This window comes from Monodon monoceros, unplaced genomic scaffold, assembly GCF_005190385.1.
Source record: "Monodon monoceros isolate NGI ecotype Baffin Bay Population unplaced genomic scaffold, NGI_Narwhal_1 Super_Scaffold_18, whole genome shotgun sequence".
Lineage (NCBI taxonomy): Eukaryota > Metazoa > Chordata > Mammalia > Artiodactyla > Monodontidae > Monodon > Monodon monoceros.
Genome location: NW_021703774.1, coordinates 74,699,446 through 74,760,393, shown reverse-complemented (window position 1 = coordinate 74,760,393; position 60,948 = coordinate 74,699,446). Strand labels below are relative to the sequence as shown.

Genomic DNA, 60,948 nt, shown 5'->3' with positions numbered 1-60,948 from the left:
ATGAGAAAATTGATAAGGAAATAGGGGGATCACCAGGTAACCTTGGGGACCCAGGTCAAGGTGGAGGACTTATGCTAAGAGTGGTCCCGACCCGCCAAGCGAGCCCTCATCCACGCTCCTGGAGCTCCAGCCACCAGAAGCCAGTGCCCTTCCTGCCAGGTCCCCACAGCAGGGCTGCACCTCATTGCCCAGCAACGTGCCCTGACCTTCAAGCCTGCCTTTTACATGACACCACTTCCTTCTTGCTTGCCTGGTTAACTCCTACTCCCTCATTTTCTCTATTCAGATCAGGACAGAACTTCCCAAGAAGCGTTTAACTGCTCCCCCCAGCCCCTGCCAACTGGGGCTGGGGGTGTCTTCTCTGTACCCAAGTAGACCCTGATGTACCTTATCACAGAATGAAATATACTGTATTGTCATCACTGATTTACTTATCTGCCTCTCCTACTGGACTGAAACAACTTGAGGGCAGTAACCTTTCACCTTTATAATGATCACTGCTTAGTAGGTGCTCAATATATGTTTGTGAAATGAAGATAAGAAAAAAGAACTGAAGTCCAAACCCACACTCAATTCTACAGGGTCATGATGTCCCCAGCCTATGTCACAGGCAGCTGCTTCTGGCCATGGAAATCAAGCCACAAAATAGGATATATCATTCCGGTCTCAACATTACATGCCTTTTCCTTTCAAGAAGAGACCCTAATATACCTACAGGAGGGAAATACCCTTCCCTCATGTTAAAGTACCCTTAACCCTTGTTCCTGCCTTTCCCAAACACAACAGCTGGAGGCATTGTATAAAGGCATTTTATTCAAAAAATCAACACATCCTACTTGTACAAATCACTCACTCTCTATTTCCAAGTCCCATCACTTGGGCTTCAGAGCAGAGTGTGTGGTATTTTTCTGGGCTCAAGGTATAAATTGACATGGTGTCCAAGAACTTGTCCAGTGGACACAGCCGGTCAGGGCAACCTTTCGGCACCTGCTCCTGTGGAAGAGACAGAACTCAGCAGGGGCACTGAGGACCCTGTCTGGCTGTTTTCAGCTGTGCCCGGAGTTCTGAAAGGCTTTGACCCAATGGTGTGTGTATACACACATATAACAGCCAGGAAGGTCCCATTAACTGGTCAACTTCCAGATTAAGAGCACTATGCCCTGCTTGTGAAAGTCCCTCAAGAACTGTTGGTTGAATTGACTGGGAAAACACACTCATGTTTACTCCTGAGCTGGGAAGGCTAAAGGTCTAAGCCGTGGGGAGTGCTCTAGCCCCTGCCCTGGACAGCAACCTGCTGAAGCAGCCAAGGCACCAAGAGTACTGACAGTAAACATCACCTCCCAAAGACATCATCATTAATTTTCAAAACAGGCCTCACAGTCAGGGTGTTACATCCTGGCAGAGACACTCAGGAGAAGAGAAGGGTGGTCCTATTCTTAGAAGATAAGGGATAAGGCCCAAGTCCCAGCCTGCCACTATATGCCCAGTTCTGCCTTAACCCTGGGCCACAGCCTTGAGAGGATTCAGAGAGCTCAGGTGCCAGTGGAGACTCCCTGGGCCTGCGGAGGGAGACTTGGTGCTAAACCAGGTGGGTGGGGTCGCCCAGCCACCTCCCAACCCCACCCCAGAGCTCTTACCTCCCCACGGTAATAGAGCTGCACAAACCATTCCTTAGATTCCCGGTGCTGGTAGAGTTCCATGGTCAGGTCCACAGCAAACGGGGGCCATCTGTGGTCAAAAATCCCCAGGGCCATTAAGAGAGGCATGAGGGTCACATCATGAGCTGCATAGAGGTACAGCTTTCTGCAAGAAGAAAACAGCCCTTCACGATTAATTCTTTACCTTAGGACTCTGGAGGCCAGGACACTGCTGCCTTCGCGAGTGAGGACACCGGTGACATCTACGAATCAGCTGAGCCTACTAAAAACTCCTTTGAAGTAGGTCGTGGGGAGAACCCTCATCCCGCACGCCCCTCCTTTTCATGAGGAGGGATCCCCACTGGAGTAGCTCTCCGGGCCTCCTCCTGCCCGACCAACCACCTACTCCTCCCCCGGTGAGTTTTGAAGAAGAAACTGGGCATGTGTGGCACAGCTCTACCTCTCTCTTCTCTTCGGGACCCGCCTGCCTACAGCAAACGTTCTTCCTACTCTCAGCTGTGTGATGAGTTTAGCAGAGCAAGCTCTCCTTGTTAGGGAAGCTTGCAGTTTGGGGGAATTAAGTCCATTTCATTAATATGCCTGTTTGGCCCTCAATACATTCTCTAAATGGGCTTTAATCAGTAATAAAGTTGCCTTTTAATCTATATCTACCTGAACCCTGTATCTGTCTCTTGGGAAACACTGAGGATTTTATTTGTTGACCCTCAACCTAGAAGGCTAGCATTGGACCCTACAGTACTCTACAGACACAAGGCCGAGGCGGGGCAAGGTGGCAAAGGTCAGTAAGAAATATATTGTCATTGCAGGTCTGTGAAGGACAGGGAAGGTCATTCACATGATTTGCTATTATAAATCTAGGCCCAAAGTTCCTGAATGTTCCTATTTCAACTCACTGTCCCCTACCTTTCCCACACTCATCGCGCATTTCTAACTACGTACAATTCTTTCTCTCAAGAAGGCAGTCTACAACAGTCCTTCTCCAATATTAGGGTGCTTACAAACCACCTGGGTGTCTTGTTAAAATGCAGATTCTGATTCAGTGGGTCAGGCTGGGGCCAGAAACTCTAACAACCCCAGGTGACAGTGAAGCTGTTTATCTGCAGACCACACTTTGCTTAGCAAGTGCCCAGGACACATAACATTCCAAATCCATGGTCCCTAACCTGGGGTTCCGGGCACTCCGAAAGTGGCAGTGGACGTTCACAAGCCACTTCCACCATTTTTAAATGCCCAGTAGAAATCCTACCTTCCTGTATACTCAGTGAAGGTGTTCAAACAATCTATTAAGCAATTATCCGTGTTTGGGGCTATTATAATACCGAATCCGTGTGATGTCCTAATTAGCTACTCCATTGGACACATGTTCAATTAGTTAAAAAAAAAAAGGAAAAATAAATTTAGGGTTCTTTTTTACTAAAATAAAATTTCCGAACATGGTAGGACAGGTGTGGCAGGAAGAAAGGTAGAAATGTTGTGAATGTCTCTGGGACACGTGGCCTCTTAAACATCTACTTTCAGCCTCCTTCTTGCCCTCCTAGAACCTGGATTCTCTCCCTGCAGCCAGACGCCACCCCGCCCCCACCCCCACCCCCACTGCCCCCAGCCACACCAAGCTGAGCTGCTGGGCCAGGTACCTGGTCTTGCCGGGCGGGGTGGCAGGGTCCACGACTTTCAGCAGGTTGCTTTCCAGAATGTGGAGGAATTGGCCCACTGCCATCTGAAGGCTTTCCCTATGGCGAGTAAACAATATTTAAGTACCCAGCGGGCACCTGGCACACAAGGGATGCAGGCTAGTTCTGCCCCCTTGAACCTCATGAGCCCAATGAGACAGAGCTGAGAAAAGACAAGGGATGCATGAGGGACAGTGACAGGCGGTAAGGAGAAAAACAGCGCTGCCACAAGTCTGAGGGCTCTCTGTGCGCAAAGACTGCCAACAATAACAGCAGCAGGATAGAGACCTGGTAAGAACACAGCTGAGACAGGATAAGTCATGGAGAACCAGGCCTTCATGGTTAAAAGAACAAAACTGGGAAGGACACGGTATAATGAATTCCAGGAATTCCAGAAGGCCTTTAGAAAAGCCATCCAAAGGAACTGCCTAAACTACACTTCCTACGCTTCTTTGGAATTTAGACCATAAGGACTTTTCTTATTTATTTAACAAGAAGTTCAACACTAGTGCTCCCAGGCTTGGCACTGTGGCTCCACCACTTTCATTCTCAGGACTGTCAACCTCATGATCACAAGGTGGTGCCTCTACTCAAAGCACTTCTTCTCACAGTAGCAAACAAAGCTGAAAGATGGGGGCTAGTAAGTAGCAAAAAGGCTTGGTTTGGGTGCCTCACACTTTTTATCAAAGAGGAAAAAAAAACCTCTCCCAGAATTCCCAGAACCCAATCACTGACAAAAGGAAATGGGGTTGCCATGATTGGCTTAGACCAATCTTTACTCAGGGTGACTGGGTAAATGGCCACCTTTATAAATCAAGGAAAGTTGAAGCAATAGCTGAGGAGTATGCAAATATGCTTTCCAGAAGAATGTGTGCAGGCCAAGCCAAGTTGGATGGCACTGTGAAGTTGTAACCATTTGTCCTTGAAGAAACATCAGTTTTATGAAACCAGGGCTAACGGAAAGGAGAATGGATCAGGTCTTGTGTGAAACGCTTTACACCAGGAGAAAGCAAACTATGGCCATGGGCCAAATCCAACCCACCTGCCTGTTTTTGTAAATAGAGTTTTATTGGAACACAGTTGTGCCCATTTGTTTGTGTATGATCTATGGCTGCTTTCACGCTACACGGGCTGAGATGAGTGGATGCAACGGACAATACACGGGCCGCAAAGCTATATTTACTAAATATGTGTGTATGTGTTGGTGGAGGGGAAGGCAGTGAGTGACAATTTAGGTCCAGTGGGGCCACTTCAGGAAAAGATGAGGGAAGGAGACAAGTCACAGGGAGTGGCAGCAAGCTGAGTGGCGCGACTGGAGCCTTTCAGATGCCCGAGGCAAGTGCAAAGTGGACACACTGGCTCTGTGTGGGAGAAAAGCAGGCAGAGGCTCCTATGCTTACGCAAGACCAAGCAAATTCTTGAAATGTTAGCTGCTTTTTCCTCCCACTCATCTTCCCCAGGACTGTTCCTCTACTTCCCATCTCCCCTCTCTACCAAGTCACCTATTCTGAGGACAAGCTGAATGCTTTGAACCAATCACAGAAAGGTGTTTTTTGAAATTTGGTAAGAGAGGCATTCCCCATTCTGGTAGTCAGGAAATATGTCTTCTAAAAACAGAGCCCTAAGTACCAGTAAAATAGAGAAAACACAGGACTGGCGGTCAGAAGATCTGGGTTCAAGTCCCGTCTCTGCCACTTGTTAGCTGAACCTGGGCAAGGTAGCCCACATCTCTCAGGTCCAGTTTCTCCATCTCTAAAGCGAGGACTTGGGACTTGTCAGGGATAATGACACCCACCTCACAGCGAGAACAGGAAGGTGCTTTGTAAATTGTAATGTGATGAATAAAGTAGCAATAATGATTCTTCCTTCAGCATCCCCGCCACCCCAATCTTTTGAAACTTAAAGCAAAGGAAAAAGTCAGTGATTAAGAGAAATCCAGTCGAGTGGTGGCTCCCGGGTCTGTGTAATAGTGAATGGAAGCACTAGTCCCAGCTCTGGAAATGTAAGGACCTAGGGCCGAGTCCATTCAGAAGGCCAGGAGAATGGGGTGATCTCGGCCTCTGCACACAGAGACGCCAGCTAACAAGTGTGAGCAGGCCTGATGAGCCCCCTTCCCCACACACTGGGAGGTATGACCGAGCGTGACTTTATGCCAGCAGCTGAAGAGGCTCCTTACCTGTCTTCCCTTTGCAGGATGTACAAGGCTGTGTCCACCGCTCTCTGCTCAATCATCCATGCAAACCTCTTCAGCGTGGGGCAGCTCGGGAGGCTGTGCACCTGAAAGGTCCAAGGTACAGTTTTTGAAGGAAATGCTTCTCATCCACTGAGCCTGGCAGCCAGTCAGCTTCCATGGAGCCCTAGGGGCCTGTCTTCTCCTGGGGAGAGCCTTAACAGCTCAAAAATCTATGTCCCCAAGGCCTGTCGGAAGCTATTCCTCGAGATCTAAAGGCCCAGGAAAAAAAATTGTTTTTCCTTTTTCTGATACTCCTCATCTACCCCAAAGTAAAAAAAATTTATATTTTCTTAAGCTAAAAAAAAACCAAAAAATTGAATAGAATACAAGGCAAGGAATTCATAAATTTCTACTTGACCTTCATTTTCCCCAAGATGATTTCTAAAAAGTATGCCATATAAATATGTTATGTATGCAAACTCTTGCTTATTAAACTTAAACCTATTTTACACATAAGCACAAGGTGCATTTCTGCCTTCAGGGCACACCATCATCTTCACAAGAGAAGGAAGGAAGATCCAGGCTATACTGCCTTCGGGTGTCCGACTTTTTTTTTTTTTTTTTTTGCGGTACACGGGCCTCTCACTGCTGCGGCCTCTCCCGTTGCAGAGCACAGGCTCCGGACGCACAGGTTCAGCGGCCATGGCTCACGGGCCCAGCCGCTCCGCAGCATGTGGGATCTTCCCGCACTGGGGCACGAACCCCTGTCCCCTGCATCGGCAGGCGGACTCTCAACCACTGCGCCACCAGGAAAGCCCGGGTTTCCGACTTTTGAATCTAGGACAGCATTTCCTATTGTGCGGTCTTCAGTATTTATTAGATAAGAAAGATTCTATGGCTAAACAAGTTTGAGAAAAACAGACTTAAGGATGAACCAACTTTCTTTACTACAGGCTTCTCAGATTCTTTAACATGCTGACGTGTGTATAGACTCTCCAACAATAAAGAGGGACTCCAAAATTTTTAGACAATAACCTCTCCCTACCATCACCCACCCCACCCCTGCCTGCCCACGTAATACACACTCACATCATGAGCATTCTGGTGAATGTGCTTTAAGAAACTCTGGTTGAGAGTTAAAGGTCTGGGCTCCCAACCCAGTAAGGGGTCCTCCTTGATTGTTCCCTATCCCTCAGTTCCCACGTCCATTCTGTCTGCAAGTCCTATCACAGCTGCCTCCAAGCCAGGAGCTCTCCACCCAGTTCTAACTCAGAAGGCAGCCCACCAAGCCTCCCCCAGGGTCCCCCACCCCCAGGGCCCGAGGAGGACAGCCAGCCCACCTGCTCAGCAGCCATGTTGTCCAGGAGGATGAGGAAGTCCACTCCATCGCTACTGGCAATGCCCATCCCTTCCTTCACCTTCTTCAAATCCTCTGAGATCCCTGGCTGCAAAGAAGCAGCCTGCCTCCGGCCTCTGCCAAAGAATAAAAAGTTACTCCTTATATTTCATCATACTGTATAGTGATTAACAGTTGACAAAGTATATCTCATTCTTCATTTGGGATCTCATTTAACCTTCAACGACGACTCACTGGGGTTAGCTAGTATTATTGCCATGGTATAGATGAATAAACTAAGACTCTATGAGGTCAAATGACTTGTAAAAGGAAGTTAGTATGTACCAGGACTAGAATAATAACCTGGATTTTCCAAATCCCACTCTAGCATTATCAAAAACAATGCAAGCATGGCCAGGTCTGCTTGAAAACAGCATTCTCCTTCTTCTGGGGGAACACATACTACATAGTTTTAGTGCAGACCAGAAATACCTGAAAACTGCAAAGTGCCATCAGCCCAAACCAATCTATCCTACACGGCAGAACGTTGGTAAGAAAAAGGGAAGCTGTGTCTTCTTCTGCTCGTCCATCTGGATTTGCAGTTTGATGACTGACTTACTCATCTTTATTTAATCATCTTTTCTGTAAGGTTCTTCATCTGCCCCATCTGAGAGCATTGAAGGATTGAAGAGAGGATAATGCTTGGCAAACGGCAAAGCCCCACTCATGGCTGTATACACCATCTTTCCAGCCCAGCGCGTGGCTCTCCCCAGGCATCCTGTACCTTCACTATTAGCCTGTCACTGTGAGTAAGAGCTGCCTCACTTCCTGGACAGTTGATGGCAGACCTGAGCTTAATGCAATCTCTTTCATTCCTTATCCACCAGCAAGGCCAGCCTGGGCAGGCCCTCAGTTCAGGGAGCGCCTGCCAGCTAAGGCGGTAAAACGCTGCCTGTTCACCCCTGGTGAGCAAGAATCAGGGGCAGTTACCTGGTTCTTTCCCGGAGCCTCTGGCAGTTTTGGTAGTTGGGGTACAAGACTTCAGAGCTTGCTTCATCAGTGTGGATGATGATGGGTCCTGGAAGGAATGTGGGAAGCACAGGTGGGAAGAGGCTTCAGCTTGTTCTTCCCAGCAGCTCCACCCCCTTCTTCTTCTCTCTGTCTATACAGACGGAGCTGCTCCCAGAGGCAGATCATCCCCTTAAGGACAGTGAATGCCTTCAACATGCCCTGGCCTTGCCAACAGGAGCTCTGCTGCGGTCTGAGCAATGGAGAAAGCAGTAGCAGCCTTGCTTTGTTCAGCACAACCTCTCCTGCTGGGCCACCTATAGCCGAGAGCAGGTACAGGTGCCGATCAGACTGGCACGTCCATGACCCAGTCCAAAAAACGTCGCCTCGAGGTACCACCAGTACCTGGGGATTCTAATAAAGAATGCGTCCTCCCTCACTTTATCAGAACTAGGTGACATTCTTGCTTCCCAAAGTCCGATCCTATAGGCCAATATGGTGACTGACATGACAATCTGAGAAGGGTGGCCACAGGGTCACAAATTCTCTCAGACCCTATGGCCTTACCCACAAGAAAACCCAGGCTTCCAGATGAACTACCAGGAACCAAAGACTAGACTACAGTGTTTCCTACAGACCTCGCAGCAGCTTGCTCCTGTCCAGAGCTCACGAGTACCCTTGTCCCGTCCAACGATGCCCAAGAAAAGTGCTCTAACACCTTCCCATTCTTTGCTCTGTGCCAGAGATGGCAATGGCCTGTGGTAGCGCCCTGTTCTACCCAGCTCAAGCCTCACCTTCTCTGATGGCAGAGAAGCTTTTTGGAATTCACTGAGGTCAATCCATGGAGTGATTAGGTGAATCTAAACCCCAAAGAGCTATTATTTCCGAACAAATTATTGATAGCCAAAACCTCAGTATTTAACAGTAGCCTATGGTGACTTGAGTAGAATACCAGTATTCAGACACACTTTGTTGGTCTGGACAGAAAAAGCAAATCAGACTGAAAGTCATGAGTTTAGGCCTGAATCTATAACGAACCAGTAGGATGGCCCTGGGAAGTCACTTCCCTTCTCTGGGGCTCATGTGTAAATTGAAGGGATGAGACTAGTATCAGCAATTTTCAATTGTTTCTAAAGCAGTGGAAGCTTTTTTCTCCCACTATTAGATAAGGTAATAAAAGAAAAGGTGCTGATGGCTTCAAGGTAGGGGTCCAAAGTATAGTCTACCTGCATGCCCCAACCCCCTCCTTTTCTGTAGTTTCTGACCCCTCTGAAGAATCCTGGGGTTCCGCAGGAAACGTTGTAAAAAAGAATAGACCAAATGATCAGAGGCCCTCTCCAGATATACATGTTTTCTGAGAAGCAGGAGAGCACAAGAGCGAAGAGTATGGATTGTGAAGCCAGACTGCCAGCGTTTAAATCCCAGCTCCTCCATTTACCTCCATTTACCACGGTTTAAATCCCAGCTCCTCCATTTACCAGCTTACTATCTGTTCCTCAGATAGTCATTTAGCCTCTCTGTGCGTTAGTTCTCTTATCTGTAAAATGGGGATAATGTTACCTACCTCACAGGGTTATCACAAGAATTAAACAAGTTAATATCCGCAAAGCTCTTAGAACAGTATCTGATGTATAGTAAGTCCTTTAAATGTGAGAATAATAGTAACTATGATTTAAACCTCTAATTAACACATGATAATTCCTACCTGGTACCCGACATTAGTGTCTGGATAATGGACCTACAGTTTATGATAAGTAAGGCACATTTGAGTTGGCACTCAGATACGCATTGAATGAATGAAAGACAAAACGGTGCAGACCAACACCTTCCAGCTTCCCCCCACCAGCCTGATTCTCTGTAGTTTACTCAAAACCTTCTGGGCCTTCTCTAGGATTTTACTCTTGAAACAATATCCCAAAGTTGCACCACTTCCACCAATGGTAGCACCTTGTGGGGTTCTTAGGTCTATTCAAATCCCTTGATACTGGCCAAGGCATGGAAGTAGCTGTGACAGGAGTCAAACTGGACTGTGAGGATGTCTGGGTCCAGTGCAGGGAGCGGCTACCCAGGCAGCCACACCAGAGGCTGGTGATGATACCACTTCCTTCCTTGCACCAAGAAACCCCTTTCCTACCTCAGTTACACTTTAGGTGGTTCTGAGGAGAGGACATTTGCCTTTTAGAAGCTGAGCAAGTGAACAGCTTTCAGAAGGCCAGGCACTACGGATTATTCCTAAACTCAGGGGCTCCCAAGAGGTAAGGAGCAGCCCATCCTGTTTGCTTTATGTTACTTAGGCTTGCTGTTTGTGTTCAGCCAGCTTCAGCCAGAATTAGCAGCAGTACCCAAGCCAGCTGGGGGCAAGGCCAGCCTCCTTTGGCCTGGAGGTTCTGTATTTTACAAACTTTTTAAAAGCCTGATGGAAGTTTTATCTCTATTTGAGATACTGCTACAGAAGCTAAAGAAAATAACAAGAACCTCTGCCTTATGGCATCGTTTTAGTATTTTAATATTGGTGAGGTCATGATGATCTGAAACTCAGGCCAGCAGTTAAATGTAAATTTCAACCAATTACAAATGACAAGATATGGCTTCATTTGATAGTCAAAGGGCCTCAACACATGAGATCCATAAAGGAAAATACTAAATGTAGTTCTTGGTGGTGAAAAGGTTGAGAACCGCTAGCTGTGCTCATTCACTGGCTGAACAGGTCAAAACCCAAACTCGACAGATTTTCTTAACTAGGAAAGGCGGTACGGAATACTGTTAATACCATCTGGGTCATGCTGTGGATTATCACCAAGACCAGGGCAGTAGCAGCAGACCCAGGTCCCAGCAAAGTGTCCCTCCTGCCCTCCTTCCTTTTCAGCAGCGTCTCTACTAAGCAAAAAGGCCCCAGTACTGTTCACAAGACCTGGCTGGGGCTGCCTCTTGCAGCTTGTGTAGATGCTTGAGAGAAAAAGTCAGGAGCCAGAGGCGCATCAGAGCAGCTGACGCATTGCTGCAGGTGTGCAGGTCAGGCTGACAAGGGCAGCAGCAGGCCAGACAGGGAGGGGCCTGCCAGAGGAGTAGGTACACCATGGAAGCTACCTGAGCAGGAGGAGAGAGACCAAGGGGACAGATACCAAGAAAGAGAGAGCGGGACTTTGGAAGTGAGAAGAAAAGGCTCCTCAGGGACAGGGGCTGACTCGTAGAGCCCAAACTCAAACCTTCTTTCTGACATTGGAAAAGCCCAGCCAGCAAACACCGGGTAGACTCCAGATTCCGATATATGTTAGTGGAACGAACGCTGGGAAAAAAACCAAAAAGGTAGATTAACTCATAAAAGGAAGATTCATATGTACACTCCACCTTATTCCACAGAGCAGCTGGGAGGCTTTCAAGACTACATAAGGGGAGCTATAGGGCAGGGAAGTATCCTTTATCTCTCTGTGGGATGGCTGCCCAAGGGACCTGAAGGCCAATGAATGTGACCTCCGGTGACCACTTGTTCACTGAATCCTACTGTACTAGGGTAACTGCTCCCAGACTACCTTGGACGTTCTAACAGGGGAGAGCAGCTTCTCGTCTACCCTTGACCGGGAGAATGGTCCTCCTCTATCGGGGAAGGTCGTCCTCTTCGACCGAGTGTGCAGCTTCGGGAGGGACACACATGGAGAGGTGGGAGAGGAAGGGGACACCCGCCTAGCCAGCCAGATCAGCAGAATCAAACCCTGGCGACCAATGGGATGACAGATGTCACAGCCAGATCGACCACACATCCCCCCAGACTACCTTGGATGAGAGTGGGAACCACCTGGGGCATCAGGGCAGGTTTTCTCATGCTCAGGACCTTACATTGGGTGCAACATCCCTTTTTCAAGTGACTCACAAGACCTCCAGTGGGTTGAAGGTTGGCGAAAGAAAGGGGATGTCCTCCACGTAGTTCTTCCTCAGCCTCTCTCCCAGGGCAAACATCTGCTGCATGCCCACCTTGGTCAGCTGTCCAGCAAACATGCCCCCCTGAGGTGGGGGAGGAAGGAGAGGAGAATGAAAACACCTGGTGGCCTGCTAACCTCAGGCCAGAGCAGACCATCACAGCTCTGCAGGGGGCTTCCCAGAGCAGGGAAGCATCGCTCACCTTCAGCGTGGTCTCGTGGTACTGAGAGTCGAAAGGAGAATGTGGTTTCGGGCCACCAGCTAGATTGGTGACTGTGTAATCAAACCGCGTTTGGGGTGGGACCTCTAGTAGCTGGGGTTTCCACTCTACCTGCTGTGACCACAAAAAACAACATATTGTTTAAAAAGGTTCTTGAAACTTAGAGCATTGATATCCAGCAGCACATAGCTAGAATCACACTGACACTAGACAAGCAACCTTCCAATGGGAAGGAAGGAAAGAAACTTTAACTCCAGCTCCAATTAAGGGAAGAAAAGACTGCGACTTATTATTCCAGGTGTCCGCAGCCCAAGTCCTGTTATTGCTACACCAGTACTCACTGTTACGGTGTTGCTCTGGCACTAAGCCCAGACTGAAGTAAAGGGGAGAAGCAGCCAGAGTGCCGTGGCGAATGAATGAATGAACTAATGATGGGATAAGTGAATGAATATGATATAATCTCAGTGACCGTATACTTCAGAGTTTTTAAGAAATCAACCTGCAGGCTTTTATGGCCCTTCCTTAAGGACTCTTGTAACTACTACGTATTTCCCTTCCTTTCATCCAACTTCTCAAATAAGTAGCTGCCCCCTAAAAAACCTTCACTTCTTCACCATCTTCCTTTATTCCTTGCAGTCTGGCTCCTGCCCCAACTGTACTGATTTTCAAAACATAACAAGTAGTCAGAGGCCTCACAGCTCCAACTGCCAACTGCCCATAAAATTCTTACATGCACTGAGTCCAATGTGATGCCTTAAATTTTAAAAACAAAAGTCTTTTCTTCTAATCCCATATACCAGCCCCTCTTCCCAACTGACTATGATTCTCAAGGCTACCCCAATCCTCCTAGTTGCCAAGACTCAAACCTCTGACTCACCCCACTGCTCCCCCATCCCCACCCCAGACCCTGTGGATCACTGGCTAGAAAAAATGTTACTCACACTGGTCCTTCTTTTATCTTATTATTAGAGTATAAAACCTTATTACCTCAGGCAAAGTCCTGTGACAGGCTCTCTCCCTCCCACCCCCCAAACCATATATACATAACCACCCAATTAATCTTGCTAGGCCACTCTCATCATATCAATAGCTATTTCCTAATGTTCCAAGAGAGAAGCGTCTGCCTTTCAGGACTTTTGGCCCAGCCTCTGTCCCCAGCTGTACTGCCACTACGCCTCTCTCTTCCCCTACCCAGGCCAGACCATACCCACTGCTTCCTCTACATCTTCTTTCAGCTTGCTTCCCTTGCTCGGAGGGACTCCTGTCCATCTCTGTCCATCCAGCTTCTCTCCAAGGTTCAATGACAGCTCAAGCCTTACCTCCCCAGCTGTGACTGCGCCAGCTTTCAGTGGTTGTCTTCTTATCCGAATTCCTACAGCACTTACAGTATATAACTCAATTTCTTACTGCTTCATTTTGTTTTAAAACTAACTTTTGAAAACCTACGATGTCACACAGCATTGTATTTATCTTGGTGCCTCCCAGAAATATCCCAGGAGATGGCTACTGGGAGTCCCAGGTCCATTCTTCCAAAAGGCATTGTCTCAGCCTCACCTGCACCCGGTATCCAAACACCTGAGCCTCTTCCCCTGCTGGTGCTACAGCAACTGATATCAGAAGATTGGGTGTTCAGAGCCGAGACCTTCTTCCTACAATCTTTTGATCACTGTTCCTCCTTTCAAAGTTCTAACACTATAACTTCCCTTCATAAAACCCTTCAAGGGCTCATAGCTGCATGATGGCCCCTGCCTCTCTCTCTTCACCAATTCTTCCCTGCCCTACACACTTCTTCTCTAGCCACACAACTCTGTTGCCTAGAACACCATCCCCACACCTCCTGGCCTTTCAACCTCATGTTTCTTCTGCCTGGAATTTTCTTTTCCCTTTCGTCTGGAAAGACTTCTGTTCATTCCACAAAACAGCTTAAATGTTGCCAGAAGCTGTGACCTTGGGCCTGTGCTCTCACAGCAGCCTCAGTGGATCTTTTTGGTAGCCTTTGCCAAACTGTATTAGACAAGTCCCTTTACTAGTCTGTCCTGCTCAGCAGACTTAGCTCCTGAGAGCAGAGCCTGTGTCATCTATTGACCTCTGCATTTTGGATGTCCAACAAAGGGCCTGGCACACAGTAGGCATAATTAACAGCTCCAACAGGGAATTCCCTGGCAGTCCAGTGGTTAGGACTCTGTACTTCCACTGCAGGGGGCACAGGTTCCATCCCCGGTTGGGGACCTAAGATCCCACAAGCTGCGCGGCCAAGGGGGGAAAAAAAATAGCTTCAACGATTTGTTAGATCCTGTGGAAGATACCAAGATTGAGATAACATGACCCTGCCTTTTTTGGATTTTCCGGTTCGTAGAGACAGCAAGCTATGTATGTAAATGATAGCAGAACTAAAATAGAAACTATGTGCTACAAGAAACCAGAGGAAGGCCATAGTAGTTCAAAGGCAAGACAGACCTTCTCTTCTGGCTGAGGATTCAGGAAAAGTTTCATGGAAGGAATGGTATTTGAAATGAATAGGATTTAGACAAGCAGAGGCCAGACTTGAGAGTAAGAGGCAGGTAAGAAGAGAGGGTGGTATTCAGAATTCTAAGAATAGGTAGAAAGCTTGAGCAAAGCAGAGATGGGGAAGAATATATAGAGGAAAGAAGTGGCTTGGTTTGCCTGAATGTGGGAGTGGTTTTCAAACTTTTAAATTAGCAAATATCAGGTTGAGTTAGATTTGTATATTTAAAGGCAAAAACTGGAGTTCCTCTAGTTTAAGTAGGAGTGGGAACTCAGAACCCTAGCCACTCAGCATCCCCTTCGCCAGCAGGCTCCATAGAATAGTTTGAAAGCCATCAGTATAGATCACAATTGAAATGGAAAGACTCAACGCAGAAAAGCCAATTTCAAGATGTCTGCCATAGAGCTGGTGAGAGCCTAAGGCCTCATCTAAGGCAGCAGGAATAGAAGGGGTGGATCCAAGACTTTTGAGTCAAACCTGGCAAGTGAGTAGATAAAAGCTTTATTTGGAGGCTATATTGGTAGGTAAACAAGAAAGAATAAAGAGAAAATGACTTTGATTTTGAGTCTGGGTTCCTAAGGTGGTAAAGGGTAATGGAGGAACTCCTTGACTAAAACTAAGGCCAAGACAGAAGAATAGCTGACAAACTGAGTTCAGGTTTGTATGATTTAAGTTTCAGACACCTCCTTTGAGTTCCCAGCACTCCCCGCATATTCCTATAATTGGAATCTGTTTTGTCTCTCTCCTTCATCACATTGTAAACTCTTTTCTCTTTTACAGCTGAGATTGGATTATCCATCCTTGTAAGCCCAGTGTCTAAGCACAGGTCCTGATACCAGGTCCACAGGGCCCGCTCAGCCACACTACAAAACCTCCTCCTGTTAGGTGCATTCACCAAGAGAGGATCTCTGGTTTTCCTAGGAGATGACTCCTGAGTTCTAGGTGATGTCAAGTCTAGAGTACACATTTTCAAATTTTCAAGGATGGATGATACATGAGCTCCATACATGGTGTCCATCCCACATACACACTCTCATTCTCGTGCCTGCTTTTCAGCTTCGGAGTTAGTGGCAAAGACTAACTTTATAATTTTATTTATTTATACTCCATTTTCAAGAACTAACTTAAAGTAAGTGGTAGCAATACCTAAAATATAGTAAGATAAGCAATTCAAAGTAGACAAGAAAGACAAAAGCAAATGAGTATATAGGGACCAAAAATATGGATAGAGTAATAGAGTTTCTCAAAAAAATACATGCCATGAAGATCCATATACTTACTGTAGGTGGGCCAAAAGAGTCAGCACTAAGCTTTCTGGCTTTTATGTACACGGAGAAACTTGATCAGCTAGACAAGCTTAAAGATAAAAGCAAGGCAACTGTTCAGGAGAAGCACACCACTTCTCATGCTAACAGACAAATTCCTCCCAAGGGTCCTCATAAAGAGGATATAATGAACATCTTTTCAGTAGTCACAGCAATGAGTTTTGTGGGATTGTTTCTCATTGTTCCCTCGACAGAGAATGATAGCATCTCACCAAAGCACATTTCCGTGAAGACAGTACTACACTGGGATCGATATGCTACACTCAGGTAAAAGAAAAAAAATCTACGTAAAAGTAAACAAGAACTTCCAGGTGTAGATTTTAGAATAAACTAATGATTTGAAACCTTGCACACTGCACAGTAGTATCACTGGGAAATTGTTTTAAAGTTACTGATGCCTGAGCCCCCTCCTGGGCTAATGACATCCAGATCTCCTGGGGATGGGGCCTCCGTTTTTTAAATGCTACCCAGTCCAGATAACTCTAAGGCTTCACCAGAGGAGCTTTTACCATATCTGGATGCTCTGGGTCAATTAAATCAGAATCTCTGGGAGACAGACGTAGGCATCAGTATTTTCTAAAGCTCCCCAGTTGAGTCCAAGGTCCCACCAAGGTCAAGAACCACCACTGCACAGGAATGAATGGATTGATTGGCACATCCTTTGTGTAATGCTTCCTGAAAACTGCTGCTCTTAGATGAGTTTTGAATAAGTATTAATCAACACTGATATTGACATTATCCTTCCGAGCTCATATACACTATCAAATAAATATGGACCCAAATGTCTTCATGAACAGTGGAGCTGGAATGGGTTGGACTTTATTTTATAAAAACTGAGGAATCTTCCTGGGTTGGGGGCTATTTTGCCATCATATAGAGAGGCGCTGAGGGAAATCCAAAAGTAGGGCCAAATTTATCTTTTGAAAGTGTACCTGGATCTAATCTAACAACCAGAAGAAATGGACAATCAAGTTCCAGAGTTTTATCTCCAGAGCACAGATACAACTTTTAGGAAGATAGGTTAATTCATCAGCCATTCAAGCCATAAGAAAACAACTCAGTAAAACAACTAGTTTTAAACAATGATATTTTCTGAGGATTTGTGTGATAACTGAATGGATTGACTTGTCACATAAGTTTATCTATAAACTAGTCAGAAGTCTGGAAATATCTACCAAAGGCAATTTTAGTTTTAGAATGTTGTCAAAGTCCTTTCTGACTATAATTAATAGCAGAGCCACAAAGATTAGAAAATCCCGATAACAACCTCTATTAAATTGGAGCTTGAAAAACAAAAAAACCTGAGAGAGAATATCCAGAAACAAGTTACAGGAGGCTGATGATACTTGCTCATAGCCTAAGTTGGACAAGAGTTGGTTCTACCCCTCGCTTTTATGCGCAAGACTTTATACAAGATAACCAAAGACGTTCAGTGCATCTGCCTAAAGTCTAGAGAATGTAAGCAGGCAAAAGAGGTAATGTGCCTTATCTAATTGCAAAATAACACCGAGGACTCAGATTCTCTATATTTTGTGGCTACAAAGACAGAAATTGAATGAAGCCGGCAGTCCACCTGAGCTACAACTGCCGCTTCCAGCATAAAGGCAGAAGATACCCATCACACATCCACTGGCTCAGGAGAAAGCCCTAAAAGAATCTAAATCTTTTTCTGGGTCCTTTAGGGAGCACATATACTGTCTGTAGGAGGTCCAGGCCTAGACATTCAGGCTTTTATTCACTGCCACCACTGACAACTTTGTCTTCTATTCTTGTATGTTATTTTCCATACAGCCTTTCTGTACCGAGAATAAATGGCGAAGAAAGGAGAGTACACAAGAGATGGGCTATGTACAAAACTATAAGGAAAACTTAGTGACCTAATATAAAAAGGTAAAGTAAGAGACTGAAAAAAAGGTCAAAGTATACAAAAAAAGGAAAGAAAGAAAGAGAAGGAAAGGAATGGAATTCAGGCACCAGATAGAATGTGGTATAGCCATATAGAAAGGCTAACTAGAAATCTGATAATAGAATTAAATGCCTGACAAAATTTATTCATTTCTGTGGGAAGTGCTTTAGAGGTTTGATTTCATGTGTGGCCAGCTTTAAAAACTGGGTTTTCAGTTGTACAATGTGAGTTGTACAACCTTGAGGGTTTCTTAAAAGCAGCTATCACCATGAGTATGTCTAGTATCAGATTTGGACATCCTGTTGAACCTGCTCCAACATCAACCTGGAGAATAGTAAGAATAGTAAGCACCCCACAGGTTAAGTTTGACACCTGGGTGCCTGGGGATTTCAGGTTTCCTATTTATCTTCACTAGGAAGACAGTTCTTTAATCACAGGCCTGCCTGCTATGAAAGGCCAGAGATCTTTACTGGCTCTCCCCAAGAATCAAATCCAGAAAGGGTAATCATTTTCAAAACTGACTACTTGTACTTTAATCATAATTATCCTGACCAAAACCAGGTAGATTTTAAGACATAAGCCACAAGACTGAACAATTAAAAATTATTTTTCCTACCTCAGATTCCTTCCACAATAGGTTTAGGAACCCAAAATAAAAAAGGAGAGCTCCAAGACACAGCACTTATTACCAAAAAAATCTTCAGGTTCTCAAATGGTATCCAGCAAACCCTGAGAGAAAGCTGCAGTAAATTCTGTTCCCAAAGGTATTAACCTCTGTTATGCACTGCGATCCCAGTTAGGGTGGTTCCTGGCACAAAGGTCCCTGCAACTCTTTGACAACCGCCAAAATGGTCACACATAAATGCACTACACCCTTGTACTCAAGTTCCCACAAATATTTATTAGAAATGCAGAATCTCAGGCCCTACCCCACGTCGGCAGAATCAGAATCTGCATTTTAACAAGATCCTAGGAGATTTATACGCACTATGGGAAGCACACTACTACTTCTAGCTGTGCTTCATCACAGCCATCGGGGGGCGTAACTGGAAGTTTCCGGTCTGCCCTACAATCCAAGAGTCCGAGGGGTCTTGGGGGGTCAGGGGCGGGCACCAGGCCAGCACCTTTGCTCAAACTGTTTTCCCTTTGTCTGGACCCAGCCCGAACCCCCGCTCCGTGAGCGTAAAATTCCAAAGGTGGTGTGTGTTGGGGCGAAGAGCCCGTCCCGCCACTGGTTGGCCACACAGTCCTCGCCCCACCAGCCCCGCCGAACTCTCACCTGCTCCTCCCGCGGAAGCGCCTTGAGAGGGCTCCGCGCCCCGTGTCGAAACACGACTTGCACCATTTTCAGCTCCAGCAGGCTTCGGTCGACGGAATTCTGGTCGTCAGCCCCCGGCCGCTGGTGGAGGCAGTACGCCAGCGAGGTCAGGACGCCGACAGGGGCCCACATGCGCACCCTGAAGATCCGGGAGATCATGGGGGAAACCCCTCGGCTCCTCTCCGGGGTGAGGGTGCAGAAAGCGAATACAAGTCCTCCGCGATCGACGGGGCTCAGCAGCCGCCCCCAAGTTCCCGGGAACCGGTGGGCGAGCACATCCACCCGCCCAAGCTGCGACCGCTGCGACTCCCAGCTGTGTAAGGGGACCCCGAGTGGGAGCGTGGGGGAAGAAGCGGAGGTGGGAGCAGCGATGACTCCCCGGGAGTTTTAACCAGGGTCGGGGTTGGCCTCTCCCGCCGCAGACTGGGAGGGGGAGCGGGGAGCTCAGCTCCTTATCCTTCGTCCTCTAGGGAACCTTAAACTTGGATTCCAAGTTCGGCCTCCAGCACTCTTGACGGGACAGGAACCTGCCCAGAGTTCCTGAGCGGCAGTGACTCCATTAACACAGATCACTCGACTCCACTTTTTTATAAGCAAGCTCCCACCCACTTTCTCACCCACCCGGGGACCTGCCCCAAGCGGACCCGCGCAGAGGAGCACGGGAAAACGAGTCCCGCGGTGACTCCTATCCGGAGGCTCTGAGTTGCGAGAACTACAACTCCCACAATGCCGCGCGCCGCTGGCCCTCCCCGGGAGGTATTACCCCGCCCCCGGCAGTGGGCCTAGCCCCTCAGGCCGGCAGGTTGGAAGTCTCCAGGAGCTGGCGGTCACCGTGTGTAGGAGTGAGTCTGCGAGTTTGCCAAGCTGATTGGGTAGGCGACGTGAAGGCAGGGGGAGATAGAATTGGGTAGTGGAGCCGATTTATTTTGAGTCTACTGAGTGTAGAAGACTTCCTTGAAGTCCTGGAAGTTGGGGTTCCTGAATTAAGAGCCAAGTACCGTTTGCGAAGGGCGGCACTAGGCGCTTTATATTTAATTTTCATTTGCTGTCTCCCTTCTATGTTTAGAGGCTTAAATCGTTGCAAACGTATAGAACTTCAAGCTCATTGATGTGTTTATTTACATCCAGAATATTTCCTGTGGAAAAATCCAGGCTCTGCGTGCAGATGTCCCAGTGACTAAGCACCTTAGCTAAGCCTCAACCACCTGCTGGTCTGGTTTCTCAGGAATATACAGCGGCCCCAAACCACTATTCCAGATCTTTGCAACAGGGCACAATGAAACCATCTGTGTCTATCTCAAGGCAAAGGTCAAGTTGTGAGGAGAGTCTGAATATGTTACATTAAAAAAAAACAAATTCAACAGTCAATTTGAAGATCTAATTGGCTTTATTCAACTATTCATGAATTGGGCAGCATCCCATCTAGCAACTAGAAGAATGCTGGGAGTGGTTGTACAAAATAGAAGGCTTTTAATAGGCAGGAGGGTGGGGCAAGAAGGTATTAAAAAAAGAAAAGATGGGTTCCCTTTCTGGGAAGCCCCCCCTCCCCCCGCAAGGGTTTTATCATGCAGATTGCCTCTTCTGGGGGTGGGAATGGGGGTTGATGGAGAGGGACCACGTGACAGGTTACCTTACTGGTGTTTAACCAGAAAATTCCATACTGGTCCCTTAACATTACATTTCTGGGGGAGGCAGAAACTGCAATTAGACATGGGTACTAAACCTAGATAATAAATCTAGGTTTGGTATCATGGACTTTAGCACTAGTGATGCCACTTTGGGCCTGTGGTTTTCTTTTTTAACACCATCCAACCAATTCTTTTATCATTCTAGATTCTGTCATTGAATCAAACTGGGCAAGATGCGAGGGCACCATACTTACGGAGTATGGCCCCTGACCTGAGTCTAAACTAGTTCACTAACCTAGAAAATTCTGAATGTCCTACTGTCAGGAAGGGTCAGTTTGGAACACTGCACATTGTCACAGTTTTCCCCCTGGCCTAGCCCATGGACTGACTTCTCAGAGTCTTACTGTGTGTCCTGATACTATTAAAAACTGAAAGCTGTTTTTCTAGCTGAAGTAAGGTATCAGGAGCACCAGACAACTCAGCTTCGGAACCTGTGTAATGAAATGTAACCTCAGTGGGGAAAGCTGTTCTCAGCACTTGAGTGAAAACGTGGTATAACTTTAGTGCAGAAGGGCCCTGGTGTTTGAGCAGCTTCAGCAGTCCTGGTTGTGCTAGCACATCAGAGCAGCTTCAAGGCAATGTAATGTTGGCCTCTGGATGCCATTCCCTTCTGCATAATGGACAGGCCACCCTAGTCCACACCCTTACCCTGGCAGCCTCAGCACAGACTTGTCAGGCATCACGAGCAGCACCTTTGACATGGATGAGCCTGTGCTGCTGGGGTGCCCGTGTGTAGTTGAGGAGCAGTGCTGTGGCTGTCTTAGCAACAGATCTCTGCAGGAAGCCAGAGCAAGTGAGGTTGGAAAATGACAGATTCCATGTGGCACTGTTTGTCAGCACATGGGAGACAACACTTGGGAAGCCCTGTAAATATTTGGTGTGTTATGTATGGTGGTGCTTGTAGTGTTAGTAAATTGCAGTTTAAAAGAAAGGGTAGAAATCCTGAAATCATGCTCTGGGGCTGCAGAGTGGCAAGGGTTGGGGGTGGTAGGCCGTGGGGGACTGAGCAACTGATATTGTGACCTTGGCTTTACCATCAGGCAGGTTTGGCTTGGGAAATAAACCCTCTTCCCACCAAATTGTCCTCAGAGGGTTAGCTTTAATATTATGCCAAAACTCGGTTTGAATTATGAGATAAGAAACAACCACATTCACTGTTTTATCTCCAGTAGTGAACACAGTGCCTGAGTCATAAGTACTCCATAAATACTTGCGGAATGAAATTATAGAATATATCGTAGGAATGTTGTTGAGGACATTGTTCATTACATCACTTATTGCTCCCTATATAAATCGCCTCTGGAGAAATTTGTTTTAGTGTTAGCATTAGAACAAACATTAAAACATATGAAGATTACTTTTCTTTCGTTTTTGCCTTGGCTGATAGGAAGCTTGGAGCTTAATTTTAAACTTAACCACAGCAAGTATTTAGAACCTAATAGCTAGTGTAACTGTGATCTTTTCCTCCAGGATATCACCCTGGATTGGAAGGGGGCAAAACTGGAGAAAGGTCAGGCTGTTGCAGGCTTCCAGGTGTGAAACCTTTAGGAGGCAGAGTTAACAATAGAGAGTGAGAGGGAGGAAGGCGTCAAGGATGACTTCTTAGTTCCTGGGTCGGGCAACTTGCAGAGGATGCCTTTTACCGGAAGGAGGTTGAGCAGAAATTAGCAAGTTAGTTTTGAATATGTACATTATGAGGTTACCCGTAAGGCATTTAAGTACAAATGCCCTCTAGATTTCATGGATCTGGAACTCAGAATAAATTTGGAGTAGGAATATATAGGTGAAACTCCTCCACGCATAGTTATTAATTGAAACAATAGGAGTGGTTAAGATTCCCAGGGTGAGTGAGTCGAGTAGGAGAGAAACAGGGGGCTAGGACAGGACCCTTGAGTGTTACGGAGCAAGGGCTCGCTGTGCAACGCACATAGAGGCCAATACTATGGCACTGGCTTTTGAGAAAAGAGCTTTATCTTGAGGTCGACTGATAAGGAGGCGGGAGGCAAGGCTCTCAAACCTGTCTCCTTGACCTATGGTCGGGGCAAAGTTTAAGGGGTTAGAGAAATTTCAAACCTGGATGGTGATTGGTTAGTCTTGAATTAGTCCATATGAGCTACTCATGCTGCTGGAAGCCAGGTTTTTCTTATTGAAGGACTTCTCACTTTGCAAAGGGCTCTGGTGGCAACATTTCCAGAGGCAAGTCAGGTTTGTGGGTTCAAGCCCCACCCTAAGGGGGCCCATATAAAAGGTTACAGCTGCTGACGTACTCAAAGGATTAGAGTCCCAAACCCTGGGTTAGAGCCTGCGGTCTTTGGATTTCTCTGCTTGTCTGTGTTTGTCCGTGACTGTTTTATTTGTGAGGAATTGGCCAATAGGGTTAACTATTGGATGACTGCAGCAAAGCTTTGCTGAATCTGCTTCCTGTCATTTTGCTCTGGTTATCCTGAGGAGAAAACACTTCCAAAATGGGGAATGTTAACAGTACCCCTGCTAATTTAACAGGAAGGGGGGGGAAAAAGAAAAAAAAAAACATGATCATATCAATCAGTCTAAGGAATAGAGTAAGCACAGTAAAAGTAATTAGGAAATATAAGGAGTAAAATCAGTGAAATGGGAGCTAGGAGAAATCATCAATTTCCAAATGGGAGGTCAGCATGGATTAAAAAGCAAAGCTTTGTGTCTTTAGAGTGATTTGAGGAAAGACAGATTAAAGAGAAAAAAAACAGGTGGGGCAATGTTATTAGACAAATAGATATTTTAGGAAGGTTGAGATTGTTAAGGTAGTAACAGGACAGTGATTTTACAATATATAATTACTTGCAGTTTAAATAAGAAATACAGTAGTCAAACTTGGCCTACATTTAGCCAACTGTAAAATAAAGCAAAAAATCTTCCAAAACACAAGCAAAACTTGACAAGAACATTTTTGAGAAAATAGCTCTTAAATACATCTAGAGAATGGCCTGAGAAGATTGAAGTATTTTGAAGATGGAGATAATGTTTCTAATGCAGATAATAACCAGAGTCATCTGGGTATAGATCTCTATCAGTAAGTTTGTGCTTTGTTCTGTTTGTACTTGTCCTTTCTGATAACAAGATGGTTCTTTTAGTGATGTGATTTTATTCTGTAATCTTTAATGTATTATGTTCTTGGTGTTCTATTTGAGTTCCTACTATATATGGTATACTGGAGTTATGAAAAAGAAGAAAATGATTTTCGTTTGTACCACTGCCTGGCCCAGTATTAACTGGGGTCAGGGGAAAATGGCGCAAGAATGGGTCTTCTAATTGTAGGACTATTTTACAATTAGACTTGGTTTGCAAAAGAGAGGAGAAATGGGACAAAATCAGCTTTATCCCTGTTTCTTACAAGGGAGGAGCCTTTTACAGTTAGACACATTTTAGTTTGTCTTCATTGAGAATTTTAACCCTCTTTTGTATGAGCCAAGCTATCAAGGAGCTAGCATTGAACTGCTTTTAAGTGTGTGTGTATGTGTGTGTGCGTGTATCACACACACACACACATACTATTTTGAGCAATATAGTGAAGGAAATCTGGTCAGCCAGCTACAAAACTCAGACTTCAGGAAGGGCTTGTTTTTCTTCAGAGAAGGAACTCCCAGATGGAGAACATTGGCTGTCCTACCATCAGCTCTGCCTTGCACTGTGGTTACCAACTTTCTTCAGTTCAGGAGTAGGCAAGCACAGGTAGTGGGCTCACGACGTCTGACCTCGACTACTTTTTCTAAGTTATTTTGTTCAGCAGTTAAAACTGCTGAACAGTTCTCAGCAGCGAAACCTGAGTCTCTATATCAGAATAAGAATTTGCAGAAGATATGTAAAGTTATGGTTCAGAGGAAGGCCCTCAGAAAAAACCTGTTTTCCCTGAGTCAGAGCCAGTGATGATCTCAACTACATTTGTCTCCTCCTTTGGTGCCTCCCGCCCTTCCCCCGCCTTATGAAGGGGGAAATCCCTCCGAGTGGTGCCAAGGCTTCCATCAGCAATCCTCCTAGAGCCCCAGGTCTGGCCCCAGCCCTGTACCCTTCCTTACCAGATAGTCAACAGGGTCTCCCCTCCCCATACCTGCGAGGGTACTCAGTTTGACCCAGGGGGTACTCTGCTTCAGGCAGGGCAATATCCATGGAGACAAGTTCCCACGGGTCTAAATGACCAAGGTCAACCCAGGGGATCTGTATATGTGCCCTCCTCCTTTTCTATCTCTGATCTGTATAATTGGAAAAAAGCATATTTAAAGCACAGCTTTCCATATGTGCCTGAATGCCCTACTCCCTTGTTGAGGCAAGGTCTACTGACAAAATTAAATGACTTTCTCAGCAGAAAAAACAAGCGTGCACCCTCCAAGCTGCACTATTACAACTGGGAGACGAGCCTCAACCAGAAGTCCCTGAAGAAATTCTACAAAAGGTAAGAGCATATGTTTGGGCTGACCCAATAGTAGCAGAACTCTGTCCAGGCACCAAGACTCTAAATTTAAAGCAGTGCCCTTTAAAGAGGTATGCAAAAGAAGGTATAAAGCCTCTGCTAACCACCTGTCTTAAATCCCAATTAATCTGACCTTGTCATTCCCCATATAACACTCCAATCCTGCCGGTATGAAAACCTGGGACAAAAGATTATCATTTTGTGCAGGATTTGGGAGCCATTAACCAAATTGTAGAGGATACATTCAGTGTGCCAAATCCTTATGCAGCTTTATCTGGAGACTTTTGCTGGTTTACAAACAATTCTGGATGTAAAAGATGCCTTTTATTGCATATCCCTAAGTCCTGAGTCCCAGGAACTGTTTGCCTCTGAATGGGATGATCCAGAGACTAATATAAGACAACAATATTGTTGGATGGCACTCCCGCAAGGATTTAAGAATGCTCCCACCATCTTCAGGGAAGCCTTAGCCAAGGATTTAAGGGACCTCCAATTAAATGAGGGAATGTTACTTCAATATGTGGATGCTAGTAAAACTAAGGAAGCTTCAGACCAAAATACAATCCTCACTTAAAATTTTTGGCAGACCAGGGATATAAAGTCCAAGGGAAAAGTGCAAATTTCTTAACCAACTGTAAAATATCTAGGATTTGAGTTATCAAAAGGACAAAGAAACTGACTGCCGGATCGAAGGGAAGCATTAGCTAGGGTGCTTGTACCCACCACCAGAAGGCAATTGCAAGGATTCTTAGGAATGGCTGGGTTTTGTCATATTTGGATTCCTAACTTTGGACACATGGCCAAACTCCTATATGAGGCTCTTAGAGGAAATGACAATGAACCATTAAGCTGCACTCCGGAATGCCATAAGGCATTCCATACCATAAAAAAATTGAAGAAGTCTATTCTAGCAGACCTGACCTGACTGATCAGCCTTTAGAAAAGCCAGACGTGGAAATGTTTATGGATGGGAGCAACTTCATGGACTGGGGACTTCGAAAGGCTGGATATGCAATAGTAACTCATCAGGAAGTCCTAGAAGCAGAAGCCCTCCTCCAGGTACATCTGCCCAAAAGGCAGAGCTCATAGCCCTCATGAGAGCCCTGCACCTTGGAGCTAAGGAAAAGGCAACCGTTTATTTATTTATTTTTAATAGTGTTTTTGCTTTTTTTTTTTTTTTTTTTGGCCACGCCATGTTGTATGTGGGATCTTAGTTCCCTGACCAGGGATTGAACCCATGCCCCCTGCAGTGGAAGCACAGAGTCTTAACCACTGGAACACAAGGGAAGTCCCCAAGGTTACCATTTATACTGATTCTAAGTATGCCTTCTCTGTAGTGCATGCCCATGGGGCCATATGGAAAGAGAGGTCTACTAATATCAGGAAGAAAAGAAACACGGAGAGGAGATACTGGCCATATTAGACTCTGTTATAATGCTGAAAGAAGTAGCCATAGTACATTGCCTGGGCCACCAAAAGACTGATAGTTATATAGCTAAAGGAAATAATTTGGCTGATCGGGCTCTAAAACAGGCAGACAGAAATGGAAATGATCTAGAGAGAGCAGACGAATGGGAATTTCACGATGACTCTCGGAAGACTTAGATGGTATTCGGTACCAAACAACCAAATAAGGCTGGATTTATAATGAACAGGGACTAGTGCTTACACCTGAGCATTTAATGGAAAGAATTATTACTCATCTACATCAAGGAGCCCATTATGGGAGGGATGCAACCTATCATTGGCTACAAAGGTTTATTGTTGGTTCGCAAATTCAAAGGCCCATCTAAAAAGTAATAAAAAATTGCCTGATCTGCATCAGAAACAATCCTAAAACCAGGCCACGCCTGATAACGAAAGGGGTGCAAACCTGAGGGACAAAAGCAGGAGATGATTGGTAAGTAGACTTTACTGTTACGCCAAGAACCATGGGGAATAATAGACATCTGCTCGTATTTATGGACACCTTCACAGGATGGGTCGAAGCATTTCTATGCTGAACAGAGAAAGCTTCTGAGGTAACAGAGGCCTACTAGGAGAAATCATCCCTCCTTTTGGGTTGCCTTTTTCTATTCAAAGTGGCAGTGGAGGAGATTTCATAGCCAAGATAACTCAAGGGGTGTCTCAGACCCTCGGAATATAGTGAAAGTTACATGCTTCATGGAGATCTCAGTCTACGGGAAAGACTGAAAAGAGGAATCCTACCTTAGAAGAGACAATCACCAAAATATGTCAAGAAACCAACTTAGCTTGGGATAAGGTCTTACTAGTTGCCCTGCTTAGGGTAAAAGTAGCCCCTAGAAGCAAGCTCCAAATGAGCCCTTATGAAATGTTATATGGGAAACCCTTCCTTAAGACAAAGTATTATTGCAGTTTTGAAAATGATCATGTAGCATGAGTAGCTCATATTGCAGAAGAATTAGATACTATAACATGTTTTCATGGATTCCCAAAGGAGTAAGGTCTGTTTTTGAAGGACTGTTAAAGTTAGGAGTCATAGTTCTGTGTATCTTAGGGTTAATCCTTTCACTCATCAGATTTTGTACTTACTGTCTATCATGTGTATTTAAAAAGGCCTCCCCCACTCACATGATGATTGCTCAAGACAAGAGTTCAAGCTAGAATTTGCAAATATTTATAATTAAATGCAAAACAATTTCCTTCCTGTTATAAAAATTCACACTCCCAATCAGCAGGAACAGCTAGAATGGTCATTGCCCTATTTGCCTCAAGACTGAGGAATGGGGCTTCCCTGGTGGCGCAGTGGTTGAGAGTCCGCCTGCCGATGCAGGGGACACGGGTTCGTGCCCCGGTCCAGGAAGATCCCACATGCTGCGGAGCGGCTGGGCCCGTAAGCCATGGCCGCTGAGCCTGTGCATCTGGAGCCTGTGCTCCGCAACGGGAGAGGCCACAACAGTAAGAGGCCCGCGTACCAAAAAAAAAAAGACTGAGGAATGTACAAAGAAAAAGGGGAGAATTGAAATAGTACGTAAAACATCGACCAGCTTCAACTGTTTTTGTCTCTTTAAATAGGTTGTTGATTAATCAAACTGAAATAGCACCGGCTTAAACTGGTTTAACTTTCTTAAAACAGGTTGTTGATTAATCAAAGCTGGAGTTATTTTACGGAGATAGCACTGTGCATGTGCAAGACAGGAACCTGTGCCTCCAGGATGACCTTGGAACCAAGAATCTTCAGTCTACAGAACTCAAAGAATAGAAATCTTGCCACCAGAGCCCTTTACAAAGTGAGAACTCCTTCAGTAAGGAAAAGCTGACTTCCAGCAGCATGAGTAGCTCATATGGACTAATTCAAAACAAACCAATCAATCACCATCCAGGTTTGAAATTCCACTAACCCCTTAAATTTCACCCCAGACTCTGGCTTGAGGAGACAGGTTTGAAAACCTTGCCTCCTGTCTCTTTGTCAGTTGACCTCATGATAAAGCTCTTTCTTTTCTCAAAAATCAGTGCCATAGTACTGGCTTCTATGCACATCAGGCAGCGAGCCCTTGCTCAGTAATGTAGGGAACACCACCATTTAAGGGAAGGGCAGAGAAAGAGAGGCCTGAGAAGGAGAATGATAAGGAGTGGCAGAGATAGAAAAGACTTAGGTATCAAGGAAGCCAAGAGAAGAAAGGTTCGAAGAAGAAGGGAATGGACAGCAGTGTCAAATGGAACTGAGAAGTCAAGTGATGGACAGACCAAGTGTCTCCTGGATTTGACAAAATATTCTTTGGTCACTAAAGTGAGAGCGGTTTCAATGAAATAGTGGGGTGAAAATTAAATAGAAGTGGGTAGTGAGTGGGAAGTAAGTGTAGACATCTTCAAGAAGTTTAGCTGAGAAGAGGAGGTGAACAAATACAGTATCGGGAGGTGTTTGATTCAGGAAGTTAAGGGAGAACTGTCTTTTGAAGATAGGATAAGTTTCTATGTATGTTTAAATGTTGATAGAAAGAAGGCTATAGATAGGGAGAGGCTGAAAATACAAGAGACAGGATAATCGAGTGAAGTGCTTAAGAGGGTAGGAAAAGATGAGAAATAAATGTAAAAGTCATTAGCCTCAGAAGGAGAAGGAACGTATTGTCAATGTTGACAGGTGGGAAAGAAGAAAGAACAGGCATACGTGGAGTTACATTTATAGTGTGGGAATTAGAGGGGTTTGCGGGGGGATAGTTCCTTTTTTTCTGCAGAATCAGTGGGGTGGGGGGTTAGGTTTGGTACTTCTTGAAGATTTGAGGAACATGGGAAAGTGAAGTATCCACAGCATACATGGGAGAGAGGGTGATGGCGAGGTAACCAGAGGCTTAGCTGGTCCCCAGGTGATTCTGATATAGGAGTTCTTAAGATCACACTTCGAGAACTACTGATAGGAGGGGATTATTTTATTCTGGGAGAGTTTTTTACAAAATGGGAGAAAATTGCCCACTGCGAGGGCAGGGGGGACAATTAACACAAAAAGGTATCATTGATGGGGCAAAATCGCTAAGGAAATGGGAGCTGTGATAAAGAAGAAAGGAGGAGGGATCAGTCTTGGACAGGAGGTGTGTCACCTCTCCAACTAAGATCAGCCTTAGGCAGAGAGAGCCTGAAATCCTCTTTCATTAAGGGTCACCTCTTTCCATTAAGATGGGAAAGGAGGTAAAGATAAACATGGAGGCAGGTAACATTGGTAGTTTCACTTCCAACAAAATTTTTCCCCAGTGATAATCTCCAGCAAGCTTGGAAAAGAGAAACTATCAATAACATTATACCTAGCGTTATGCTAAATCTTTCTCATGCAGTGTGTCATTTAATCCTCCTAGTAACTTAAGTGGAAGGTCCTATCACCATTTCATAGAGAAAGAAACTGAGGTTAGAGAACAGAAGTTAAGTAACTTGTCCAAGGATGCCCAGATCTTAAGGGCAGAGTCTAGGTAGTCTGAATGTGGACCCATGTCTGTCTGACATCTGAGCCTACACTATGAGCCACAGATATTATACTGCTCAACTCATTGGGGAAGGGGTAGTAATTTGTGTGACATTTTGCATGGATGATACCATGCAGCATGGTAGCATGGGAGATTGAAACTGTTTTTCCTTCATGACTTCTCACCCGTAAGTCTTTCTTCCTACCATCACCTCAGTCCTGATTGATGGCTTTTTTTTTTCCTGAATATCATTTAGAACTTTGTTGCAGATGGCAGAAAACTGACTCAAGCTGGCTTAATATGAAAAAAGAAAAAGAATTAATTAGCCCATGTAATTGAATACTTCAGAAGGCTTAGCTGGGTAAAAGCTCAGATAATAATGGTTTCTGGTTCTTTTGAAGCCTCCAGCTCCATCTCTCACTCTTTTGCCTTTTCCGTGAAACTTTATCTGGTGCCTCCTAGCTCCTCCCTGGGTCACACAATGGCTATAGCAGTTCTATCTCTTTACCACTCAGTATATCTAGAAACAAAGATTTCCCCCCATATAAACAAGTCCTGGGCCTCGGTCATTTGCAAGATGAGACGTGTTTTTTAAGTTATAAGAAATCATTTCCAACCATCTCTGGAGTTGAAGGGGAAGTCAAACCCACCCACATGAGCAAAAAGGGTACAGGTAGTTCTTCAAAGGAGACTCGGAATTGTTTTTACCAGAAAAGGGTGACTGGATGATGAGGGGGAAACAACAGATGTTTGCATGCCTCTCTCCCAGCTTTCTTCCCCTCATTAATCACCTTCCTATGTGATTGTCAGTGACTCAAGCTGAAGTTGCTGACCTTTTGGCAGAAGAAGGTGGGCTTAATACTCTCTACAAGTCTTACTGGTCACATCTGTGTCTATACATCTTTGTCATCTCCTTGTTTAAATGTCTCTATTGGCTCCACATTGCCCACGGAAGAATGATTTACAATATCAGTGTTTAATGGTCCACCACTCTGGTCTTCCATGCTGTTTTAAAGTCCTGGAATACTGGCATTTCTGTTGGTGTGATACGATTATTTTGGAGTTTAAAAAATCTGAATCATTTATGTCTTGATACACAGAGACATGCTTCATTAAAATCTTGAATCAGATATAAGTGCGCTTGTTTAGAAAGCCATCTTCTATACTTCCATAATCCTTAAACAAAAGAAGAAAATAACAACCACCAAAGCAAAGCTTCTAATGCAAGAATAGTTCTTATCTATTACAAAGATTTCCACCAAATGGAATAGGAACAGAACGCTATTGGTATTAATATGGTGTCCACATTAGAATCTCCATTTATGTAAGATGAGACAGGAAGATGAAGACAAGTGAGAAATACTTCCTTTGAAGCAAACAAACAAAAACAGCTTGTTACAAACAAATATTGTCCCTGCAAAGAAAGAAAATATTGCCTCCCCCCAAAAAAATCTCCTCAAACTTATTAACGAAGAGATAGGGTTGTTTGAAGATAAGGGACTAGAGAAAATACTGATATTTAAGAACGTCTTATAACTATCTCCTTATCATTCCCTTAACCAGCATACATTCAGAATTTTTTAGCAACTGGAAAGTTTTTCACAGCTTGATGATATCGTTGATAGACTAATATCACTTTAAAAACAATTGTAATTTTACTTCATTTTAAACCCTAATTAAACTATTTTATGTAGAATTTCCTTTAAGCAATATTTTATTTTTATATTAAAGTGATATGGTTAATATATTTCAGTATATTTGCATTTATGCTTATGAATTTTTATATTTGAAATGTAATAAATACTTAGTTTTACTGATCTCGGGTACTTAATATGTGAAATAAGTACCAAAACCTCCTGAAATTCTATCCAGTATTTAAATGACTGTTTAGCTTGGCGCTGGAGGTCCTTCCTGTCAGCCCCTTGTCTACAGTCCCAGCCGCCCTCCTGCATCCCCATCCCGGGGATGGATATGTTTATCTGTGTTTCCTTTTCCAAGTAGAGCTTGGATCCAGTCACCTCTATTCCTTTGCTGGAGGCCCCTTCTTCAATTTTTACCTATAAAGGTCACATGGGACGAGCACAACTGGTAGAATGGAATCTTAAAGCAAATTCATTTTTGTCTCCCACTATCTTTTTAAGTCTGCACCAAGGGGCTGTTTCTCTCTTACATTTAGAAAAGACAAAGGTTGTCCCTCAGAGGTAATAACAGTGCTGTCACTTTTTAGGGCACAAAATGTCAACCAGGCATTTAAATGGGAGTCCGAGATGAGAACTGTTGTAACTTCAACTTACAGTTGAAGTTTGTCCTCTCCTCCAGCTTCAGCTGGCTGCAGGCTAGAAGTCTGAAATTTGAAGATCGGGGGAGAGGGGCTCTTGGCTTCTCTCTTTCCTCCTCTCATGCTCCTTCTTCTCTTCTCCCATCTTACAAACTTGTTTTTGGCCCTTTCAGGGTCTGGAGCCTGGGGAGGGGAATTCGTGGATTCATAGAATTCTTGGTTGATTGATGCTGTGGAAGTGATCTAGCTGGTGCTCTCTGGACCTTGAAGATCTTTGAAGCCAATTTCCCTCTTGAGGGACTTTCATGGGTTCCTCAGAGACCTTCCCTTTCCCCACTTCTGCAGCATCTACACGTCCAGCAGCAGTTCATTTCCAGCTTTCACCCCCGCAGGAGGCCATTTCGACCAGGGGCTAAGCATAACCATGTCAATTCCCTTTCCCTCAGGGATCTCATTTGGTCCATAGGAGACACCATTCACCCAGACAGACTCTGGGAGTGTAGCTACTTCCCCACACCTCAGCCCTCGACATTTTGATTTCTCCAGTGTGATCCAGTCAGCAGACCTGTGTCCCTCAAACTGTAGGAGACACACATTAAGCTCCGCAGATGGTTCCCTCAAAGTCCTGTCCTTTGGTTTGAGATAAGGAGCGGATATCCCTTCTCCTCCTCATTCACCCTTAGTGAGGAGGGTAGAATTCTTCATACACAGTAGTTCTTTCCAAAGAAATCCATTTCAAAAAGCTTCCTATCAGCATCCCTTTATGCCGTCAATGTGGGTGACCATTTGAGAGTTACCTGCCTCTCCCTTCTCCCCTTTTTACCATCTATGTTTTGGTCCAACACATAGCTCTGGAATGTGCCTCAACTGAAGCTTTTATTTTAACATCTTGCTACATCCCTAAAGATCACTTTCATGCCTCTACCTCCACAAAATCTTACTGATCAGCCCCAAGGTAGTAATTTTCTACTTTGCTAAACTCTTAGGTGTGGATCATTATGCCATTCACATGGTACTTATTTTCTGCCTTGTATTGTACTTACTTAAGTACAATTATTTCCACCAAAAATTTGTAAGTTCCTCTAAGGTAGACACTATGCATCTTTGTTTTTATATCACTAAAGTCTTACACACAGTATGTAAATAATATTTGTTATATCCAAGAAATAGATTGCTCAATATTGCTGTGTATGGTAAAGTCTTGGAAAGTAGATAATCTTTCCAATTCAACCTCTATCTACCGTCCTGAGTTTTAAGCACTGTGGCCAGTTGAGGATACAGGCACAGACAAGACAAAGTCCTGTCTAGAAGCACTCAGAATCAGCAGAAGAGATGGTACATTACAAAAAGTTACGTAAGTCTACAATAAAGGTGTGATCTAAAGGTTGTGCATAGGAGGGAGTGGTTAACTAACCAGGATGCTCAGGGAAGTCTTCATGAAGTTGGAACTACTTGAATTTTTTTAAAAATTGAGCTATAATTTACTTATCATGAAGTTCATGCTTTTAAAGTATACAATTCAGTGATTTCTAGTATGTTCACAAGGTTGTGCAACCATCACCACCTTGTAATTCCAAAACATTCATCACCCTCAAAAGAAACCTCATGGGCTTCCCTGGTGGTGCAGTGGTTGAGGGTCCGCCTGCCGATGCAGGGGACGTGGGTTCGTGCCCCGGTTCGGGAGGATCCGGCATGCCGCGGGGCGGCTGGGCCTGTGCGTCCGGAGCCTGTGCTCCGCAACGGGAGAGGCCGCGGCAGTGGGAGGCCCGCGTACCACAAAAAAAAAAAAAAAAAAAGAAGAAACCTCATACTCCTGAGCAGTCTTTCTCCATTCCCCCTCCGCCAGCCCCTGGCAACCACTTATCTACTTTCTGTCTTTATGGATTTGCCATTTCTAGACATTTCATATAAATGGAGTCATACAATATGTGGTCTTCAGCGTCTGGCTTATTTCTCCTAGCATAATGTCTTCAAGGTTAATCCATGTTGTAGCACATATCAGAATTTCCTTCCTTTTTAAGGTTGAATAATATTCCACTGTATGTATATACCGCTTCATCCATTGATAGACATTTGTGTTATTTCCATTTTGGGGGCTATTGTGAACAGTACTGCTATGAACATGGGTGTGCAAATATCTATTTGAATCCCTTCTTTCAGTTCTTTTGGAGAGACATCCAGAAGTGAATTGCTAAATCATATGGTAATTCTGTATTTAATATTTTGAGAAATCACCATAATATTTCCCATCGCAGCTGCACAATTTTACATTCCCACCAGGAATGCAGAAGAGTAGCAATTCCTCCAAATCCTTGTCAACACTTATTTTCTGTTTTCTTTTTGTTTTTTTATAATAGCCATCCTAATGAGGTGAAGAGGAATCTCACTGTGGTTTGGGTTTGCATTTCCCCAATGATGGCGATTATCTTTTCATATGCTTGTTGGCCATTTGTATATCTTCTTTGGAGAAATTTGTATTTAAGTCAAAAGGCTCACTTTGTTTTTTCTTTTGTTTTTTTTTAACTTTTATTGAGGTACAGTTGTTTTACAATGTTGTGTTAGTTTCTGCTGTACAGCGAAGTGAATCAACTGTATGTATACATACATCCCCTCTTTTTTGGATTTCCTTCGCATTTAGGTCACCACAGAGCACTAACTAGAGTTCCCTGTGCTATACAGCACGTTCTCATTAGCTATCTATTTTATACATATTAGTGTATATACGTCAATCCCAATCTCCCAGTTCATTCCACTTTTCCCTCCTTTGGTATTGATACATTTGTTCTCTAGATCTGTGTCTCTATTTCAGCCTTGCAAACAGGTTCATCTATAACATTTTTCTAGATTCCACATATATGTGTTTATATATATTTGTTTTTTCTTTTTTTAATTTTTTAATTTTATTTTTTTTTATACAGCAGGTTCTTATTAGTCATCAATTTTATACACATCAGTGTATACATGTCAATCCCTATCGCCCAATTCATCACACCACCATCACCACACCCCCGCGGCTTTCTCCCCCTTGGTGTCCATGCGTTTGTTCTCTACATCTGTGTCTCAACTTCTGCCCTGCAAACCGGTTCATCTGTACCATTTTTCTAGGTTCCACATACATGCGTTAATATACAATATTTGTTTTTCTCTTTCTGACTTACTTCCCTCTGTATGACAGTCTCTAGATCCATTCACGTCTCAACAAATGACCCAATTTCATTCCTTTTTATGGCTGAGTAATATTCCATTGTATATATGTGCCACATCTTCTTTATCCATTCGTCTGTCAGTGGGCATTTAGGTTGCTTCCATGACCTGGCTATTGTAAATAGTGCTGCAGTGAACATTGGGGTGCATGTGTCTTTTTGAATTATGGTTTTCTCTGGGTATATGCCCAGTAGTGGGATTGCTGGATCATATGGTAATTCTATTTTTAGTTTTTTAAGGAACCTCCATACTGTTCTCCATAGTGGCTGTATCAATTTACATTCCCACCAACAGTGCAGGAGGGTTCTCTTTTCTCCACACCCTCTCCAGCATTTGTTGTTTGTAGATTTTCTGATGATGCCCATTCTAACTGGTGTGAGGTGATACCTCATTGTAGTTTTGATTTGCATTTCTCTAATAATTAGTGATGTTGAGCAGCTTTTCATGTGCTTCTTGGCCATCTGTATGTCCTCTTTGGAGAAATGTCTATTTAGGTCTTCTGCCCATTTTTGGATTGGGTTTTTGTTTCTTTAATATTGAGCTGCATGAGCTGTTTATATATTTTGGAGATTAATCCTTTGTTGATTCGTTTGCAAATATTTTCTCCCATTCTGAGGGTTGTCTTTTCATCTTGTTTATGGTTTCCTTTGCTGTGCAAAAGCTTTTAAGTTTCGTTAGGTTCCATTTGTTTATTTTTATTTCCATTACTCTAGGAAGTTTATCAAAAAAGATCTTGCTCTGATTTATGTCAAAGAGTGTTCTTGCTATGTTTTCCTCTAAGAGTTTTATAGTGTCTGGTCTTACATTTAGGTCTTGAATCCATTTTGAGTTTATTTTTCTGTATGGTGTTAGGGAGTGTTCTAATTGCATTCTTTTACATGTAGCTGTCCAGTTTTCCCAGCACCACTTATTGAAGAGACTATCCTTTCTCCATTGTATATCCTTGCCTCCTTTGTCATAGATTAGTTGACCGTAGGTGCGTGGGTTTATCTCTGGACTTTCTATCTTGTTCCATTGGTCTATCTTTCTGTTTTTGTGCCAGTACCATATTGTCTTGATTACTGTAGATTTGTAGTATAGTCTGAAGTCAGGGAGTCTGATTCCTCCAGCTTTGTTTTTTTCCCTCAAGACTGATTTGTCTATTCGGGGTCTTTTTTTTTTTTTTTTTTTTGCGGTATGTGGGCCTCTCACTGTTGTGGCCTCTCCTGTTGCAGAGCACAGGCTTCAGATGCGCAAGCTCAGCGGCCATGGCTCACGGGCCCAGCCGCTCCGCGGCATGTGGGATCTTCCCGGACCGGGGCACGAACCCGTGTCCCCTGCATCAGCAGGCAGACTCTCAACCACTGCGCCAGCAGGGAAGCCCTATTCAGGGGCTTTTGTGTCTCCATATACATTTTAAGATTTTTTGTTCTAGTTCTGTAAAAAGTGACATTGGTAATTTGATAGGGATTGCATTGAATCTGTAGATTGCTTTGGGTAGTACAGTCATTTTCACAATATTGATTCTTCCAATCCAAGAACATGGTATATCTCTCCATCTGTTGGTATCATCTTTAATTTCTTTCATCAGTGTCTTATAGTTTTCTGCATACAGGTCTTTTGTCTCCCTAGGTAGGTTTATTCCTAGGTATTTTATTCTTTTTGTTGCAATGGTAAATGGGAATGTTTCCTTAATTTCTCTTTCAGAGTTTTCATCATTAGTGTATAAGAATGGAAGAGATTTCTGTGCATTAATTTTGTATCCTGCAACTTTACCAAATTCATTGATTAGCTCTAGTAGTCTTCTGGTGGCATTTTTAGGATTCTCTATGTATACTATCATGTCATCTGCAAACAGTGACAGTTTTACTTCTTCTTTTCCAATTTGTATTCCTTTTATTTCTTTTTCTTCTCTAATTGCCGTGGCTAGGACTTCCAAAACTATGTTGAATAATAGTGGTGAGAGTGGACATCCTTGTCTTGTTCCTGATCTTAGAGGAAATGCTTTCAGTTTTTCACCAGTGAGAATGATGTTTGCTGTGGGTTTGTCGTATATGGCCTTTATTATGTTGAAGTAGGTTCCCTCTATGCCCACTTTCTGGAGAGTTTTTATCATAAATCGGTGCTGAATTTTGTCAAAAGCTTTTGCTGCATCTATTGAGATGATCATATGGTTTTTATTCTTCAATTTGTTAATATGGTGTATCACATTGATTGATTTGCATATATTGAAGAATCCTTGCATCCCTGGGATAAATCCCACTTGATCATGGTGTATGACCCTTTTAATGTGTTGTTGGATTCTGTTTGCTAGTATTTTGTTGAGTATTTTTGCATCTATATTCATCAGTGATATTGGTCTGTAATTTTCTTTTTTTGTAGTATCTTTGTCTGGTTTTGGTATCAGGGTGATGGTGGCCTCATAAAATGAGTTTGGGAGTGTTCCTTCCTCTGCAATTTTTTGGAAGAGTTTGAGAAGGATGGGTGTTAGCTCTTCTCTAAATGTTTGATAGAATTCACCTGTGAAGCCATCTGGTCCTGGACTTTTGTTTGTTGGAAGATTTTTAATCACAGTTTCAATTTCATTACCTGTGATTGGTCTGTTCATATTTTCTATTTCTTCCTGGTTCAGTCTTGGAAGGTTATACCTTTCTAAGAATTTGTCCATTTCTTCCAGGTTGTCCATTTTATTGGCATAGAGTTGCTTGTAGTAGTCTCTTATGATCTTTGTATTTCTGCAGTGTTCATTGTAACTTCTCCTTTTTCATTTCTAATTTTATTGATTTGAGTCCTCTCCCTCTTTTTCTTGATGAGTCTGGCTAAAGTTTTATCAGTTTTGTTTCTCTTCTCAAAGGACCAGCCTTTAGTTTTATTGATCTTTGCTATTGTTTTCTTTGTTTCTATTTCATTTATTTCTGCTCTGATTATGATTTCTTTCCTTCTACTAACTTTGGGTGTTTTTTTTTTTCTTTCTCTAGTTCTTTTAGGTGTAAGGTTAGATTGTTTATTTGAGATTTTTCTTGTTTCTTGAGTGAGATTGAATTGCTATAAACTTCCTTCTTAGAACTGCTTTTGCTGTGTCCCATAGGTTTTGGATCATCGTGTTTTCGTTGTCTTTGGTCTCTAGGTATTTTTTTATTTTCTCTTTGATTTCTTCAGTGATCTCTTGTTTATTCAGTAGCATGTTGTTTAGCCTCCATGTGTTTTTTTTTTTAAACAGCCTTTTTTCCTATAATTGATTTCTAATCTCATAACAGTGTGGTTGAGAAAGATGCTTGATATGATTTCAATTTTCTTAAATTTACCAAGGCTTGATTTGTGACCCAATATGTGATCTATCCTGGAGAATGTTCCATGTGCACTTGGGAAGAAAGTATTCTGCTGCTTCAGATGGAATGTCCTATAAACATCAGTTAAATCTATCTGGTCTATTGTGTCATTTAAAGCTTGTGTTTCCTTATTAATTTTCTGTCTGGATGATCTGTCCATTGGTGTTAGTGAGGTGTTAAAGTCCGCCACTATTGTGTTACTGTCGATTTCCCCTTTTATGGCTGTTAGTATTTGGCTTATGTATTGAGGTACTCCTATGTTGGGTGCATATATATTTATAATTGTTATATCTTCTTCTTGGATTGATCCCTTGATCATTATATAGTGTCCTTCCTTGTCACTTGTAACAGTCTTTATTTTAAAGTCTATTTTATCTAATATGAATATTGCTACTCCAGCTTTCCTTTGATTTCCATTTGCATGGAATATCTTTTTCCATCCCCTCACTTTGTCTGTATGTGTCCTTAGGTCTGAAGCGGGTCTCTTGTAAACAGCATATATATGGATCTTGTTTTTGTATCCATTCAGCCAGTCTGTGTCTTTTGGTTGGAGCGTTTAATCCGTTCACATTTAAGGTAATTATAGATATGTATGTTCCTATTACCATTTTCTTAATTGTGTTGGGTTTGTTTTTGTAGGTCTTTTCCTTCTCTTGTGTTTCCCACTAAGAGAAGTTCCTTTAGCATTTGTTGTAGAGCTGGTTTGGTGGTGCTGAATTCTCTTAGCTTTTGCTTGTCTGTAAAGTGTTTGATTTCTCCGTTGAATCTGAATGAGATGCTTGCTGGGTAGAGTAATCTTGGTTGTAGCTTTTTCCCTTTCATTATTTTAAATATATCCTGCCATTCCCTTCTGTCCTGCGGGGTTTCTGCTGAAAAATCAGCTGATAACCTTATGGAGATTCCCTTGTAAGTTATTTGTTGATTTTCCCTTGCTGCTTTTTCTTTGTATTTAATTTTTGATAGTTTGAATAATATGTGTCTTGGTGTGTTCCGCCTAGGCTTTACCCTATATGGGACTCTCTGCATTTCTTGGACTTGATTGACTATTTCCTTTCCCATGTGAGGGAAGTTTTCAACTATAATCTCTTCAAATATTTTCTCAGACCCTTTCTCCTTCTCTTCTTTTTCTGGGACCCCTATAATTCGAATGTTGGTGCGTTTAATGTTGCCCCAGAGGTCTCTGATTCTGTCCTGAATTCTCTTCATTCTTTTTTCTTTATTCTGCTCCCTGGCAGTTATTTCCACCCTTTTATCTTCCAGCTCACTTATCCGTTCTTCTGCCTCAGTTATTCTGCTATTGATTCCTTCTAGAGTATTTTTAATTTCAGTTATTGTGTTGTTCATCACTGCTTGTTTGTTTTTTAGTTCTTCTAGGTCCTTGTTAAATGTTTCTTGTATTTTCTCCATTCTGTTTCCAGGGTTTTGTTTGTGTGTTTGTTTGTTTTAACATCTTTATTGGAGTATAATTGCTTTACAATGGTGTGTTAGTTTCTGCTTTATAACAAAGTGAATCAGCTATACATATACATATATCCCCCATATCTCGTCCCTCTTGCATCTCCCTCCCACCCTCCCTATCCCACCCCTCTAGGTGGTCACAAAGCACCAAGCTGATCTCCCGGTGCTATGCGGCTGCTTGTTTCTGAGATTTTGGATCATCTTTACTATCATTACTCTGAATTCTTTTTTAGGTAGATTGCCTATTTCCTCTTCATTTGTTTGCTCTTGTGGGTTTTTACCTTGCTCCTTCATCTGTAGCATATTTCTGTGTCTTCTCATTTTGTTTAACTTACTGTGTTTGAGGTTTCCTTTCTGCAGGCTACAGGGTCTCAGTTTCTCTTACTTCTGGTGACTGACCCCAGTGCGTGTGGTTGTTCCAGTGGCTTGTGTAGGCTTCCTGGTAGGGGACACTTGTGCCTGAGTTCTGGTGGGTGGAGCTGGATCTTGTCCCTCTGATGGGTAGGGCTACGTCAGGTGGTGTGTTTTGGGGTGTCTGTGACCTTAGTATGACTTTAGGCAGGCTGTCTGCTAATGGGTGGGGTTGTGTTCCTGTCTTGCTAGTTGTTTCACATGAGGCATCCAGCACTGGAGCCTGCTGGCCATTGGGTGGAGCCAGGTCTTGGTGTTGAGATGGAGACCTCTGGGAGAGCTCTTGCTGATTAATATTCCCTGGGCCTAGGAGTTCTCTGGCAGTCCAATGTCCTGGACTCAGCTCTCCCACCTCAGAGGCTGAGGCCTGACCCGTGGCCAGAGCACCAAGACCCTGCAAGCCACACAGCATGGAAGAAAAGAAAAAAAGAAGAAAGAAAGAAAATGAACAAACAAACCCCCAAGACACAGGATAAAAACAAAGACAAACAGACAAAAACACACAAAGAAACACACATACACAAAAACTAGAAAACAAAAAAGAAGAGAGCAACCGAACAAATAAATGAACCTAAAAAGGAAAACAAACAATAAAAACTAAACTAACAGAAGCAAAACCAAAAACAAAAAGCTCATTTTTGAACTGAGTTGTTTGTTTTTTGTTGTTGACTTGTAGGAGTTCTTTATATATTTTGGATATCAGTCCCGTATCAGGTATATGCTTTGCAAATATTTCTTCCCATTCTGTGGGTTATCTTTTTCACTTTGTTGATAGTGTCCTTTGATAAACAAAAGTTATAAATTTTGAAGTCTAATTTTTTTCTTTTGTTGCCTGTGCTTTTGGTGTGATATCTGGTGATCATGTTTGAAATGTGAGTGTATTTGGAAGAACAGTGCTTTGTCATTAGTCATTAGAACATGTGTGCATAATGTATTGGTCATTTTCTAATTTTAGCCGGTAGCAGTCAGTTTGTAGAAAAAAGGGAGGAAGGTACCTGAAGAAGAGGTTGGGGTAGGATGTCACAATGAGTGAAAGGACTTTTGCCAGTACTAGAGCAATAGCTCTCCAACAGGGAAAAGGAGAAGGGTTCCTGGTAGAGGGAGAGAGATGTGTTGAGAAGAGGAAGCACTAACATTAGATGAAATGGTCTTATTGAAGTATGGTGAAAGCAATTGTCATGAAAAAGCTGTGAGGGGGTGCCTTTGAAAAACATCCCTCAGAGTCTTCTTGGTTCAGTACTGTAAATTAGGGAAGCATGCCATATGTGAAAGCATTATAAAAGTGCTATGTAAGATTGCATTATTGTTATTAATATGTTTGTTCAATAAATAAGCATATAAAAATGGAGCAGAGTAACTTGGACCTAGGAGGGATGTAGTATAAATGGAAATACACCACCTAGATCTCTCTTCCAGGAAGACTTACTGCCCACCTGCAGGGAGTGTGATCAACAGAGAGGTCATGCCCTTCTGCATGCAGCCTGCATTTGGTGATTGAAAGGGTTGAGAGAGTAAAGGTCAGGCCATTTTGACCCAATGTGGGACACTCTTGTGGGCATTGCTTGCTCTTAACTTCCATCTGAGGTGGCTAAGATTTTCTCAGGTCTTTACTACAGTTTAATGTCTTCCTCTGCTTAATCCTTCTTCCTCTCCCTTTCTTTACAGTGCTGATACCCCTAAAACATCTTATACCAAACTCCATCTCAACATCTGCTTCCAAAGAACCCAACCTTAGAGATTATTTAGTCTGAACTCTATCTTTTTTAGATAATAAAGAATATTTTTTCCAAATTCAAAACTATTCTCACTCTTATAGAATAGGTAAATATTTATGTAGAAAGAAAAAAACATCATGCATATTGGCCACCACCTTTGGAGACCGGTGATAACAATCTTAAGTAACTATTCCAACCTTTGAGTGTATCATAATTTACTTACCTCTTAAACGATTATTACTGTTTCCAGTTTTTTCTAGTTTTTCACTAGCATAAATAATGCTATAATAAACATTTTGTGCATAAAGGTTTTATGTGTTCTAAATTATTTTCTTAGGATAGATTCGCAGAATTACTGGGTTAAAGGGTACTCCATATTGAAGGCTCTCGTTGGATAGTTTTTCAGAGGGTCGAACCAGCTTTCACTATCATTAACAGAGTACAACATGGCAGTGGCATTCCCATTTCAGTGCATTTTCTCTATGATTTTATAGACAAGATAATTACTGGTTAAATAGTAATTTGTGACAGTGTAGTGTCTCTGTCACAAATTTAGATGAATTTGTGAATTTAGATTACATTAATTCTCGTTAGCCCAAAATGCGTATAAAACCTAAAAGTGTAAAGCAGCTCTTCTCATCAGCTCACCAGTATTCTTTACTCTCAGGCATGGAATGCCAATCTTCAGAGGATGCTTTTGTGGAGAAGGAGGTGAGTAGGTAGTGATGGTAAAAGTGCAGAGATTCCTCCCTGGGGAATCATTAGAGATAAATCACAAAGGGAGGGGCCTTAAAAAGAACCAGCGGCAGGGGGAGGTGGGGGGTGAGGGGGGGGAAACGACTTCCCTGGAGGTTTAGTGGTTAAGATTCTGCACTTCCACTGCAGGGGGCATGGGTTCCATTTCTGGTTGGGGAACTAAAATCCTTCATGTCACACGGCACGGCCAAAATAATAATAATAATAAAAATAAAATAAAAAATAAGTAAATTAGGCTTAAAAAAAAAGAACCAGCTGGGCAGAGACTGCAGCAGTGGAAGGGGACCCGTGGGCTAGGTGGGTCCCCCTGTTTCTATCATGATGCTACATATATGTGGTAGCAGTGGACCCAAACACAGCAGAATACTTGGGACAACTGCACAAAATAAAATGTTATTTCATTTTACAAAATGGTGACATTCTGTAACACTTTCTATAATTTTTTTTTTTGTGTGTGTGTGGTACGCGGGCCTCTCACTGTTTTGGCCTCTCCCGTTGCGGAGCACAGGCTCCGGACCAACAGGCTCAGCGGCCATGGCTCACGGGCCCAGCCGCTCCGCGGCATGTGGGATCTTCCCGGACCGGGGCACGAACCCATGTCCCCTACATCAGCAGGCGGACTCTCAACCACTGCGCCACCAGGGAAGCCCATGATGTTTTTTTTTTAATTGGGGTATAGTTGTTTTACAATGTTGTGTTAGTTTCTACTGTACAACGAAGTCGGGTAGAGTTCCCTGTGCTATACAGCGGGTTCTTATTAGTTATCTGTTTTATACATATTAGTGTATATATGTCAGTCCCAATCTCCCAAATAACTTTCTTTTTTTTACTTAACGAGTCATAAAATTTCTGTGGTGCTCCAAGGACAAAGGACAACCCTGCCTGAAAAAGCGTCAGCATTACACCACTGCCGGGCTCTTAATCAGCCCTCCGCACCAGGTTGCATGGTTATGAAATTCCTGAGCCCACCTGGGCGACGCCCACCTGGGCTACGGGACCTGTCCCAAATAAGGAAAGGCATCTGGGCTGTCCCACTTCCACCCTATATAAGGAAGGTATATGTGCCTTGACCAATCAGTAAACAAAATTTTCACCTCTGACCATTCCTTTGTTTTCTGGCTATAAAAACTGATCAGTACCACATGTTCGGGCTCAACTAGGAAGCTGAGCCCAAACTGGAAGTAGTCTCCCAGACTACTAGGAAGTCGGCCTTTTATTCTGGCAGTGACCCTTCCCTCTAATAAATTCAGTCTTCTTTACATTCTGCCTTATGTCTGGAAATTCTTTTCCAACCCGCATTCCGACCACGACAATTTCCATGTCATTAAATATGGGTCTATGCATGATTTAGTTTGCATTGTGCTAAATGAACTATATAGATTCTGAAATAGGTACTAATGTTTTCATTTTAAAGATGAAGAAACTGATGTGCAGAAAGTTTTCAAAACTTCTACAGGTCCCACAACTAGTAAGTGGAGGAACTCCTATTGAAATCTAGTTGCATCCAACTCCAAAACCCAAGATTTTCCCATTACACCATGTTGACCCTCAGGACATAAAAAATTAAGCCTAACACCAACCCTCTTCTTTTGATTATCTGTCCAAAGCTCTGGGGAGTGGGATGTCTGTATAAGAAAGCAGAGTGGTAGAAATGCAGCCGCAACCACGATCTCCCTGAAATTTTTCTGTTATTTTGCAATTAACAGGCTTACAGCAATTTAAAGTCCGTTCAGGCATTTAACTCTTAGGCACTGGGCACACAGAGATGAACAGGGATGCCAGTTTAAACAGCTGTGTCTGCTTCAAGACATTTCAAAGGCAAGGGGAAAGGGGGAGCAGATTCCCAGAGTGAGCCTGTGGAGTGACCCCACACTGGCACCCCACCCAGGGGTCACCACTGGTCCCTCCCGTGCGTACTGCTTCTGCCAGAGAATGTGACCTAATTAGAGTGGCACACATTTGCTCATACGTGAGATTCCTCGATACCAAAGGACGCCTTTCTCTCTGGCTTTTAGTGATGAAGACACCAGTTTTGGGGGGTTTGTTTGTTTGTTGTATTGTTGACTTAAAAAAATATACACACAACGTGAGTGTTGCGAGTTAAGTTTTATTTGGGGCAAAATGAGGACTGCAGCCCGGGAGACAGCGTTTCAGATAGTTCTGAGAAACTGCTCTGAGCAGGGGAAGGGAAGAGCCAGGATATATAGGAGTTTTGCAACAAAGAGCAGGTAATTGGGAACGTCAAAAGATTATTGTTATATAAAGAAAACCAGCTATCTCAAGTTAAGGAATTTAGTGCTTTTCTGTGTAGGGGAAGAGGCAAGAGTCTGGGCTCACTGAAATCATTCCTTTGATATGCACCTTAGATTATCTGGGGCCTGTATTTTCACATCCTGAGTTTCCTCCGTGCTCACCTGCAGGGAGTGGCTGCAGTCTGATGGCTGCTAGATGGCAGATATTTTTTTCAGCCCTGAGTTTCCTCAGGGCTCACCAGCTCACGTTGGAGGGCGGCAATCATTGGTGACTGTGACATCCTTTGTTTATTGACATGGCAGGAAATATTGTATTTATAAATATTCCATTCCATTTGTAAATACTCCATTTATCAGCGTCATATGCCAAGGCTCTCTGAGTCCCCGTTTCAGAGAGGACGTGAGAATTTGCCTCTCAGGTAGGGAGCCGCTGATTCCCACTAGAGGGCACTTGCTGCTGATTCTGGGCGACGTGCCATTCGGCGGGGGCGGGGGCGGGGCGGATAGTAAGTCCCGCTTCTGTGATCAGCCTGCTGTCAGATTCACAACACGCTTGTGGTACTTGGTTTGTTTGTTCTGGAGAACGGTTGGAGAGTGTTTCCCTGGCCAGCTGGGAGAGGCAGAGGGTGCGATGGGAGGGTTCCCTGCCCACCTCACTCTCCTCAACGCCCCTCCACTCCCTTCCCTCCAGGACTCTTCTTAATCGCCCCCAGTGCCGCTCAGAGCCAGCAATGTTGGGAGGAGTAGATTAACCCTGGAGGGGTTGTGAGAACTCCCATTTCAGAACACAAAGGAAGAAAGAACAGAACTTTGAGATGCAAAGATTTATGAGCGAGAAAAGACTTCCGTAGGAAAAGGAAATTAGAAACCAAGCAAAGCAGAATATTCAAAAGACAGCCACACAGCACGCATAATAATGAAGTTTCCATGACTCCCTTCGGCTCAGGTCCGGCTCCTTAATAATTTAGATAGCAACTCCTTCCCTCGGCAAACAGGTGGGTGTAGAGGCTTTGCGGACGTTTCCTCACTGCTCCGTTCACTGTCTCTGAGAGGAAGGTTAGGTTGTCCAGAAGGCTTCCTTCGGGTGTCCAGATGGAGAAGCAGGCTCTGCGAGCCTGCCATTTGCATAAGGTAACGGAGTGAGATGATGGCACTTCTGGGACCAGCGGGCACGCTTCCTGGTCAGTGCCACGTGGACAGCACCAAGGTCGTCCCTCGGGCGCCTCAGAAGGATGGGGGTGGGGCTGAGGAAATGCAGGCAAATGTCAGTACGTGAGTGGACTTCGAAATGGAGGCGGGCACTCAGACTGCACCGGGTTCCTTTGGAAAACGATGCCACGAAGTCCTCATCTCTGGTTGGGTCTTGTTCGGTTGGTCTGTGGCGTGGGAGATATCCGTGGCATGCTCGCGCTCCACTGCCATCCCCTAGTCCGGCTCCACTGCTCTCCATACCTGGGCTCGCAGCTAGTTTTTCCTGCCTTCACCTTTTCCTTGCGGTGGAAACCATGCACACTGCTACCGAAACGTCTTCCCAAAACACTGCTTCTCCCACGTCCCTCCCCAGATAGAAAACCTTCTATGGTGGAAGTCATAGACAAGTCCTCTCAGGCCTGTAGATATACTTTGTTTGACTACATGATACTTTAAAAAAAATCTTTTGAATTCATTTCCAACATTGTAAAAGGGAGATTTTTAGATAAAAATCTGAATTTCTAGCTTTGAGGGGGAAATTGGCAACTCTAGGCCTGCATTTCCACATTGTAATTGACTAGAGCAAAGGAACATTGTTGCCTTCAGACATGGCACGTGTTTTCCAGTTCAGCTCAGTCCCTACCTCTCCGCTGTCTGCATGCCTCCCCAGCTTTACCCCACCCCAGTGAGGGTGACCTGCCTGGATCTTCTAGACTGGGTTCGTGATTCTTGTTCTATGACAAACCCTGACCCAGTGCAGAGGGTCCAAACCAGGCTCCCCATCAGCATTACCGAAGGGGCTCCAGCCTCAGAGGTGATCAGTTCTGCACCAGTGATAATTCCATGTCTGGGTTTAAAAAAAAACAACACACACACTACAAGTGATATTGCTTTTTTCCCAGGCAGTGGCACTGAGGATGGAAAGGAGGGGTCAGTTTTAAAGAGAGATTTTCGAATTGTATTATAAAAACAATACACTTTACTGATTTGATTATGGGGAGTGAGGGAGCAAAAGAAGACTAGGATTGTCCCAAGGTTTCTGGTTGAGAAACTAGGTAGCTAGTGGTGACATTCATGGGTAGAGGGAGCCCTGGAGGAGAAGCGGGTTTTGGGAGACCACCCAGATGGAGAGATGTAGAAGGCAGTTGGTTCTCTGACTCCCAGGCTCAGTGGTGAGGCCTGGTGTGGAGACAGAGTTTGCAAAGCCACCAGCCCTGAGGTGGTTGATGAAGCCATGAAAGTGAAGAGATGGCCCTGGAGAGGGATGTGGTCTGAGAAGAGAATGGGGCCAAAGTCAGAATACTAGGGAGCACCAGGCAGAAGGGGAGTCGGCACAGTGGCAAATACCAGGAGAAACTCTGGGAGAAGAGAGCTTCTCAAAGGGAGCGGTCAGAGAGGGCAAAGCAAATGAGGTCTGAAAAAAGAATCTATTTGATTGGGCAATTGGGAAGAGGTCATTGTTTTGTTTTCAGAGTGCAACTGTTGAAGGGTAAGCGGCAGAAGCCTTATTTCTGTGAATTGACACATAGGTGGGAGAAGAATGGAAATGCATGGTTGCCAACCATTCTTTTGAGAAGTTAAGAAGGGAAGAAAACAAAGAAGTAGCGGAAGGAGTGGCAGAATTGGAGAGGGCGTTTTCTTTTTCTTGGGATGGAGGAGGTGTGTGCATTTTGATATGGGGCGGAGGGCAGTGGGGAAGGAGAGGCTGACTTCGAGGGGGGGGGGGGGTGGTGGTGGTGGATTAGGTGTGGAGCAGAGCCCGGGAGGACAGCGCAGGATGGAATGAGGAGCACGTGACCAGCTTAGACTGGGAAAAGGGACCCTTCACCCTCTGGGTCTGGAGAAAACAGGAGAAGGAGGTTGCAAGTAAAAAGGTGGGAAGTTGGAATTCATGTCTGATTGCTTCAAATTTCTTTGAAGTTGGAGGCAAGGCAGGTGACGGGAGGAGTGCTGAGGGTGTGGAGTGGCTGGTGTGGGACGTGCTCCTCTGGGGGTGCTCTGAGCCCTTGTGGTAGTGGCTGCTCCTCATATCTACTTTTCCTGTATTCTTTAAAGTTCTCTTTACTTTAAAAAAATTACTCATTTAAGGTGTAAAATTCAATAATTTTTGGCATATTTACAGAGCTGTACTACCATCATCACAATCCAACTTTATCAACATTTCCATCACCCCATAAAAATCCCTCATACCCACTTTTAGTCAATTCCCATTCTCCACCCCAGCCAACCACTAATCTACTTTTTTTTTCCTCTACAGATTTGTCTATTCTGAACTTTTCATATAAATGGAATCATGCAATATGTGATCTTTTGTCTCTTGCTTCCTTCACTCTGCAGAATGTTTTCAAAGTTCATCCACATTGAACTTGTTTCAGTACTTCATTCCATTTTATGGCTGGATAATAGTCTACTGTATGGGTGGATCCCATTTATTTAGTCATTCACCAGTTGATGGACATTTGATTTGTTTCAAGGCTTTGGCTATTATGAATCATGTTGCTCTGAACATTCACGTTCACGTCTTTGTGTGGACATACATTTTCATTTCTCTTGTGTAAATACCTAGGAATGGAATCACTGGGTTACACTTTTTTTGTTTCACTTTTTAAGAAATGCTGCCACCCTGTTTTCCAAGGTAGCCGCACCATCTTACATTCCCATCTTTTCATGTGCTTACCAGCCATTCATATATCTTCTGTGGTGAAGTATCTATTCAAATTCTTTGCCCATTAAAAAGAAATAAGTAGTTTGTCTTATCATTGAGATATAAGAGTTCTGCTTTACTTTTTTACTAGACAATTTCTCATTATTCCAATCCCCTGATGTAGTTAATAATTCTTTATATTAAACTTCACCTGTGCAAATTACTGTGTGGTATCTCTCATTATCGCACACTGACTTACACAGGTGGCCACTAATACTTATTCTCTGATAACCCAGCAGGAAATACCCAGAACAGAAATAAGAAAAAGTGAAAGCTTTGGATCTAGGAAGATTTGCATTTGTATCCCGGTTTTGCCGCTTACTTCTATATGTCCTTAGGCAAGGCATTTAAACTTTATGAATTGCATGTTATCATCTGTAAAATAGGAAAATGATGTTCATTTCACAGGATTTTCTTAAAGATTATAGATAATGTACATAATAGCTTATCACAGAGATTGGCACGTAGCAACTCGATAAATGAGCCAACACAAACAGAAGCAAGTGGTCAAGAGCTGAAAATAAACCTTAGGATGTTCTGTGGGTGTTCTATCTAGTCAAACCACATTCGATGAAAGGTCCTTGTTATTCAGTGAAAAGTGTCCTTAACTGGCACCTGAGTGCTGCTATCGTTAAAGAGGTGTCAGAGAGGCGAGTGATGGCTCAGGAAGGTCCTCAAACCGTGGCTGCACTTGGGAAGCTCATTGTGAATTTGGGGGTGGTCTTCAGTTTCAGGGGGCCTATCTTATCAGTACCCCAGGGGCGTCCAAGCTTTAGAAGCCTGACTGAAGTCAACGAAACTCATATAGTTATTCTAGTCATTAGGTTAACTGGAATGACTCACTCAGAGACTGATCCATTACTCAGTCACTAAAAATTATGAAGTTTAGAAAACAATTACTTATTGTCATATTCAACTGACTATATATGGAGACACAGCCTTAAACTAAAATGATCAAGTTTACATTTAAAAAAAGCATAAGTAACAACATATCACAAGCACCACTGCATTGCTTGTGACACTAAAGATTTAGTTTACCGGTAGGTTTGGACACTTTCAGATATCCTAGTTTGGTATGTGAGATCTTTTGCCCCTTAAAGAATGTTAGAACCAGAATCAGAAATAGACACAATGAAGGAGTCATAAAGGGGTAATATGTTGCCTGGTAGAGAACGGGTTTTAACCCTGATGGAGCTGGACAACAGCCAGCTGGGGACTCGGCAGCTTCTGCCTCTTGGGTGGGGAAGCTGGAGAATGAGAATACCTGCTCTTGTCCTGAGAGGGTCCTTTTAGTGATCGATTTGGTCAGGTAGCTGTAAGACAAGTATCCATTCATTGTCCCTGGGGAAGCCTGCTTCAGACACGTTAAGTGTGCTGTGTGGATGATCTGGAGTGTGATCTATTACCTGTAGTATTTGAACATTTTCTTGCATTTGAGCTGTGCTATTGTGAACAACGTGAGTGCATGCAAGGCATGGATGGGGTTTTTTGCTCAAGCATTTACACTCTGAGACCGGGGGACCAGGGGACAGCAGCTGGGCCACACAAGCCTGATTTCCTGCTACACACCAGGAACAAACTGGACTGGGTGGTTGGTGTGCTGCGTGCTTTTATTTAATACCAAACAGGCCATTTTTGTCACCAAGGAAGAACCACAATGTACCCTGTAGGAGGGCAGGAGACAGTGGATGTTCCCATCTGGAGAGGCAGAGAAACAAGGTGGGCTCTGGACGGAAGAGGGGAAGAGCTCTGGGTCTGGTGGAGGTGGGGCTGAGGTTCGGAGCATGGAGAGGTGATGGCATGTATCAGCTACTCTCTCTGTTGCACGTCCCTTGTCCAGTGTGAGCCATGTTTGGGGAGTTAAAGAACATGTTTGTGCCCACACTTAAGACACAGTATGTGGAGTGAGCTGCTATTCCTGGAAGATCAAGTTCTGAGATGACAAGAGGTCAAGAGGTCTTGAATTGCAGGGTCTTGGCACCTTGATGTTCTGGGGCAAGAGCTCTGGCTGAGATGACATGTGACAGAGAATATTTATGGGACAGGTAAGCTTTTCTCAGTGACCACTTCTCAATACTTGAGAAGGTGAGCCTTATAAGAGGCTAGACTTCCTGCAGCCATAGAGGACAGGGGCTTGGGCGATTGTTATCGGGGTGTTAAAAAGCCAGAGAATTTGAGCATTTCCAGGTTATGGAAATATAAATATAGACTTCCATGCCATAGGTCTAACAAAATCACTGAAACTTGCAGAAGTTTAATCTAAGGATAATATGAACGACCTGGCATTTCCAAATCATTATTAATGACCAGCAATGAAGAAATGACATTTCATCTCTTCTATTCCCCACCCCCCACCCCAGCTTGCTGCACTGGGAAATCTGGGTGGGGTCACAGACCCCTTGCCTCACAATGCTCCTCCTAACAGTGCATCTTGCTTCATGGCTCTTGCAATGGACCAGCTCTGATGCTGAAATAGAAATCTGATTCAGTTTCTACTCTTGACTTTTGTTTGTCTCTGTACTATTCATTACCCTGTGATTGTTAAGAGCTGGCTGCCCTTTCTGACTTTTAGACTTTCATGGTATCCTGGGACTTTTAGTAGTCTCTCCTTCCTTACCTCCACCTTTCTTCCTTCTTTCCTCCTTCTCTCCCCTGTTCTGAAAAAGGATTTAAGATGCTCATAGAGATACAGTTGATCAAGATAAGATACTAAATTTATGTAAAATATTAAATTAAAAGCAGATTAATAAAAGAAAGGAAAAATAAGGATGAGGAATAAGGGGGATACAAATATATACAGACCCCTAAGAGTCCCAACTCTTGGCTACTGGTAGGCTGCCCGTTGGTCCAAGCTTTCTGGAGATCAATCAAAAAGAGAGGAGCTAACTAACTGCCCAGCTCACAGGGTTCATGAGGTAAAAACAAGCCATAACAACCCATTCTTGATAGGTTATAGATATCAGGAATATATATTTATATTCAACTTATTCCTAAAACCAGAAAGAAAATTTTTCTCAAGCTCATAAATATCTTATATAATGTGACAGGGGAGTTCCTCGACAATTCTAATGGTCTACACTGGGATGGAATTCGTTTGGGGTGACCATACCAAAGCTCAGTTCAGTAAAAGCAGTTCTCCAGGGGACCAGCTCAGTAAGATCTGCTGGTCTAGATTTTAATAGATGTTGGATGGTGGTGAGTTTGAGACTCTTCTCCCTCACAAGTCCTGGATCTAGCGGTTCTGTGTTTTCCAGCAAGGGCAGGACTTTATCCCATAATGGATGTCGCACTGTGGGTAGGATCCATTATGGGATAAATAATGGACTTTTGACTTTGTTCCCTGACAGAATCCTTCCACTGCTTACAGCTGGCTCCAGGAATTCCTCAGCTCAACCTAGGTTGCTCTCCCCTCTCCTTCCTGTCGATCCTTAAAATTCTGGCATATTCATCTATTCTCATTGAAAGTGACGTCTTTTTTCTTACCATCTGTGCGGACTTGGGTGAGTTCTTCATCATTCCTAAGGCTTTTTCCCACTAACTGTAAAAGTGAGCTGTATCTATGTCATGGTTTTAATGTGAAGAGTAAAGGAGAGATTATAAATCCTGTAGCTCTGTGCCTGGAAAATAGGAGGCAAAGGAAAAATCTTAGTTCTCCTCTGTCTTCCGCTCGTAACATAATGTGGTGTCTTTAAATGTATAGACTTTAAAAATCTAGTGCTTTACTTATTTCATGTGTAATTTTTCCTTCTGAGGAGACTATGTCTTTCCATAGTGCTTTAGACATAGTAGGAACTCAGTGCATGTGGAATGGATGATTCCAATTGGAATGATATGAAAAGGAGGAGTAGAGCAGGATAGAGGACAAACTCTGCACTCCATCTGAGGGTCCATATGGCAGCCAGTTAAAGCCATGGCAGGATCATGTTCCCTAGGTCCCCTCATAACGTGCTCCAAAGCTATTTCCCCTGTCAAAATGTGAGAGACAGAGGAAGAGAGTGTGGGGGAGAGAGGGGGATAGAAGGTAGGAAGAAGCTGGAAGTCTTTTTTCCTCCTTACTCAACTTCAGTAAATAACTCAAATATTTTAATAGCCCTGTTTTCTCAGTCCTCCTGCAATTTAATTTGAGGCTTTTGGTAATGCACAGTTGTAAGCATAATAGGTTTGTTTTGTTTTTTTTTTTACTTAAAGAGAAGCTTTGTGTTTGAATGAAAGTCACATACAGAAGGAATCTAATTATTTTTTAAAAATCTCTTTATTGTAGAACAATTCTCAAACATGAGTCAAACACTCCCCCTGCCTCTTTCTCCACCAACCTCCCTCAGTGCTACCTAAGGAGACTTGAAAATAACTCATGGTATTTCGGCGGAAATCAGCAGGTTATTTAACTTATCCTAGATGGGTCTTAATAAAAAAGAATTATCCTACCCTCAGTTTATGGAACAAAAGGGTGTGGGAGTGTCCAGGACGGAAGAGCTGAGCTGCTTGCCTGTTTAGGGAGCTCAAACATATCAAAGCATGTCAGAGCACTTAGGGCATCTGGCCATGGGTTCTGTTTGAATGCGGGCTTAATGAACCTAAAGGGAGAGGGGACCAGGACCAGTCAGAGCTAATGACTGGTCCTCATTTTAATAATTGCAGGCAGTAAGAAGGATACGTTTGAAGGTCCCAAACTAAAACATTTTACCTGGAGGAAAGGGACAGACAAGGGTACCAATTCAATCCAAGGATGCTGTTTGGGTGAGTTGGAGGGATGATTTTGAGCATAACATTATATGATGATATAGAGTATAGTATACCTTCCTGGTAAAACCTCAGGACAAGAACTTTGGACACCCACATGTTGACTTCAAAATCAGGTAAGATCCGTCCAGTCCAGATATCTTTCTATAGCAAGACCTAAAAAAAAACCTTTTAACCTTAGGTCTTGATGAAGATGTGAAAATTAAGAATGATATAACTCACATTCTGCAATTAAACTTCATACGTCTTACCATATAGCTAACTCACATGTAAGTGCATATGTAAACTGTGAAGGTTTTAAGGAGACTCTCTAAGGAACTGGTAAAAGTCCTTAGGTCTGGCTGAGAGATTCCCCTGTGTTCTTGTTGAAGTCGTAATTCTGTTATCCCAGTTCTGTAGATTCTCTTCTATGTTCCATGCCTTTGTTTCTAAACAACAGGCTGTACTGAGATGTGTTTTTCTTCTGCTGGGGCCTTTATTCTATCTTTGTTATATGCTGGTTCATTTTATACACAGTTTTTATCATTGTATTGCTACTATAATCTTTGACTTCCTCCAATGAGCAAAGAGAATCAGACGAGAACTGTACAGCCTCCCACCATGACATCTGCCCTCCTCCAGTACCTGTTTCATATTCTGCCTTCCGACTTTTCCTAAGACGAACCCTCCGTCTTCTCTGTAAGTCCAGCTCCTCCACGTATGCCTTCAATCCCGTCCCCTTTCACCTACTCAAGCACGTCACTCCAGCACTTCTCCCCATCATCCACTGTCACTGGCTCATTCTCATCAGCATGCCCACATGCTGTCATTTCTCCCATCTAAAAAATAAATCTTTTCTTGACCCACTTTCTTCTGCAGCTACATGGCATTTCTCTTTTCCCCTTGAAACTCCTTGAAAGAGTTGCTGCCTCCAATTCCTTTCTCCCATTATCTTGGAAACCCACTCCAAGCAGGCGTTCATCTCAATTAGTTCACTGAAACTACTTTTGTCAAGGTCAGCAGTGGCTTCTATGGAGCTAAATCCAATAGTCATTTTTCATTTCTCATGATCAGCCACTGCCCCTCCCCCATTACCTCTCCAACCTTATCACCAACTTCTCTCCCCCTCTAGGCACACAGTCCTTACTGTGCCTCAAATCCTCCAAGAATGTTTTCTCCTCAGGGCTTTGGACTGGCTGTTTCCTCTGCCCATGATGCTCTTCCCCAGATATCTGCCTGCCTATTTCCCAGACTGCTTTTCAAATCTCTGCTCAAGTGCCTCCTTTGAAGCGAGGTGTACCCTGACCATCCTATTTAAAACTGCACCCCCATCCCATCTGCTGTCACTCCTGACTTTTTTTTATTAGTCAACTATTACTGTGTAACAGTAGTAGTTACCCAGTAACTATTATAATAGTAATAACTATTACTATTATATAACAATTACTAATAGTTAATAATAGTATTAACTATTACTGTGTAACAGTAATAGTTACACAGTAACTGTGTAACCCCCAAACTTAATAGCTTCAAACAACAATAGAAATGTCTTATCTCTCACAGTTTCTGTGGGTCAGGAATTAGGGAGTTCTAGGTGGTTCTGGCTGGGATCTCTTATGAGGTTGTAAGTCACATGTCGCCCCAGAGTGCAGTCGTCTGAAGACTTGACTGGGGCTGGAAGCTTCATTTCTAATATGGTTTATTCACATGGCTGTTGGCAGGAAGCCTCAGTTTCCTCCCACGTGGACCTCTCCCCAGGCTGCTTGAGTGTGTGCCTCATGACATGGCAACCACTACCCCAGAACAAGCAATCTAAGAGACAGCCAGGCCGAAGCTGCAATGTCTTTTATAACCTAGCCTTGGAAGTCACATGCCGTCATTTCTGCAGTATCCAATCAGTCTCACAGGCCAGGCCTATTTAGTGTGGGAGGAAACACAAGTTGTGTTTCCAGGAGGTGGGATCGCTAGGGGCCATGCTGGAGTCTATGGATTTCCATAGTACTCGTCATCTTCAAACACACCGTATCATTTACCTATTTCAGGTGTTTATTTTTGGTCTCCCCACACTAGATGCATGTTCCTCGAGGGTGGTGATTTTGATCTGTTTTGTTGAGAGTTCCACCTCTGAGTGTCTAGCACAGTGCCAGGCATATAGTAAGCACTCAGATATTTGTCAAATGAATGATTGGATATAAAGTTCTGTAAAATCCTGTCTGCCTACCCTGATTATTATTCTGGAGCAGCTTCTCACTCTTAAATTGCAAGAGGCTGCAGATCCAGACGGCTCTTTACACTTCTCTGAGCATTCAGTGACCCATCTTTGTTTTCTGACCCAATCTATTTAGCGCCTTTGCTGGAGTGAATAACTTCCTGATTGAGATCTGAGCTAAAAACAAATTATTCACCATTGGAACCCACCCCCCCAACAACACCACCATCTCTCTCTCTTTTTCCCTCTCTCTCTCTCTCTCTCTCTCTCTCTCTCTCTCTCTCTCTCACACACACACACACACACACACACACACACACTAAGAGTTTTCTTTGACCGTTTCATGCCCAGTATATATAATAGTAATAGGGTGTCACCCACAATGTTTTCTGATTCTGTCAGGGGTAAGAGCTAAGGAGAGAATGATAATAAGTAAGAGGAAGTCAAAGGAAGGCATTCTGGGGTTCGGGTGGCTGTAAGAGAACCAAGGCCTTGTTCTGTGGTCGAAGAGAGGAATTATTAGCATCTGATGGCTACCGTGCCACTAGAGCTCAGGAATTACCGAGCAGAGAAGCACCACCTGTTCCCTCCCTGCTGGGTCTTGTCGGTGCAGGCAGCTGAGGTGGTAGCAGACAAGCTGGTGCCTGAGGAGGTGGGAGCCCCAGCTGAGGGGGCTGGTAGAGGGGCCGGTGGCCGCTGAGAAGGGCAGGGTCGAGCTGGTGAGGAGACAGCCCTGGCTTCTCCTCTGTCCATGGCTAATCCTTCCACCTGTGCTTTGGGGCCCATCCTGATTTTCTTTACAAGCTCTTGTTCAGCCTTCTCCCCATACCCGTTCCTTGCTTCTTCCTTCACCACGGGCTTTCCCCCTCAGTCTGCAAACATGATTAGCTCTCCCCTATCCTAAAAACCTCTTCTCTCTCCTGGGACCACTTTTTCTCAGGTCTTAGCCACCCCCCAAATAAAACGAACACACACGCAAAACCACATTTCTCTACCATTTGTTCCTATTTGCAACCACCTTTTGGCTTTCCTTAGCAAATTTATTAAATGAGCTATTTGTGTGCCTGGCCGTTCTCATCAATTTACTCAGTTATTTATTTAATAAGCAAATTACTGAGGACCTATTATGTATTAAATACTTAGAAGAGAGAAATGGAGTATGATTTCTGCCCTTAAGGAGCACTCTGCCTAATAGGGGACACAGGTCAACAAATTATAATGTAATGTGATAAGTATAACAAAGAGGACATGTGCAAGGTCCAGACGTAACACAGAAGAGGGTGTCATTGGCTCGACAGAAGGTAGGCAGGAATCCGAGATGGTTTCCTAGAGACGTGGAGTCTCAACAAGGTTAATAATATAGGGCGAGGGAGTGGGGGGAAACAGAGAATATCTTGGAAGCCAAATAAGAGATACTGGTCAACTTAATCAAATGCACAGAGAGATGATGTAAAGTGAGGAAAAATATACATAGGAGTTGGCAGCCTGAAGATCACTGGGGGAGTTGGAGGGAAGAGGATTGCAGTGGGATGAGAAGCAAACTTGAGCGAGAAGCTAGAGACAGTTTGGGCAGGAGCTTAGCTGAGATGGAAGACCATTGTAGGGTAGCAGCCAGAGAGAAGGTCAGGGTGAGGGGAGAAGTCAACAGTTCTCTGGGGCCAGGAGAAACAGTAACATCATAGTCACCAGATTCTTAGGGGTGGTGTGAGGATTCAATGAGTTAATACACATAGAGTGACGGCGCCTGGCACACATTCGATTAGGAGGTGGGGGAGCAAGAATGCAAATTCTCATGCTTTGGTGCCAATCCCGCACTCATTCTGTTGCATCAGGAAGGCCTGGGGAAAGTCTTCCACACTCAGAGAGTTCTTGGGGTAATGGGGAGAGAGAAGAGAGTTTGGGCAGGGCCACCTGAGGCCACTGATAGGTCTTGTTGCTCATTCAGGAGAAACAGGCTCTGAGCTTCCTGTGTTCTGACAGGGTCCCCTCATCACTTCTTCTCACGTGGCTTCTTAGCCTGACTTCTTCAAAGAGAAGGCCGCCTCCTAGGATGACAGCCCCAACGATGTCCCAGCCACACATTGCACGTGGGGAGCTTTGCCATCAGGGAGGGGACTGATGCCGAGGCTGGCTGAGCTGTGGCCACTGCAGTTTTGTTGGCTGCCCCGTGAGCAGGGTGGGAACGTCCTTCAGGGGTAGAGTTGTGGGAAGCTCTCAGACACCAGCCCAGGAGGATGTGAGCCACACGGACTAAAGGGAAGAGCAGAGCTCATTCAGTCCCTGATCTGGGACTGGTCTCAGATGAGGGCAAAATAGCGTATTTAGTTTTAAAATGCCATTCATAAAGAATGGGGAAAAAAATCACCATAATCCTACCACCCAAAGGCAACCACTGTTAACATTTGGGGTAAGCCGTTCCAGACTTTTCTATTTAGTTTTTTCCACTTAATGTGCAAACTTCATTTCATGTTAATAAATAAATATATTTCCAAGTACATCATTTTAAATGATCGTATAGTATTCTTGTAAATCAGCTAAAGGGGTAATTGAATGGAAGAGGAAGACATGGTTTGGGTAATCCTACATTTCACCTCACCAATCTGCCAGCGGGAAGCCCCTCCCAGAGACCACATTCCCACACACTCAGTGTATCTGAAACAGGGCTTTTGCCACCAAACCATTCCCTCCTTCCAAAATTCCATTCTTCTAGTCACCCATACTCAAACTCCTAGAGTCACTTTGTCTTCCTTCCCTTAACATCTGCTAGTCACCATATCTTGCCAAATCTTCCTTTGCAATACTTTTTCACCCACCCCACTTCCTTTTCATTTCTGCTTTCAGTACCTGAGGCCAGAACATTATTAACTTGTTGCCTAATTACAACATTCTCCAACTTATTGCAATTACTTCTTAATTTATGTCCCTGCCGTCAACCTCTCTCTCTTTTCTCTAATTCATTCTGCAGAATGCTGCCAGACTTCAGATACTGCTCAAAAACCTTCGATGTCTTCAAATTTCCTAAAAAACATATATTATGTTTGTACAGCACATCTCATTTCATTTCTATTTCTGAAAATAAAGTATGCCTGGTAACATATAGGAACATATACTCTCATTAAAAGAGATCTACCTGTATCAATAATTTAGAAATATTTGTCAACCTCAATGCCTAGCCCAATACTTACAAATGGTAGTGACTCAATAGATATGAATGGATAAGTAAATAAATGAATGAAGCTCCTTCTATTTTCCACTGACTTTCATCATAAAACTAGAGTTCTCAGGGTTAAAATTTTAAAGTTAATTAATGGACAGACTTGAAAATCTTGGCAAGGAAGACCTCAGTAGGCATGAAGCATTGTGCTGAGAATGTTGGTCGTGGGACATTTCCATCACTTTATATTTAGAGTTCTGTGGTAACACGTTACAGCATACCCAAAACTTAGGGCCTCTAGTGCTCTCTACCACTTTCCCTAACTTCTCTTCCTCAGATGACTGGAATATCTGTCATAAGCAACTTGGATGAAAAGGTAAAATATTCTTTTCTAGGATTTAGTGAATTTGAGTGATGCAGAGAGAGGAAAGGAAACCTCCAGTTCAATGAAAGGGACACACAGGTAACCAGAAAATTGAAGAGTCCTTCAGTGCAGCCTAGTGCTGGACTTTGGAATGAGAGTACACTGGACACTTAATATCCCATGCTGAACCTGATTCCTCGTCTATAAGATAGAGATAATACCTGCCACGTATGGCTGTAGAGAATGTTAAGTGCAGTTAGGATGTGTTTGTGCTTATAGCACATAGTAAAACGAGGCAATAAATAGCTCTCACTATTGTATTAGCCAGGGTTTTCCAGAGAAACAGCATCAATAGAATATATGAAATTTATTGTAAGGAATTGGCTCAGGTGACCATGGAGGCTGGCAAGTCCAAAATCTGCAACGTTGATGTCCCCATTCAAGTCCCAAAGCCAGCAGGCTGCTGTAGAACCAGGAAAAGTGATGTCCCAGTTTAAAGGCCATCAGGCAGGAGAATTCTCCACTACTTGGGAGAGGGGCAGCTTTTTGTCAATTCAGAACTTCAACTGATTGGATGAGGCCCACATATATTATAGAGGGCAATCTGCTATACTCAGTCTACCGATTTAAATGTTAATCTCATCCAAAAACACCCTCACAGAAACACCCAGAATGTTTGACCAAATATCTGGGCACATGATAGCACAGTCAAGTTGAAACATAAAATTGACCATCACAACTATTATCAATAATAATAAACTGTAGGCACAGAGTGCTATGAGAGTACATCACAAGATATTGATCAATCTGGAGTAGTAGGTATAGGGTAGGCCTTGGAGAAAAGGACTGATGAAGCCTTCCTAAAAGTTATGGAGTCTAATAGACTGTGGGTCACCCAGGTGAAGATGTCCAGAAAGCATTCAGTATAGGGATTGGGGCTCAGGGGAGAAAACTGCCAGTTGGTAAGGATTTGAGGGCCAGGTCAGAAGCTGAAGCCATGAGAATGGATGAGAGCAGTCAGGAAAAGTGTATAAGTGAAAAGACGGGAATGGAGCCATGAGGAAAAACAGGATTTTACAGGGAGCCAACAGAGCGGACTAGCTAAAATAAAAACCTACTCAACTGAAATGTTCCCCCAAACCCAA

At 43.7% G+C, this 60,948-nt stretch overlaps 1 protein-coding gene and 1 long non-coding RNA gene across 2 annotated transcripts; one reads left to right on the top strand and one right to left on the bottom strand.

The window, feature by feature from the left end:
• Nucleotides 1–795: 795 nt before the first annotated feature.
• On the bottom strand, nucleotides 796–19,607 carry ACP6 (acid phosphatase 6, lysophosphatidic). Its single transcript, XM_029229979.1, has 10 exons — nucleotides 18,997–19,607; nucleotides 11,963–12,094; nucleotides 11,714–11,844; nucleotides 11,052–11,131; nucleotides 7,828–7,915; nucleotides 6,842–6,974; nucleotides 5,505–5,605; nucleotides 3,293–3,388; nucleotides 1,638–1,803; nucleotides 796–993 (listed from the first exon to the last, which is right to left on the bottom strand). The coding sequence occupies exons 1-10, from the start codon at nucleotides 19,192–19,194 to the stop codon at nucleotides 850–852; spliced, it is 1,269 nt and encodes a 422-aa protein (XP_029085812.1). The 5' UTR covers nucleotides 19,195–19,607; the 3' UTR covers nucleotides 796–849.
• A 212-nt stretch (nucleotides 19,608–19,819) lies between these two features.
• On the top strand, nucleotides 19,820–31,745 carry LOC114899948. Its single transcript, XR_003794667.1, has 3 exons — nucleotides 19,820–19,907; nucleotides 25,060–25,149; nucleotides 28,265–31,745. It is a non-coding gene; the product is annotated as an uncharacterized LOC114899948 (long non-coding RNA).
• Nucleotides 31,746–60,948: the final 29,203 nt, after the last annotated feature.

What these genes read in the sequence shown, in the direction of transcription:
- ACP6 (XM_029229979.1), bottom strand. Translation starts at nt 19,194, where the DNA reads ATGATCTCCCGGATCTTCAGGGTGCGCATGTGGGCCCCTGTCGGCGTC. An exon ending in CGCTTCCGCGGGAGGAGCAG is followed by an intron (nt 12,095 to 18,996) that starts GTGAGAGTTCGG and finishes TTGTGGTCACAG; the next exon opens with CAGGTAGAGTGGAAACCCCA. An exon ending in AGGCTCCGGGAAAGAACCAG is followed by an intron (nt 6,975 to 7,827) that starts GTAACTGCCCCT and finishes ATTCTTTGGCAG; the next exon opens with AGGCCGGAGGCAGGCTGCTT.